Genomic DNA, 54,401 nt, shown 5'->3' with positions numbered 1-54,401 from the left:
GAGCACATGCCTCGGGATAAAAGGCGCTCTGTGTGAATGGCTGAGATGCTCCGCAACTCCTCTCTCCGAGGCTGGAGACGTCATCTTATTATGATGACCTTTGGTGCTAGTGGACCCTAAGAAGCGAGCCAGCTCTGTGATCTGCACATGCGCAAAGCTAACTGCACTAGGTAACCTAGGCCACTCAACATGACCCTGGGATAGATAATAAACTGGACTGGCTTTCCCAAGGGAGCCACTTCTTGCCCTCTGCCATCCTGTGTGCTTGCCTCCTTATTAGCTTTCCCCTTAACCCTTATAGCTGGACCCCAATTACCCTTTACATACACAGAAACCCCCAAAGACGCCAGGGGAAAAGTTTCAGGACTAATAAACTTACCAGAATTCAAAACCAACACAACTCTGTAGCCGTGTCACACGCCATGCGTCAGTCGCCTTTCGTAGCAGCGAATCTGAGGCAGCAGGTTAGGAGGAGGCGGGGTTCACCTTGGCTCCGGCTCTTGGAGGTGTCCGCCTGGCCGGTGGGCACTGCTGCCCTTGGCCCTGTGTCGGGAGCCTGCAGTGGAAGCTGTTCCCCGTCAGGCGGCTGGAAGGAGCGAGGGGCCAGGGCTCCAGCACCCTGAGTCCGCCCCGCAGCAGCCGGTCCTCCCTCTGGGTGCCGCCTCCCAGTGTTTACCCGGCTCCCTGTTGCTCCACGGTGGGGACCAATCCCTCCACACGCGGCAGTGGGGACATTCAGGATCCAAACAACTGCATGCCTGTAGCCAGTTTCTGAAGTGGAAATCAAGAACTTACAGTGCCTACGATCAAATGCCAGGACTAAATTTCACCAATGAGACAAAATATCCCTACAATGAGATGTGTGACCTGGAGACAAAAAAAAAATCTGTGTTTATGAATCGGAAGACTCAGTATGAATAAAATATCCAAACAATCAGAAGGGATCCACAGGATCAGTAAATTTTTCTTGAAACACCAATGACATTCTAAATTCCGCACAGAACATAGAATAAATAATTAGAAAAATAATACTATAATTTGTGTGGAACCACCATCGACTCTGAATGACCAAAGAAATCTTGTGCAAGAAGAACAAAGCAAGAGGCTTCACACTACCTGGCTTAAATAGATATTACAACCCTCCAGTGTTCAAAAAATAGCATGGCATTATCCAGGCACAATGACTCAAACCCATAATTCCAGCTACTAGGGAGGCCAAGGCAGAAGGAGCACAAATTCGAGGCCAGCCTCAGCAACTTAGCGAGACCCCGTCTCAAAATTAAAAAAAAAGTGGGGGGACTGGGGATATAGCTTAGTGATACAGTGCCCCAGGGGACACCCCAGTACCAAGGCCCCTCCGCACCAGAAAATAGAAAATAAAAATCCACATGAACCAGTGGAACAGAACTGAGGAGTTATGAATAAACTTACATTTCTACAACCAGGTGATTTTCAATGAAGTGGCTAAGAACCCACAGTGGAGAAAGGACGCCTATTTATTTATTTGCGGTAGTAGAGATTGAAGCCAGAGGCACTTTGCCACTTAGCTGTCTCTCTAATCCTTTTTACTTTTTATTTTGAGACAGGGTCTTACTAAGTTTCAGGGTGGTCTTGAACTTATGATCCTCCTGCCTCAACCTCCCCGATCACCAGGGTTACAGGTGTGTAATCCCAGTGATTCAGGTGACTGAGGCAGGAGGATTGCAAGTTTGAGGCCAGCCTCAGCAATTTAGCAAAACCTTATCTAAAAAAAAAAAAAAAAAAAAAGGACTGGGGATGTAGCTCAGTGGTAAAGGACCCCTCGTCCAGAAGGGGGAAAAAAAGAAATAAATAAGATATCCTTGAGCTAGGGTTGTGGCTCGGTGGTAGAGCGCTTGCCTAGCACATGAGGCACCACATAAAAATAAATAAAATAAAGGTATTGTGTCCATCTACAACTAAAAAAATATGTTAAAAAGTGAAGACACCCAGAAAACCAATCTGGACACGGGAACTCACACAAGAGATTTTAATAAGCAGACAAACAGAGTGTCTGTCCTCAAGGGTGAAAGAGAGGGAGAGGGGGCTAATAGCAGGGGAGCCACCCTTAAGTAGTGGGAGCCCATGGGCTCATTGGACCAATGACTAATTTTCAATCTAGATTGAAAAACAGCATGTGGGGAGGGGGCAGAATCAGGGGAGAAATGGCTACAGCCTTGTTCCCTTCATTCCCCCATTTTTGTTTTCATAAGAAGATCCCTTTTGGGCGTAAGGGCGAAGGTCCATCTTCAATGACTGCTTCCTGCTGGACATGGGCGTAGAACTGGTTCAGGGGAGGGCGATGTCATCGCAGTAGGTGGGGCTGGGGACTGGACAGTTCCCGTAGGGAGAGCACTTGTAGCCAGACTCTGAGTCATCCTTTTTTTTTTTTTTTTTTGGCAGTGCCGGGGATTGAACCCACGGCCCTGGGCTTGCGAGGCAAGCACTCTACCAACTGAGCTATATCCCAGCCCCGATTCATCCTTTATAAGGTCCTGATAGTCCTGTAATACAAGCTGGACAGATCTGTTGGGGGAAAATTTCAGTGGCAGACAGGGAGAATGGCAGGGGAGGCAAGAATGTAGCTGGCAGTCCAGTCCTCATGGCTGGGTGCGGTTGTCTGGTACCTTGGTGTTCTGGTCCTCCGTCTCCAGAAAGGGAGGGTGGAGGGCTCGATGGCTTCAGTCTGAGGCAGAGGTCCCACTGGGGGCCGAGTATTGCTTGGAAGAAGCCTGAGGGTTAGAAGCTGGAGAGGGTTTGTGGCTTGAGAGTAGATTAACCGAGAAACGTGTAGCCATCCTGGTAAACCTCGCACCTTGACAGCCCCAGGACTGTGTGGGTCTCTGCCATTTGGAGACAGAGGGGCTGTGGCCTCCCGAGGAGACAAGAACCTGCTCTCCTATTTGAGGAGGTTGCGCCAGGGATCCAGATGAGGGAGGAGTTGGCGTAACCCCATAGGAATGCCCGAATGTGGGATGAACGTTTGAGAAGGAAGAGGGGAAGGAAGGGCACTATTCCAGGGGGAAGGATGGGACGACCATACGTCACTCAAAGGGAGATATTGGCAGGTTTCTTTGGGAGCGAATGAAGATGCAGAAGAACAAGAGGCAGGAGTCTAACCCAGTCAAGGTGAAGTTCTAAAGAAAGTTTGGTTAAGACATTTTTAAGCGTTCAGTTTGTTCGTTCTACTTTACCCAATGAGTTTGGGAGAAAGGGAATGTGGAAGTGCCAAGGGACCCCAAGGGCCTTGGCGAGTTGTTGGGAAACTAGGGAGATGAATTCAGACCCATTATCTGACTGGAAGGAGGGAGGCCTCCAAAGCCAGGAATGACCTCATGCAGGATGAAGGGGGAGACGGGTGGTGCCCTTTTGTCGGAGGTGGGACGGCTTCAGCCCATCCCGAGAAGGTGCCTACCGTGACCAAAAGGCATTTAGACTGTGGCCTGTGAGCAAAGTCACGTGGCCAGTCCACCCCTGGAAAGGCGCCACGGGCCTGGTGAGTCGGAAAAGTGGGGTCCGACGGCTGTGGGGTTGGTTCGTGGGCAAACTCCCCCTGTGGAGGGGAGACCCTCAGAAGTGGGACGTCAGAGGAGGAGAGCTGCAGATGGGTCTCGGCGAATCGTGAGAGCGAGGAAAGGTCGGGCGGAATAGATGGAGGAGGCGGGAAAGCCTCTCCCTGCTGGGGGCGGTGAGGTGCGGGATCGCGGAGAGCCATGATGGGGGCTGGCGTGGACGGCAGGCTGCCCTTCTAGCCTCCTCATCTGCGCTGCTGCCTGAAGGGATGACCCATCGGTCTGTCTGAGGGCTCGGCAGTTACGCGGCCTACGGCTGCTGGGAGGCAAAGAGCCTCAAGGAGGGTCAGGGTGCAGCTGGGGTTGGAGATGGAGGCCCTTTCGTGGCCCTGAACAGCGGCCTGGGCGAGGATGTGGAGAGCGGGTTTGGAGTCGGCATAGATGGCGAGGGGCTCCCCCTTTGCGAGCGTGAACGCGGGGGAGGGCGGTTCGTTCAGCCTGTTGGTTGGCGGTGTTGTTAGCAGTGGCCCCAACTCTACAGCCTGTTCCAGGGAGACAGTGGCATGTCCAGCCCGGATCCCTTCATGGAGAAGAGCTGCCATCAGTGAACCACACGGAAGCAGGGTTGTGAGGGCCCCTCCTGGACCTTGGAGGGCAGGGAGCCACTCCTCCAGGTCTCCCGGCTGAAGCCTGCATGTGGGCAGGCGGGGCCAGAGGGTGGCTGGATTGAAAGGAGGACTGTCTTAAGGGAAGAGTCCTCAGTAAGGGCAGTCTGCAAGGCTAACCGACAGGCGGTAGAGTGTGCAGAGCCTCGTGAGGAAGGAGCTCGGGCAGATGAGGGAGAGCACTTCTGTGGGAGCCCACAGGAAAGGTTTTTTGGTTCCTGGGTTAAGACAAATGCTGCGGCCAATGCCCTAAGACAGGGTGCCCGGCCTCTTACGGTGGGGTCCAGCCTTTTTGATAGGTAGGCCACTGGTCCAAGGGGGGACCAAACATGTGCCCGAAGACATGTCCTAAGACCCCCAAAGCAAACCCAGAGACAAACAGGTAGAAGGGCTGGAGATGTCAGGGAGGTGGAGGGCGGGGCTTGAAGAAGGGCTTTCCTAGGGTCTGGAAAGGGGCTTCCACCGGGTGGAGAGTGCAGTGGGTGCCCTTTGAAGCCTCATACAAGGGGCCGCCAGGATGGAAAAATCTGGGATCCGGGATCGTGGCTATCCTGCTGGCCCTAGACAGGAAAGGACTGCTTCCTTGGTGGATGGAGTGGGCGTGTCCTGCAGCAATGCGTTTCTCTTACAGTGATGGCCTTAGATCCAGGTGGGAGGCTGGCTCCTAAGTAAATAACCCGAGGCTGCGAAAGCTGCGCCTTTGCTGAGAGACCCTATGACCTCCGTCAGCCAGAAAATTTAGAAGCTTAACAGTGTCCTCTTGGGAGTCCTGGAGAGAGGGACTACGTAGAAGAAGATCATCAACACACAGTAGGAGAGAGGAGGAGACGAAAGTAAGAGAGGTGAGATCATGAGACGGTGTTTGGCCAAACAGGTGAGGGGTCCCGAAATCCCTGTGGGAGGACTGTCCAGGTCAGCTGAGAAGAAACTCGAGGGAGAGGGTCCATCCAGGTGAAGGCAAAGAGACCCTGTGAGTCAGGATGAAGAGGGACAGTGAAAAAGGCGTCCTTCAAGTCCAACACAGAGCAGCAGGTGGAGGAGGGGCTGGAGGAAAGCAAGGCGCAGGGACTGGGCGCCATGGGGAAGGTGGGGACACTGCCCAGCTGATGACGCGGAGGTCTCGCACCAAGCGGTAGGATCCATCGGGCTTCTAACAGCCGGGACGGGAGTGTCGGGGGGAGTTGGGGGCGCAGGAAGCCTTTCTGCCTTGAATCCTGGATGACTGGTCGAAGCCCTAAGAGGCTCCTTTGGGAAGGGGATGTTGGGCCCTTCTGGCCAATGAGTTCAGGTGACCTGCGGCTACAGAGGGCGTGTGGTTGTCCCAGACCTCGGGGTCCACAAGGGAGGGAGGAAGGGGACATGAAGACTCAGGCTGGGTGGTATGTGCCTGCAAGGTCGGGAGGAGAGGAACAGCAGCCGAGTCTCGGTGGAGGCATATGGTATATGAGAAGGAAATAGAGGCCCCAATTCACTTAGGATGTCCCTTCCCAGGAGGGAAATGGGACACACAGGAATTATCAAAAAGGAGTGAGTGAAGCAGATTTGTCGATATGGCAACTTACTGGAGGGGTTTGTAGGGGGTGTTATGGTTTCCCTGTACCCCGACTATAGAGGCTTTGGCAGGGGAAGTGGGTCCCCAAAACTCCCACAGCCCTGAGAAGGTGGCTCCAGTATCTACAAGGAAGGGGAGCTGCCTGCCTGCCACCGTAGGGGTCACCTGGGGCTCCTGAGTGGTGACGGTCATCGGGTGTAGAGGTCCCGGGCCCCTCAGTCGTCCGTTGCCAATCCCAGTAAGTCAGTGGGGAGAGGGGGCGAGGGTGACCTGGCTCGTCTCTGAGCACCAGGGCAATCCACTGCCCAATGTTCCGGTTGGTGGCATTTTAGACAAGGACCTGGGGGCTGCCAGGAGTTGAGACAGGCTTGTGCCCAATGGCCCTCTTTTCTGCACTTGAGGCAGGGGCCTGGGGTCTTCTGGGAGCTAGGGTGTCCCTAGTGGTGGTCGGCTGGCAGGTCTAGCTGGCTGAAAGACTTTTAGTTGTGTGTGTGTGTTTTCCTTCCCTTCTGTTACACACCCTGAATGCCACCACTAGAACCTCTGGCTGTGGGGTAAGGGGCCCCCTGTCCAACCACCTCAATTTAGTGTATTTCAGCATGGCCTCTGGGAGGCGACTCAGAAAGGCGGATGGGTTTTCAGTCTTTTCCTGCGTTACTTCCTGAAGTTCATCATACTTATTGGGTTTAATGGCGGCCTTTCAGAGACCTGCAAGGACACAGGTTTGGAACTCGTCCTGCTGCAGAGGCCTGATCTCCGTGTTATTGCCCACTGGGGCTCCCTATCTACTGGTTCAGCCCCAATGGGGTGGGTCGGGGTTGATTGGTGAACCTCATCTACATAATTGCGAGCCTCTTCCCAGACTCTCTTGCACTCCCCAGGGGTCAAGGTGCTGGACGTGATCATATAAATGTCATGCCAGGTAAGGTCATAAGACTGACTTGTTGGGAGTGGTGATGGAGGATGGGAGAGCAGTTACTGAGATCAGGGTCTCTGATGCTCTCAGGACTGTGGCATGCCTGGTGCCTGGGAATGTTTCTGTGCAAGGACTCAGGATGCCTAGCTGCTGTGGCAATGCCCTGTTTGAGGAGGCTCTGTGCAAGAGCCAGGTCAGTTCTAACCTTGATCTCAGGCACACACTCCCGGGAAGGAAGGATCTTAAGCTAGACAACCACAGTGTTTCACCAGCTCCCCTTCTCTGGTTCCTGCCTGCCTTATAGCAACTTTTTTTTTTTTTTTGCTGTACTGGGGATTGAACTCAGGGCCTTATGCTTGTGAGGCAAGCACTCTACCAGCTGAAAAGTTGCTATAACTTTTAACAAAGGACTTCCTTGAGAGCTACACAAAGCTCCTAACATCGCACTTTGCAACCATGGATTGCTACTGTGGAAAAGCTACATAGATGTCCTAGTTTCTGTAATGTTCCTGAATACAAAAATAATGCTTGCATGATCTTTAACCTGATAAGGAGACATATATAAATAAAGATTACTGGCATAATTCTTCAGAACTGCATCTCCATCAGAGGGCAGGCTCCACCTGATCCCAGCCTAGTCTTCAAGATCTGTGCTTGTCAATCTTTATTTTCCAATCCCCCTTTGCCCCTTGCGGGACCCCAGAGTTTGCCTGCTGATAGCTACACCGAGTAAGATACTGAAATTCCTTAATGAAGTTTGCGGAGTTGGAGATGAAGGAGCCCAGCTGTTTCTCTATCTGGGAAAGATCAGAGAGCAAGAAAGGAATGTGGACTGTGACCACCGCCTCCACACTGGCCACCTCCCGTAGCGGAGCTAGAACATGTGCACAGGATCTAGTGACTGGGTGGGCTGGGTGGGCTGGGTGGAGTGAGGGGTAGAAGAAACGGGGGTGGGGCAAAGGAGATGGAGGAGCAGGGGACCAGGTATGGGGGTGGTTCAAAGTCAGAGGAGGAGGAGGGATTAGGAGGGGGAGAAGAAATGGGGGAAGTGAAGGTTTCATTGCCAAAAGGAGGTGTTCAGGTTTGCAGGAAAAGCAAAGATCAGGTTTAGTGCGCAAGAGAGAAAGTGTGAAGGTTGGGAATCTCTTTCCATTTCCCCGAGCGCTCTCAGAAGTTAAAAAGATCCCAAGAATGTTGGGATCTAGACTGCCATTTGGTTTGAGGTCTGGGATGAGGTAGAGGGACCCTAAATGAGCTAAGAGGCAACCCAGGGGGGTCTGGGTGGGGATTGAGCGTGAGCTGCCCATTGCAAGAGAGGATCTGATGACTATAGAAGCGAGGCGTCCCTTGGTCCCCAGGAATCACCTGAATGCAGGACGAGTTATCCAGGGAGTCGTCACTACTGCTAGGTCAGCGTGCAGGCGAAGCCTGTAGAGGTACCTGGGTGCTTGGCGCCGGGGCTTCTGTGGAGACAAAAATGTCCTAGAGAGAACCAGAACCCGAGTAGGTCTCGCAAGAGGCCGTCCTCTCGGAAAGAGTCCCCTGCAGCCCGGAGCTCTCGGCAGCAGTCAGCGCAGGGATCCAGCTGTAGTTGCAAGAACCGTGGTTGGGGGTTCCACCGACCCGTGGAGAGCCTTGCGGGTGCCAGACGCTCAATGGTCACTTCCCAGGTCTTACGGGTCATTTAACCAAAAGCCGGTGGAGGAGCCACTTACCAAATGAGGCCGGTGTCTGGTTGTGGAGGACAACGTCAGGCAAATGGAAGGTGAGCCAGCGTCCGGGGGTCTGGAGTCTAAGCGGCAGTAGAAGAGCCCATCCGAGTCCGGCAGGCATGAAAGCACCCAGCGAACCGCTCCAGACCGGAACTGGCGCAGAGTTTAACAGGCGGAGTGTCTGCCCTTGAGGGCGAGAGAAAGAAAGAGGCCGACAGCGGGGAGCGGCCTTGGGCTCGTGGGACCAAAGACTAAGAGGAAGTGAACAACCCAGAGTGAAAGGCAGTGTCTGGGGAGGGGCAGAATCGGGAGAGACGGCCACAGCCTTGCTCCTTTCAAAAAGAAAACAGGATATCCACTTCGGAAAGAACTGGACCCCTTATCTCTTTTTAATTACAAAAATCAACATTACATCAATTAGTGACCTAAACATAAGATCTGAAACTAAAACTACCAGGAAAAAAAAAAAAAAAAAAAAAAAAGAGGAAAGGCTTCGAGAGGTTGGAGGGGGCAAGGGTTTTTTAGACAAGCCCTCTCTCCCCCAAATCACAGGACTCATACAGACAGGTGGGATTATATCAAACCAAAACCCTCCATAGATGTATGAAGCAATCGCTTGATTGAGAAAACAGCTTCGGTTCGGTAGAACACATCACAAACTGTATAGATGACAAGGAGCCGATATCCAGAATATCCAAGAAATCACAGCAGAAAGCCGAATAGTCTGATTTAAAAATGGGTAATAGGAATGCAAGCTGGAAATCATTTTTCATGGTGCCCGGGGGCTGAACCCAGGGCCTCCAGCATGCCAGGCAAGCGCTGAAACCCCACAAACTGAACATCGTGAAGAGCACCCCTGCCTTCCTGTGCAGAATCCCAGCTGGCTGCGCGGCGCAGGTGCATTCAACCAGACTCGATTTGCGATTTTTGAGTCTGTTTGCATCTCTATTCAGAAGATATATGCATGTATCCTATTATAATATACCATATAACATGAACCAGTATACTATGTGCTGTGTAGGTAAGCGTATTAATATATGTACATGTACATACATTATGTAGTGTACGTTTTTACTGTGTGTAGCTCAGGATGCATTGTTTAGTACAGTATCATCTATGATAGCATTACTGTGCCTCATTGTCCTGGGATCATACTAGTGTAGTCGTGTGCTTCGTCAGTCAATAGTACACTCGCAATCCCTGCTGGCCTTTAAAGTTGTTCAGGCAGGTCAGTCACATTCTGCTCCTCTAGTGATGGACACCCCTTCATCTGAACCACAGAGCTTCCCTCTCACACCCCATTTTCTATTTCCAAGTGCCATCCGTGTGCAGGCGTGATGGCTCGTGGCCACACAGTGTGCCGTAACAGGCATGTGACTGTAATTTAAAAAGAAATTTTTTTAGTTGTAGATGGACACGACACCTTTCTTTTTAAGATTTATTTAATGTGGTGCTGAGGATGGAGCCCAGTGCCTCACATGTGCTAGGCAAGCGCCCACCACTGCGTCACCACCCAGCCCCATGTGGCTGTGATTTTAACACTAGCTACAAGGCCACTCAGGCAGCTTGCAGGGCCAACTGCACTGTCACTTGGCAGTGTGGTGCAACCTGGCCCAGGGAGACCAACCTCGAGCAGTCCTTGTCACCTGTCCAGCAGTGCTTACCCCTGAAGAGCTGCCACCCCTTTATGAACGAAGCGCCTTGTATCTGACCCAGACCAAACGCCTGTAAGAAAGAAGGAAGGATCCCGACTTGAAGATGGTCACTGGTGGAGATGCTCCCAGTCAGATGGTCATTGCACCCCTAAACACATCGGGTCCAGGCCACAGGCCTGCTCCCATATCTGTCTTCTAAAAGCATTGTCAGAATAGGCTGCGTGAACATCGCATTGTATCTAAGTCACTCATTTTTTTGTGAATTGGACTCAACAGGAGAAGTCTCTCAGTTTTCTCAAGTTCTGGGTGTGAGAAGCGGGCAGGGCGAGCCCTGTGAGGAGTTTCCTGAGGACGGGGTTGCCTGCAAGTCCCCCTGGGCCTGAGAACTCTTTGATCCCATGTGGTAGAGAGAAGCGATATAGAAGTAAAAATGGAAGGTTGTGGAGAGTTAAACATAGTTTGAATGTGTGAAATGAATGTTTTGCAATGATTATTTATTCACTTTTATACCAGGGATTGAATCCATGGGCACTTAATCACTGAGCCACATCCCCAGCATTTTTAAATATTTTATTTGGAGACAGGGTCTTGTTGAATTATTTAGGGTCTCGCTAAATTGCTAAGGCTGGCTTTGAACTCGCAACCCTCCTGCCTCAGCCTCCTGAGCTGCTGGGATTACAGGCATGTGCCTGGCTAATAATTTCTAAAAACAAATTTTTAGTTGTAGGTGGACACAATACCTTTCATTTATTTAGTTTTATGTGGTGCTGAGAATCAAACCCAGTGCCTCACACCTGCTAGGCAAGTGCTCTGCCACCAGCCACAACCCCAGCCCTGGCTAACAATTACTTTTAAGATACATAATATCACTTAAAGTGTTCTTATAAGTTTTCATATCTATAGTCATACCAGCACCATCAAGATGGAAACAGGACATAACTCCAAAAGATGGCCCTTCCAGTGCCCAGTGCTGCTCAGAAACCCACCCTTTACTTCTGAACTTTAAGGTCTTACCTTCGCTTTACTAGAAAGTTATGTGACCTTATGTTGTGTTTTGAATTGTGAGCTGGAGGCTGCCCTGGGCAGCAGAGCAAGGTCCTACCTACAAAATAGGAGTAGAAAAACCCCCTGTTTTTATGAGCTGAGGTTGGTAATATACTACTGGGTCGGCTGCCCGGTGGGCAGTAGCAGCAGCACTGTCTCAGGAACCCGCAGGCAGCAGGTGGGCGCTGGGTTTGTCCTGCAGTCCAGCTCTCGCCTCCCGCCTTCAGCTGCCTAAGACCAGCGCACGGGACGACCTCATGGGCTCCTTCCTGGGCAGTTGGGTGCAGGACATGCCTGCAGGGGAAGGCAAGGGGAGGATAGCACCCAGCTGTCACTTTTCAGTTTAACTGTGGACTCCCTGCTTTTTATACTTGTGAGATGTGAGGATCGATTGGTATGGTGAATCATATGAGACCCTAATAAATATGAAATCACATGATATCCACATTAAGAAAATATGTTAGCAGTGAAAAATGGACAAACATTGGATTCATTTGCCATTTAAAAAATTTTAGATGTTCATAAACCTTTATTTTATTCATTTATATGCGGTGCTGAGACTCGAACCCAGTGCCTCACACGTGCTAGGCAAGCTCTCTACCACTGAGCCACAACTGCCCCAACCAGTGTGGCCAAACTCTCGGTTCCCACGAGGGTTAAAGGGGGATTGGAAAATAAAGATTCACAAACACAGATTTTGAAGATTAAGCTGGGATCAGATGGAGCTCTGCCTTCTTATGGAGATGCAGGTCTAAAGAGTTATGCCAGCAATCTTTACATATGTCTCATTATCAGGTTAAGACTGCACAAGCATTATTCTTTGTATTCAGGAAAGTTACAGAAACTAGGACATCTATGTAACTTTTCTGCAGTTGCAAAGTGCAATGTTAGTAGGGGCTTTGTGTAGCTGTTTAAGTTTCTGTGAAGCAGGCAGGCTCAGGAGTAGCTGAGCTGGTGAAACACTGTGGTTGTCCAGTGTAAGAATTCTATTCCCAGAAACTGTGCCTGAGATCAAGGTCAGAGCTGACGGGGCTCCTGCACAGAGCCTCCTCATGCAGGGCATTGCCACAGCAGCGGAGGCATCCTGAACCCTTGCACAGAAACATTCCCAGGCACCAGGCATGCCAGTCATGAGGGCATCAGAGATGCCCAATCTTTGTCCCTGCTCTCCCATCCTCTGTCACCACTCTCCACATACAACTCTCGCCCCTAACTTGCCATTTAATGCAACATAAAGTTGTTCTTCCCATCTTAATGTGTGTGTGAACAGGGTAGCAGTATCCGCAGGCTGTCCCACATTCCTTACATTTGCTGGGTTTCTCTCCAGTGTGAGTATTTTTATGTCTCTGAGCAGCATTGAGATCTCTGAATGCTTCCCCACATTCCTTACACTCATGGGCTTTCTTTCCCAGGTGACTTGGTTCATGTTTTCAGAAGCCTGAAGCCGACATGCAGATTTTCCCACATTGCTTACATTCAGAACATTCCCTGCACTAAGTCCTGTCAAGCATCTGTCCAGCTTGGCGGTATCTGAAGCCTTTCCCACAAGCTTTACATTCACAGGATTTCTCTTCTGTATGATTGTTTTCATATTTTTGAACAGAATTATCTGAATGCTTTTCCAAATTTCTTACATTCAGTGTTTCTCTCCACTGTGACTTAATTCATGCCTTTAAAAACCTAGAGCAGACATGGGTTTTCCCACATTATTTACATTCATAGTATTTCTGTGCAGAGGTTTTTTTTTTTTTTTTTTTTTTTTTTTTTTGTGGTGCTGGGGATTGAACCCAGGGCCCTATGCTTGCAAGGCAAGCACTTTACCATCTGAGCTATCTCCCCAACCCTTGTGCAGAATATTCTTTTTCATGCATTTTAGCAGACTGGTGGTATCTGAAGGCTTTTCCGCATTTCCTACATTTATAAGAAATGAGTCACTTCACGTAATTCAGTGGGGTGCTGATATCTGAACGCTTTCCCGCATATCATGTCATAGTGCTTTTCCCAGCATGCGTTATCTCAGTGCTCAGAAGCTTTGAAGGAATGTATCGGTTTTCCTAATTGTTTACATCCATAGCATTTCTATGAAGTGTGGTTCTTCTTTTTCTGTGGTGGCAGATTGACAATACCTGAAGGCTTTCCCACATTCCTTACATTTATATGACTGCTCTCCATATTCTTGACACTCTTGGTTTGTGTCTAGCATGAGAGCTGATGTGTGTACTACGATATGAATGGCAAATGAATTTTCCACCCAGGCAATATTCACATGATTTTAGTCCAGTACTTTTCTTATTCCAATTGGTTTGGAATCTGACTGGAGTATTCTCCACGTTGATGAATTCATTTTCCGTCTGTCTACCATGTGACTTCTGTAAAAAGTATGAAGCACAATATTAATGGTTATTTTGTTGGAGATTTTGCATATGCCATTTGGCGTTAGAATTCTAATTTTCCCACTTTCAGTGAAAGTGTAGGTTTTCTTTCCTACCTAAATTGCCTGAAGGAGAATATGTGTGTGTCACCTTTCTACTGCTGTAACAAAATACCTGAAATAATCAATTTATGAGAAGAGAAGTTTTTTGTTTATTTCTTGCTGTACTGGGGATGGAGTCCAGGGATGCTCTACCATTGAGTTATATTCCCAACCCTTTTATTTTTTAATTTTGAGACAGAGTCTTGCTAAGCTGTAGAGACTGGTTTAAAATTTGTGGTCCTCCTGCCTCTCAGCCACCTGGGTTCAAGGGTGGCCTTAGCTTTCAGTCACAGTGCTTTGGATCACCAATGGCACTTAAAATGAGACTAACATTGTGAAATATCCAGCAAGACCACTCAAAGCCCTTATTGACATGAAAAATACAGAACCCTAAATAACTATTCTTCTCAGAAAATGAAGGCATCGATTTATTATTTCCAGGGCAAGAAATGGGTTCCCAAACAATGAATCACATTTTAACACACCTAGGATTTGCATGTTTATACCCCAGAATTCCTGTTGAAATCATCCAAGAGGGAAAAAAACCACAACTCCTGAACTTACTGCACATTCTTCAGGAGTTAAAAAAAGTAAAAAGAATACAAAACAAATGAAATATAAATACTGCAAATTTTATATTTTTTAGGATTCACATTTTTTATTGTTTTGGAAACATTTCATATTGTTTTTCAGGTTCTATTAATTAAATACATTCTCCCATTATTGAAATACTACCAAATGAGTGAGTAAATCTATCTAAGGTGACAAGTTCAGAGAGGGGCTGTCCTGTCCTGGGACTGGGTCAGAAGGCCAGATCACCCAGGAAACTTTCCAAAGAGGAACCTCAATCCAGAGGAGTTCCCCCAGGAAAAAAAGAGAGGAAAGGATATGGATTCTTTTCTATTTTTCTTTTTTTACCATAGAGCTTTGTGTGCTGATTCTCTGCTTTCCTGTCACATAAAATATTCATTTAAAAAATCTTATTTGGTGCTCAGATTGAACACAGAGATCCACCCCAGCCACCCAAATAAATATTTTAAAGAATTATCCTTCTCTCTGTAAGAAAATGATTAAGAATTAAGCTGGAGAAGCAGGGGTTGTGGCTCAGTGGTGGAGCGCTTGCCTAGCACATGTGAGGCACTGGGTTTGATCCTCAGCAACACATAACAATAAGCAAAAGAGAGTTATAAACAAATTTTTTTTTTTTTTTTAAATTAAGCAGGGCGCGGTTGTGCACATCTGTAATTCCCAGCGGCTCAGGAGGCTGAGATAAAAGGATTGGGAGTTCAAAGCCAGCCTCAGCAAAAGTGAGGCACTAAGCAAGTCAGTGAGACTGTGTCTCTGTCTCTATAAATAAAATACAAAATAGGGCTGGGATGTGGCTCAGCGGTTGAGTGCCCCTGAGTAAAATCCCCGGTACCAAAAAAAAAAAAAAAAAAAAAGCAAAAGAAAACACTTCGTCTGTCTGAAATGTACAATAAAGGACAAATAGTTACACATAATGATATAAATTGGAGAGGGGAAGTTGGCATTTGGGAGTGCCAGGAGGAATCTGCAGATTTAGGAATTTCCTGCAGTTCTAGGAAAAGCTAAGCTGGGAGAACAGGCCTGTGGATTTGAGACCCAGTTTCCAATCAACTTGGAAATCCCGGGGGAGACATCCTCCCTGCGGGGAAGAGAGGAGCTGGGGTCCCCTCGCGCTGCAACTCCTCTGTGCAGGAATGGCCCTCCAGAGAATCAGAGAATCAGCACACAAAGCTCTATGGTAAAAAAAGAAAAATAGAAAAGAATCCATATCCTTTCCTCTCTTTTTTTCCTGGGGGAACTCCTCTGAATGGCCCTCAGTCGGGGGTCAACACCTTTTTCACCAGCAGGAAGCTCTCGCCTGGAGTCAGTTTAGGATTCTCACCGGCCCCTTCTCGACCAACTGCTCCCAGGGACAGCAGCCTGAACGACACCCCGCTCACACTGGGGGAGGCGGAGCCCCCTCCAAGCCAGGTGCTCCTGCCCGCTTTCATCTGGTTCCTACCCTGGTCGTCTGCGCTGACGTAACTCAGCCACTCGGGTCCCCGGACCCCTAAGTAGACCCAGCCGGCCCTGGTCGCTTCCCACTGCTGTCCCTGCCCTGACACCCCTCCTGGCCCTTGCCAACCAGGTGCACGCAAGTTGTCGCGCCTTGGACCAGCCCCTGCAAGCGGACACTCTTACCCAGGAGGGTGCTGTCTCAGATCACTACCTATTTTCTTGCTCGGCGTCTGCCCAGGACAGTGCCCAGTCCAAGCTTTACGGTTGGGCCCAGGTCCCTGCCGGTCCTTGTCCTTCTCTTCATCTGTCTCCTATTCCTTCCTGGTTCCCCTGCCAGGCCTTTGCCCTCAGGCCCCTGAGGACTGAAGCTGCGCCTACTCTCCCCCAGCTCCTCTTCAGTCCCCCACCCATCTCCATCCACCAGACCCTCTTGGGCCACCACACTCTCGGGCTCTCGTCCTTCATTCGGTATCTTCCTCCAGGTGCGTCCGTCCGAGAGCAGCGCCACTGGATAGCTAGATAAATTTCACACTCTGGAGGTCCGGCGGTGCTGGGGCGGCGGGCGCGAGGGACGCCCGCCCTGTCCCGCCCCCTCCATCAGGGCCCATTCCTCCTGGGTTAGCACTGCCTTGGGCCCCTCATTCCCTCCTCGCCAAAGCCCCCCCACAGCCTATCCAACAGCTGAACACTCCTCCCGGGGTTCCACTGCACCCGTCTCCCTTTACAGCCCAGGCTCTGCCGGCCGGTCCCTGCTCAGCGGGTCCCTTGACTTCCAAGCCCCATGGGCTCAGCCCCGCCCCACTAAGCCCCACCCCTGGCCTCGGCCCCACCCACCATTGTCAGCCCCGCCCAGCATTCTGATCCCAGCCCCGCCCTCTCGGCTGGTCGCCTCGGGACGCAGGCTGTCCGCAGTTGTCTCAGTTGTCCCAGGAGCAGTTGTCCCAGACACTGCTGCTGGGCTTGCGGCCCTAGTTTGTTGTGGGGAGAACGCGGCCGCAGGACAGCGCCCAGGACATTGACCTGGAGTGAGCGCAGACGTGAACGGGAAACTGGGGACGCGAGTGGGGGCATAACCGGTCTGCGCGGCCCAGCGGCGCCCACCGACTGCCCGCGAGACCTGGTTGTCTTCCCCACTGGCGGCCTCAGGCCACACCTCCAAACTGCTCTGGCTGAACAGCAGCACCGGGGTCAGCCGTGGCAGGTGGAAAGGGCTCCGTACAGTGTGGATGGTTCCACCGTGGGGTTGGAGTGGCCGGAGATGGAGTTTGAGAATGCAGGGAAGACTCCAAGTTCCATGGCGGGGCCCTACAGCACGACGCGGAGAAGGGGCTCCAAGGTGCCGCCAGGGGGGCACTACAGGGCGTATGGGTGGCATCCAAGGGCCGGGGAACTGTCTGTGCATTTGGGGACGGCGTCCAAATACCACAGGTTGGGTTTGAGGGACTAAGGGGCCTGGCCCGGAAAGAATTTGAGATACTTAGTGCCATCTAAGGAGCCAGGGAGGATTTGGAGGTCAAGGCCTCTGTCCAGGCCTGAAAGAGACACTATAATCGGGTCAGACATAGAAAGTGATAGAAGCCAAATTAAAAAGGCTGCATGTTGTCTGGGGCTATAGCTCAGTTGGTAGAGTGCCTGCCTTGCATGCACAACGCCCTGGGTTCAATCCCCAGCACCGCCAAAAAAAAAAAAAAAAAAAAAGCTGTATGTTATATGATTGTTTATATGAATTCTGAAAACCACTAAGCTATAGGAAAGCAGCTGGTGAATATTCTTGGGTATGTTCCCTATGTGGATTGTGGTGATCAATGGAGGGGCTTGTATGTCGGAACACTTCAGTTTAAATGAGCAGTGACATACCAACAGAGCTGGGAAGTAGTAAGCAAATGAAGAACATTAACCTGGCACTTAGGAGCAAAATGACACAAAAAAAAAAAAAAAAAAAAAACTACATCCCCGGCCAGCGCAGCGTTGTTGGCTTATCACTGCTCTCAGATTGGCACGCGGAGTGCTCGCGGGTGTCAGTGAGCCTTCCCTCACTCACAAATTACCCGAGATAAATGAGAAGAGGTTTGTGGCTCACAGTTTAAGAACTTTCAGTCCGAAGTCTTGGCTTCGTCGCCTTGGGGCTGTGGTGAGGCAGCACATCCTGGTGGCAGTGTGTGGAAGATGACGTCACATGTGGCCAGGATGCAAAGAGAAGAGAAGCCAGGGTCCCATATCCTTCAAGAGCATCCAATGACCTGCCTCCACCAGGCCCTACTTCCCTAAGGTTCCACCACTTCCCAGTTGTGCCCCAGGCTGGCAGCCAACCTTCAGCACATGAGCCTTTGGGGACATTTAAGATCCAGACCATAACTCAAAGGAAATCATGTCATGGGCTACAGGATGTAGCTCAGTGGTAGAGCTTGCTCTTGTCCAGCAGGTGTGAGACCCTGGGCTTGACGCCCAGAACTACAAGAAACAAAAACCCAACCACCAAAAAATGAATTACCAAGGACAAAATTTGGATGTTTTCTCAAAACATCCAAAGGAAATGTCTTACTTCCATACCAACCAGTCCACATAAAATTATTTTAAGCACCCTCTTTAAAAAAAAAAAAAAAAATCACACGGTCCTCTATGGCTACCGATCACGTTTACTACCATAATTTACTACACTCCTCTTTGACAACGGGTATATTTGTGGTTGTCAGTTAAGAAAGCATCTACATACAAAATCATGCTTTAATTTTAAAAAAACTCCAATATATGCAATAAAAGTAAAATTTATGAGGAAAAAAATTCTTGAAGCTGTATATACATGGTAACACATGCATGTCTAATGAATAACTTGGCAAAATTATAGAGTCAGTCTCATCCACAATGGCAATGGGATATTTTAATATATTTTGGTAAATAAAAAAGACATTTGTCAGCATACAAGTTGCTTGAACATATTCAATAAAATTTCACTAAGAAACACACAGAAATTCTAAAAGACTTTAATATTTTTAATCACAGAGAATAAAACATAACTAAAAATGAACAGAATGATGATACTCTGCTGTGAGGACAGGAAAACACCCAGCACCTTCCATCCAGTCTCTTCAGACAGGAGCAGTCGTGATCACCTTACCACGCAATGGAGAAAACTTTTTGGTGTGTTGTGGGCTGGGGATTTGAACCAGGGCCTCGGCAGTGCTCTACCACTGAGCTTCTGCCCATGCCCCTGGTCTGGTTCTTTTCGTTGGCATCACTGAGGCTGCGACGCACGCAGGAGCAGAGTAACTATCACTGAAAACATATTTACATGCAAATCAGACCTTGTATCAATGCAACCTATAGAGGAGGGAGAGTACTTCCAAGAACGAGTGTCTAATTGGCTGCCTGATACACACATTAGGGTTTGTGGGAGAATTCCAACTGAGGGTATTTCATGTAGAACTGCTACAGAAATTTATAGGAAAATTCACCTCTGAGAACAGGGAAACCAAAAAAAAAAAAATTTTTTTTTTAAGTTGTAGGTGAACACAATATTTTCATGTGGTGCTGAGGATTGAACCCTGTGCCTCACATGTGCAAGTCAAGTGCTCTACCACTGAGCCACAGCCCCAGCCCCCAACCAACTGGTTTTGAAGATGGTTTTGATTGACAAGATTACCAAGCAGGACAATGGGCTGGTAGTAGGTGTCTGCATGGCTCATATGCTTCTGTCTCCAAACGGGGTGACTTCAAAACCTGATAAATGTCTCTTCATTTCTTCCTTTCAGTTCTCATCCAAGTTTAGACTACTGGCAACTTCTAACATGGCACCATAAGGGGAATACATTCTGCAAAAATCTTCCCACCATTAACAATAAAGTCATCACAATCTAACACCAACTCTAAATTTATTGTTTAATCACAGGTATCTATCACTCAAAGTGAACTATCCAAATAATAGCCAGAGATAGCAACAAACAGTAAAAGGCAAAAGACAAAAATAAGAATCCACATGAGACTATGATAAATTTTACATACTTAGTAAATGAAATAAATGTCTATGTACTTTTTTCACTTTTTTTTTTTTAACAAAGCAGTTTTCCCCATAAGAAATGGTGGAATACATAGGTGGAGGGGGGATATCTGAACCCACCACACAACCAGTAAAAAATTCCAACAAAATTTTTTTTTAGTGACCTACTAAACACACAATAAAAAACTACATAAAAATCAAACTTCCCTGTATATCAGAAACAGTTCAATTTACCCATAGGTCCCACACAATTCAAAATAGATAAAATTTTATTAAGTAACTTAAAAACACTACCTATAAAACTCTTGTACTATTCCTTTGAAAGTACTCATAAAATTATCAAACCTCAATGATTCTTTGTGGAAATTAGTAGTAAAAATTCCAAGTATAGAGATCTACATTAAGAATGAGTTACTAATAAAGAAAATCAATGTGAGCTAGGTGCAGTGGCCCATGCCTATTTTTTTTTTTTTTTTTGGCCGTGCTGGGGATTGAACCCAGGGCCTTGTGCTTGCGAGGCAAGTACTCTAACAACTGAGCTATATCCCCAGCCCGCCCCATGCCTATTAATCTCAGCAATTCAGTAGGCTGAGGCAGGACCACAAGTTCAAGAACAGCCTTGGTAACTCAGCAAGACCCTGTCTTAGAATCTTAAAATAAAAAGGGCCAGGAATGTAGCCCAGTGGTAGAACACTCCTGGGTTCAGCCCCCACTTCTGTATTAAACAAAAAAAAAAAAAAAAAAAAAAAAAAAAAAAAAAAGAAAAAAAAGAAAAAGAAAAAAAAGGGAAAAGAATGAAAGAGGAAGGTAGATAAGCATATCAGTTTACACCTTTAATAATATTTTCTTTAGGATGTAAATTTTCTGGAGTATTATATAGGTATAATAAAGGCTTTGCACATTATCTTAATATGCATGATTTCTCTAATACAGGAGTTTTTATAAGACTTTCAAAGTAATGTTAAAATTGAAAACATTCTTCTGTTTCTCACACTTCCAGGTCTTTAATGCAGGGTGCATTCCTTCTCCTCTCCTTTGCCACAGTGAGTACTGAGCCAGGGGCCCTGGGCTTGGTAAGCGAGCACTCCAACAAGCTGAGCTACACTCAGCCCCTAGTGCGCACATTGCATGTTCCCATGAGGAGATGAGCTCTGCACACTGCTTATATTCTCCACGTCTTCTTTCATGGCTTTGACCTGAAGTGGGACAACAAAAGGCACTATAACCCTTGGCACTTACAGGGTCTCTGACCAGCGTGCATTCTCAATGTGCTAGAGCGGCACTCAACAAAGCTTTCCCACATTCCTCACACAGGGCCTCACCCAGTAAGTGTCCCTCTATGTTTTGAAAGGGACTGTAACGAATAAAGGCTTTCCCACACTCACGGTGTTTGTGCAGGTCTTCTTTCAGCAGGAGTTCTTTCATGAGTTCTTTCATGTATCTGAAGGGTACTAGAGCGGCTGAAGGCTTTCCCACACTTTTTACACTCATAGGGTTTTTCTCCAGTGTGAGTCCTTTTGTGTTTTTGAAAAGTACTAGAACAACTGAATGCCTTCCCACATTCTTGACATACGTAGGGTTTCTCTCCAGTATGAGTTCTTCTGTGTATCTGAAAGGAACTGGAACAACCAAAGACTTTCCCACATTCCTGACATTCGTAGGGCTTCTCTTTGGTGTGAGTTCTCGCATGTATTTGAAAAACACTGGAGCGGCTGAAGGCTTTACCACACTTTGTACATTCATAGGGTTTTTCTCCAGTGTGAATTCTTTGGTGTCTTTGAAAAGAACTATGGCAGCTGAAGGCTTTCCCACACTCCTTACATTCATAGGGTTTCTCTCCGGTGTGAGTTCTTTTATGTATGCCAAAGGAACTGGAACTACTGAATGCTTTGCCACATTGTTTACATTCATAGGGCTTCTCTCCTGTGTGAATGCGTTCATGCATTTGCAGGTAACAGGAACGACTGAAGGCTTTCCCACACTTTTTACACTCAAAGGGTTTCTCTCCTGTATGAGTTTTTTCATGTCTTTGAAAAGAACTTGGACAATTGAAGGCTTTCCCACACTCCTTACATTCATAGGGTCTCTCTCCAGTGTGAGTTCTTTCATGGATTCTAAAGGAACTGGGATTACTTAAGGTTTTCCCACATTGTTTACACTCATAGAGTTTCTCTCCAGTGTGTAGTTTTTCATGTATTTGAAATGAAATAAGACTAATGAATGCCTTTCCACAGTCCTTACATTTATAAGGCCCATCTCCAGTGTGCCTTATCATATGCCTCTGAAAGGTTGAGAGAGAAACAAAGGTTTTCCCACATTCCTTACACTCACAGTATGTGTTCTTTCTAGTATGAGTTCTTTCATGTACTCGAAGAGAACTGGAACGAGCAAAGGCTTTACCACACTGTTTACACTCAAACGGTTTTTCTCCAGTGTGAGTTCTTTTATGTCTTCGAAAATCACTGGGACATCTGAAGGCTTTTCCACATTCCTTACATTCATAGGGTTTCTCTCCAGTATGAATCCTTTTATGTATTTGGAAGGACTTGGCAGTACTCAGACCTTTACCACATTGCTTACATTGATAAGGTTTCTTTTCAGGGTGAGTTTTTTCATGTATTTGACATAAATTGGTAGAATAAAAGGCTTTCCCACATATTTTACATTTACATTTATGAGCTTCATCTTCAGTGTGTGTTATCCTGTGTCTTTGAAAGCTTGCAAGGGAAATAAAGAATTTTCCACATTCTTTACATTCATATGGTTTCTCTCCAGTGTGATGATATCTGTAGGCCTTTACGCGCTGTTTACCCTGACGTGACTTCTTTCCATCCTGAGAATCATGTGTTTTTTGCCCAATGTGAGCTCTCAGGTGCTTATTAGGAGATGAATGACTTGTGACCCCCTCTTCACATGTGGTGCTGTCATGGGGTTCAACTCCACTTGTTTCCGTAGGGGGATTAAGATTTGGAATCTGGCTGTAGGTTTCTTCATACTGACTACCTTCTTCACTTTCACAGACTCTCTCTGCCAGATGACTTCTGAAAAAAAGGAAAAGCAGTATTAACCATTTGTTTCTTACTAATTTTATATTTATTAATAGGAATTATACTTACATATTATTATAAGGGAAATGAGGGCTTTATTCACTCTCAAAATTGCGTGAGCATGAATTGATCAAATGCTCTGCAAGGGGGCTTGATCATAGCTATTATCAAAACAGTAATATTCACAGATGGAATTTTTAAATATGGTGATACCCAGTGAACTATGAACTATGTAACATGTAAGTATGTGGATTCTGGATAAAATTTTTGAAGGATAAAGAAACTTAAAGCTGGGCTTATTTGTTCTGTTTCTTTGTTTTTATATTTCCATGAGTTAGGCATGGTGATTTATGCCTGTAGTCCCAGCTATTCTGGAGGTTGAGGCAGGAGGGTTGCTTGAACCCACAAGTTTTTTAAACAGCCTGGGCAACATAACAACAACAAAGTTTTAATTAAAAATAAAATAAAATTTTAAAACATGCTATATTTCTCCCCAGGAACACTGCCTTCCTTTGTGAATACAAAGTACCTTAGGTTTCTCTCATTTGTAGGGTTGTTCTCCAGTATGAATTCTTTTAAGTATTTAGAATAACTTGAATTTTTGCATTGATCTTCAATATGCTGGTCTTTCCATTTTATTCCTAAAATGTAGAACCAGAAAATTATGAGTAAAATATTTAGAAATTTTATAGCACACTAAGACCCTGCTGATTTATTTTATTTACCAAAGCATTCCCTTTCCATATTCTAAACCACTGAACACCACTGATGATAAAGAAACACTCATTCTTTAAATGACTAAGGGAAGGAATGTTGTTATCCTTACCAACGAAGGTCAGGTTCCTGAAGGTTTCCCACATCACATCTCTGTATAGATTCTTCTGGGAAAGATCCAACAAAGCCCACTCCTCCTGCGTGAAGTTCACAGCCACATTCTCAAAGGTCACTGGGTCCTGAAACATCCCACATGTATGTAAAGGAGGAAGGGTGAGATAGACAGCACTGGGATTCATAAGTTCACAATTCTGGTCTCCAAACATGTATTTTTATGACTTGGTCATCAGACCCTTCCACATAGCAATTGAGATGACAAATGAATTACCCATAGGGCAAAGCAAAACAGGAACACTACCCCGTGGACGGTGGGTTCCAGAGTAGGATGTGCTGCTCAGCCACCTCTAATTTCTCTTTGTAGAGTTGTCTAGTACTGTTATAACAAAAACTACTACCTGGCCTACAGAAGGATTTAGTGCTATAGTACTGAGACCGTGTTTCCTTTGAAATCCCTGCTCATGACCTTCAATCTTTGCTGATATCAGCCTAAATGATAAAGAGTAGCTCACTCTGCCTAAAAGGTTTATGAAAACAACATAGAATTTGCTGTACTCTCATTTTCCTTCAGATTTTGGAATTTTGTTATGTGCTGGTGCATACACAACAAGTTGCCTAAAATCACTCTGGTAAGTGCATGAAGCACTTCCCTGGGTGAAATACGTTATGCATATTCAGTGTGTTACATGGAAAGTTGGCCCCAACCTAAGTGATTACAGTGAGAGGACAATGGAAATTGGTACCTGGTATCCCCTAGCCCAAATTAATAAGCACTAAATAACACTAATGAAAAATATTTCGCCAAGCTAACAGAAATTTTGATAAATTTTAATTGGGCAATGTCAAATGAGAATGAAAAATGGTGTAGGATAGTACATGTTGTTAGAATTCAATGTCATCAAGATGTCACCTTTTAGAAGGGCCTATAAATTTTATAAATCCCAAAACAGACAGCATAGGAGTCAAAAAAACTACTTTTCAAAATTTAATATAAGTAATGAATGTTACAGTTCAGTGGTACAGTGCTTACCTAGCACGCATGGAGGCCCTAACAATTCCCCCACCCCCCAATAAAGGAATGTCTGAAAATGGCCAAAATTATCATCAAGAACGTGATAGGGCTGGGGTTGTGGCTCAGTGGTAGAGCGCTTGCCTAGTATACATGAAGCACTGGGCTTGATTTCTCAGCACTACATATAAATAAATGAATAAAATAAAGGCCTATCAACATCTAAAAAAATTTTTTGTGGGGTGGTGCTGGGGATTGAACCCTAAAAAAATTTTTTTTAAAAATAAGAAACCCACTTAAAAAAAAAAAAAGAAAGTGATAGGAGAAGAGTAGTGGCACATGCCTTTGGTTTCGGCATGTTGGGAGGACTGCTTTCGTCTCAGGATTGGAGGCCAGCCTGGACAACTGAGAAAGACCTTGTCTCAAAAATAAATAAATAAAACAAACCAAAGGAACTGGGGTACATTCAGTGATAGAGCATGTATTTAGTATGCGTGAGGCCATGGGGTTCATCTTCAGCACAGACAAAAAATTAAGTAATGAATTAAGTTTGGAAAAGAACATAATTTGTGTATTTTACTTTCTTTGTGGCAATCTGAGTTTTAACCTACTTGACAACAAATACAGAACAACACCAGTCACAGCACGAGCTCCCCAGCAAGTGCAGATCAAAGTGCATGCCAGCCACCAGGCAGAGCAGGGCAGCAGGGCTCAAGCAGGCATGAAAGACCTTGAGAGCGAGGAAGGAAGTCTGACCGGAATTTTCCTTGAGGTTAAGGGGTGAGCTAGTGTGAGGTCAAGCTTACAAGGACTAACTATCCTGTCCCTGAGAAAAGAGGAGCAAACTAGCTTTCCTATCACCATATCCAGATGTGGGGCACAAGGGGATGAAGGAGGTTTTAGGTCTACAAGTTGTCGGCAGGTCTGGCGGCATGGCTGGGTGGTAGAATGCTTGCTTAGCAAGCCCAAGGTCCTGGGCTCCATCCCCAGGCCCCACAAAAAAAGAAAAAGAAAAAAAAAGTTATCAGTTAATATCAAAAAGTGAAGTCAGATAGTTCTCAGTTCCACTATGGCCTATAATGACACAGACAGTAACACTCACATCCAGAGAACAAGACAACAAACAAGTTGTAAATCAGCAACTCTTCTTATATCCATCAGAGAAATGTATTTACAGGAAAACTGCTGTCTCCAAATGAAGAGACAGAGACAAAGACCCATAAAATACAACTTGCTAGAGCAGAAACCTCTGCAAAGATACAACTTGCTAGAGCAGAAACCTCTGCAAAGAACAGTTACCAGGGTAGGAAAAACTAAACTGTTACTGGTGAACTGCTAGAAGCTAAGTAGGATAAGCTTCAGAAGTTAAAAAAAAAAAAAAAAAAAAAATCATGGGGACCAATCGTGGGGTGGACAGCCCCTTTATTTTACCTCCAGAAATCCTACCAGGTGTCCCCAGTGAAGATCAGAGAAAAATCACTGCCTGCTTCAGCAGGAGTGGGAAATGTAGCCATTCTGAAAGACGTCCAAGGAACTGGGTTTGTTTTAATAAACCCTTCCTCTGAGAGAAACTATAGGGCTGGAAATACAGCTCAATAGTAGAGCACACTGCAGAAACAAACAAAAACTATAGCCACCCCTCAGTATCCACTGGGGGTCACTTCTAGGACCCCCACCATCCCCTGCTCAATTCTAAAATATCTTTTATATGAAATGGCATAGTGTTTGCACAGCCTCCAGTAGACTTTAAATCATCTTCAGTAGACTTTAAATTGTCTCTGGATGACTTACAACAGCTACTACGATGTACATGTTATATATAAATAGTTGTTCTACTGTAGTATACCTCCATAAACCCTACCAGAATGTTTAGAAGACAATTACAACCAACCAACCATTATCAGTACAATGTTATGGTTTGGATGTGAGGTGTCCCCCAAAAGCTTATATGTGAGAGAATGCAAGAAGGTTCAAAGAAGAAATGATGGGGTTGTGAGAGTCTTAACCCAATCAGTGATATAATCTCTTCATCGGGATTAACTGAGTGGTAACTGAAGTGATAGGATGTGGCTGGAGAAGGTGGGAATTGGGGTGTGGCTTTGGGTATATATTTGTATCTGGAGAATGCACATTCTCTGCTTTCTGATCACCATGTGAGCTGCTTCCTCTGCCTCACCTTGAGCCCTAAGGAATGGATCCAGCCTTCTATGGACTAAGAGCTCTGTAACTGAGAATTCTCAAATAAACATTTCCTTCTCTACAATTGTGCTGGTCGGGTCCTTTGGTCACAGCAGCAAAAAAGCTGGCTAAAACAAACAGAAAGGATTTTCCCCCCAAATATTTTCTACCCCGTTGTTTGAATTTGCAGGCACAAAACTTACAGATACTGAGGGTTGACTATATGTCCCAAAACCTAACAGAGATGTGACAGGACCAAACCTTCTAATTTGCTCTAACTTTCCTGTAGCAACTAAGGAGGGTGGAAGACTAAGAAAGTCACAACCCAGGAACACAGGTTTCCTAAAAATGAGGCCAAATCATAGGTCAATGGAATGCTTTGCCACCCTCCACATCATACTACCACAGCAACAAGGCTCCTGTACAGAGCAAAACACAAATGAAAGAAATGCACAGCTCACAGCTTATGTGCAAAGTCTCTTGGGGTACAGAAACAAATTGGATTATACTGATGAAGTAGACTAATTTCTAGAAACAAAAGAATCTGAGCCTACCTACATTTAATAAGAACTGTGCAGCAATAATCAAAACCCTGTGATATGATTCAAATGTGTGTCCCCTTCCATAATTTATGATGAAACTTAACCCCCCAAACAACAGTATGAAGAGGTGGCACCTTTAGGAAGTAACTGGACCACAAGGACTGTGACTTTCTGAAGGGATTAGTCCCTTATGAGATGACTGGAGAGAGTCAAGTAGGTCCTTTGTCCTTCTGCCTTTCACTGCATAAGGACACAGCAACAAGGTGGCCACCTTGGGAGCAGAGACAAGGCTTTCAATAAACACCTAACCCCCAGTTCCTGATCTTAGGCTTCCCTACCTCCAAAACTGTCATAAATACATTTCTGTTATTTATAAATCACCAAATCTCCAGTAGAGCAGAGGAAGGGGAACAGGGGGAGGGAGGAGGGAAGAGAAAGAGGTGGTACTGGGGACTGAAATGGAGCAAATTAAATTCTATGCATGTATGTCAAAAATGAACCCCACTATTGTGCATAAGTACAATGCACTAATAAAAACATTTAGAAAATAAATCTGCCCTGATAGCAAAGACAAAGACTTTCCAAGAAAGAAAAGTGCAGAGAAGTGTGCCTTATGAATACTGGTGGAAATAAACTCAAATACTCAAAGATGTGATAATCAAACAGTGCAGCTGGGGCTGCGGTTGTAGCTCAGTGGTAGAGTGATAGTCTAGCATGTGTGAAGCCCTGGGTTCGATCCTCAGCACCATGTAAAGATAGATAAAGGTATTATGTCCCTCTACAACTAAAAAAATGCACACACACACAAAACAACAACATAAAACAAACAAACAGTGTAATGGCATAAAAACAGAATGGACCAAAGGAAAAGAAAGCCCAGAAGTTACCCTTACACATTTGGTAAAATGAGTTTTGACACAGGAACTAAGATCATACAATAGGAAAAGGGCAGTCTTGTAAAAAATGAGGTGCTGAGAAAACTAGACATCCACATGTAAAAGAATGAAACCTTACAACACGCACAAATGTGAAATCAAAATGGATCAAAGACCCATTACCCGCCCCCGCTCCCACACAAACATCAAAACTGATGAACCCACAGTCAGGCTAACAAAGAAAAAAGAAGGGTCATTGCCACCAATCCTACAGACGTTAAAAAGACCATAAAAGGAATACGATGGCTGGGCAGAGTATTCCATACCTGTAATCCTAGCACCTTGGAAGGCTGAGGCAAGAGAATTTCAAGTTCAAAGCCAGCCTCAGCAACAGCAAGACCCTGTCTCAAAATAAAAAAAAATAAAAAACTAAAAAAAGGGCTGGGAATGTGGCTCAGCAGTAAAGTGTCCCCGAGTTCAGATCCCAGTACCAAAAAGGAAAAAGAAAAAGAAAAGGTGGGGGAATACTATGAATAACTCCATGTCTAAAAATTTGAAAACTTGGATTTAATGGACCAACTTCTTGAAGGAAACAATCTTCAGGCACACAGAGATATATAAACAACATGAACCAATCTATATGAATTTGAGAAACTGAATCAACACCTTATAACTTCAAAAAGTGAAGGCAGGACTCAGATGGTCTCACTGGTGAATTTTGCTAAAACCAAACACTGAAGAAAGAAATGACATCAATTCACTTACAATCTCTTCCAGAGACATTAACATTACCCTAATGGCAATATTAGATAAGAGACTTGACAAAAAGACAAAAAACAAAAAACCTCACAGCAAGAACTCTCATAAATATGGACATAAAAATCTTCAACAAATATCAGCAAACCTGAATCCAACAACGTACAAAAAGAATTATATACCACAAAAGCCCCAAATCCAAAGAACAAATATAAAACTTCTAGAACTAATAACAGATCATAGCAAGGTTGTACAACATCAGATTAACATACAAAAGTCAACAGTTGGGCTGGGGAGATAGCTCAGTCGGTAGAGTGCTTGCCTTGCAAGCACAGGGACCTGGGTTCAAACCCCAGCACCACAAAAACAAAACAAAAAAAGTCAACAGTTTTCCTCTCCCTCTCCCTCCCTCTTCCCTGGTGCTAGGGATGGAATCCAGGCCATCATGCATGTTGGGCAAACCCTCTCTGCCACCAAGCTATTTCCCCAACCCAAAAGTTCTCTCAATACTACTGCACAGGGGTCTAAACCTTGACACGTGTTCTGGAAGGACATTAACATTCACACCACAGCATCAATCTGGTGACATCTACATGATGAACACTATGAAATTCTAAATACGTCCTAAATAAACAAGATCAAAATAAATGGAGACGTATTCCAAGTTCACTGACAGGAAGTCACAACACTGTCAGGATCTCAGTTCTCCCCATTCTGAACTACATTCAACACCATCTCAATTAGGATTATTCTAGCAAGTTATGTTATGAAAAAAACAAAACAAAACTAGAGTCAGTTTTTAGAAAACTAGAATCAAGGGTTAAGGCTGTAGCTCAGCGGGAGAACATGTGCCAAGTACGTGTGAGGCCTAGGTTTGGTCCCCAACAAAGAAGGGTTAAAGGGTTGGAGGGAACAACAGAAAACTAGAACCACTTTTAAACTTTAGTGTTGAGGGCTGTCTTGGACAAGATGGCGCCTGGCAGTGAGCCAAAGGGCACTGGCTACCAAACTAAGGAAGTACCCAAAAAGGCTGCTTGCTTACTAGTTCCTTGGAGACTTATGACGTGTTAACGCCAGGCTCAAGGATTGGTTATCTAGTATCATGCCGCGCATGGACAGCTTGTGATCCATACAGTGTTATGCTGGCATTCCTCTGCATACTCTCCTGTGTGAGAAAGCTTTGCTATAATTGGCTGATAAGCTGCAAGGAGAGGGGGAGGAGAGAGGGAGAGAGAGGGAGAAGGGAGATAGTGGTAGAACAGAGGACAGAGAAACAGGGAGGACACAATAAATCTCGTCAACTAAAGATTGGTGGTGTCTCCTTTCTCTGTGCTGGTTCTGCTGGACGGAATACTTTAGAATCAAAGTTTATAAAGATTCCAAATTACCAACACAATATACTTGAGAATAAAGTTGTATTGACAACCTGATGTCAAAAATTACCATCGAAGAGTCCCAGAATAACCAATGCAATCCTTAGCAAGAAGAGTGAAGCAGGAGGCATCACAATACCAGATCTTAAACTGTACTACAGAGCAAGAGTAACAAAAATGACATACTGGCACCAAAATAGTAGACCAATAGTACAAAATAGAAGACACAGAGACAAACCCACATAAATATGATTAGCTCATACTAGACAAAGGTGCCAAAAACATACATTGGAGAAAAGATAGCCTATTCAATAAATGGTTCTGGGAAAACTGGAAATCCATATGTAACAAAATGAAATGAAACCTCTATCTCTCACCCTGCACAAAAATCAACTCAAAGTGGATCAAAGAGTCAGGCACTAGAACAGAGACCCTGTACCTAATAGAAGGAAAAGTAGACCATGTCAGATTAGGACCTGACTTCTTTAATAAGACTCTTAAAGTGCAAGAAGTAAAATTAATAATCAATAAATGGGATGGATTCAAATTAAAAAGCTTCTTCTCATCAAAGGAAACAATAACATGAAGAGAGAGTCTACAGAATGGGAGAAAATCTTTACCACACGCACCTCAGATAGAACTCTACTCTTCAGAATACATAAAGAACTTAAAAAAAATGTAACACCAAAAAACCAAATAACCCAATCAATAAATGGGTTAAGGAACTGAATACCACTTCACAGAAGAAATATAATCAATCAACAAACATATGAAAAAATGTGCATCATCTCCAGCAATTAAACAAATGCAAATCAAAACTAAGATTTCATCTCACTCCCGTCAGAATGGCAATTATCAAGAATACAAGCAATAATAAGTGTTGGTGAGGATGTGTACACTCATACATTGCTGGTGGAACTGAGATTGGTGCAACCACTCTGGAAAGCAGTATGGAGATTTCTCAGAAAACCTGGAATGGAACCACCATTTGACCCAGCTATCCCACTCCTTGGCCTATACCCAAAGGACTTAAAAGCAGCATACTACAGAGATACAGCCACATCAATGTTCATAGCTGCTCAGTTCACAATAGCCAGATTGTGGAACCAACCTAGATGTCTTTCAATTGATGAATGGATAAAGAAACTGTGGTGTGTATATATATATATATATACAGTGGAATATTACTCAACCATAAAGAATGATAAAATTATGGCATTTGCAGGAAATGGATGAAACTGGAGAATATCATGCTAAGTGAGATAAGCCAATCTCAAAAAACCAAAGGACGAATGATATCGCTAAGTGGACGATGACACATAATGGGGGGTGGGAGGGGTTAGTGTTAGGGTTAGAGTTAGGGTTAGGGAGGGGGGCAAGAATGGAGGAAGGAAGGACTGTATAGAGGGAAAAGAGGGGTGGGAGGGGTGGGGAGAAGGGAAAAAATAACAGAATGAATCAAACAACTTTACCCTATGTAAATTTATCATTACACAAATGGTATGCCTTTACTCCATGTACAAACAGAAACAACATATATCCCATTTGTTTACAATAAAAAAAAAAGAAAAAAGAATACAAGCAATAATAAGTGTTGTTGAGGATGTGTACACTCATACATTGCTGGTGGAACTGAGATTGGTGCAACCACTCTGGAAAGCAGTATGGAGATTTCTCAGAAAACTTAGAATGGAACCACCATTTGACCCAGCTATCCCACTCCTTGGTTTATACCCAAAGGACCTAAAATCTGCATACTACAGTGACATGGTACATATACACAATGATACATGTTACTCAGCCTTAAAGAAGAATGAAATTATGGCATCTGCAGGTAAACAGAACTAGAGAATATCAGGCTAAGTGAAATAAACCAATTTCAAAAAACAAAGGCCAAACATTTTCTCTGATAACCGGATGCTGACCCACAGTGTGGGGTGGGTAGGGAAAAATGAAGGAACTTTGGATTATGCAGAGGGAATGAGGGGAGGGGTAGGGTGGTGGGATGGGAAAGACAGTAGAATGAGGCAGACATTATTACCCTATATACATGTATGATTACACCACTTGTGTAACTCAGCACCTTGTACAGCCAGAGGAATGAGAAGTTGAGCTCCATTTGTGTACAATATGTCAAAATAAATGCTACTGTCATGTATAACCAATTAGAACAAATAAAAAAATTTTTAAATATTATTTGGTCATTAAAAAGATATGAGTATCAAGTCACAAAGTCAGAGGGACCTTAAATGCTTATTACTAACTGAAAGAAGACAATGCAAAACGCCTGCCTTACAGCATGATTCCAAGTAGAGCACCATAGAGACATTTAAAAAAAAAATTCAGTGGTTGCCAGGGTACTTATTGGGGGAGGGGGAGTGGTAATGGAGGAAGGGAAGGGTGATAGAGCACAGGGAATTCATTTTTAGTAAAGTTATGATACTGATGGTACACGACACATATATTTGTCAAAACTTACAGAACTAAACGAAGCAAGGAGTCAATCCTAAAGTAAAGTATGGATTTGCATGAATGATGATGTATTTGTTAATTCTCACCATCATCAAACATAATATATTAATTCATAACTAACAAATACACTACACATATACAAGATGTTAAAAATGGGAAACTATGAGCCATGAAGAAAGGATTATCTGCTCAACTTTTCTGTAAAATTAAAAAAGCTCTGAAAAAATAGTTCAACTGTGCAAAAGAGAAACCTGACATATACTATTATACAGAGGATGTTATAATTTGCATAAAACATGCAAAAATAAGATATTGAAAAAGAAATGCATACACAGGTTATAAAACCAGCAAGATAAACATGGAGATTATCTAAGAATTTATAAGACTGGCTCCATCTGGAGAGAGGAGATGCAGCCTTCAGGCATCATTTCAACAGGGTGTGTGGTGGGAAGGTGTTTTCTAAGTCTCAGTCTGGCTAAAATTACACAGATGTTCCCTTTTGGGGGCACAGGGGATAACTGGAGATTGAACCCAAGGACACTCTACCACTGAGATACATCCCTTGCCCTTTTTATTTTTTAAATTTTGAGACGGGGTCTTGCTAGGTTGCTGAGGCTGACCTTGAACTTGCAATCCTCCTGCCTCAAACTCCTGAATCACTGGAATTACAGGCATGTACCACAGTGCCCCACTGCTGTTCCCTTTTTGATGTTTCTATGGACTATGTAATTGTTTTATATATATTCATATTTAATATTTTTAGTAAGCTTCCAGAATACAAACTCAATACAAATAAATCCCAGTGGTGGCTACAGGCAGTCTGAAACACCTGCAGAGGAGACTCCCCAGCAAGAACCAACGACTTGGCTGGGGTTGTGGCTCAGTGGTAGAGCATTTGCCTGGCATGTGTGAGGCCCTGGGTTTGATCCTCTGTACTACATATAAATAAATGTCCATCAGCAACTAAAAAACAAACAAACAAACAAACAAACCAATGACTTCACATTTGTAAGTTCAAGATTGGCCTTGGGTTGGCCCCAGACCTCTTGATTCCCAGCCAAGGCCACTCACTCTAAAAAGAGAAGGAAAACAAAAAACAAAAAACAAAAAAACATGGTTTGAAGAATTTAGCAAAATCATCCACCTAACTCAGCATTTTTATATACTGGAGAGATGGATGCACATAAATAATTTCTATCTTATGGTACACAATAAAAGCACAGTATGTCTTTCAGGGAAAAAAAGGTAATTTCACTATTATTTCCATGATCAATAATTTAGTAAATAGTTAATCACCCTTGAACATGTCTAGGTGTTGCCACGCCCTGTTCCATATGATTCACTACATCTCTCAGTCCAGATAACAGGAAACAGAACAGTTATTCACTGCCACAAATTCTTCAACCTGCAGAGGAACTAACGTTTTGGTGATTCTTTGCAATAAACAAATTCATCTACCATGGTGTGTGTGTGTGTGTGTGTGTGTGTGTGTGTGTGTAAATGCATTCATTATCTGCAAACATCATGAAAGAGGGTATGTTCCTAGTTCTTTTCCCTGTGGCATTTTCAAGGTCAAGTCCAGGAATTCCATTTGAAATCCCCCAAAGAACCTGAGAGAGTGAATACACATACACTGGGGAAGAAAAGAGATAAATGTGAATTTTTAACAAATGGAGTATGAGTAGATATCTAACTTTTTTCTGAAACTGGATCTTTATTTTTGTCTTTATGGAAATATCTTTCAATCACTACTGATAAAACAATGTTTCACAATTAATGAAAGTGACAAAGTTAGTGGTGGTGGTGGGAAATTCTTTCCAGGTGACAAACCTGGGGAGGAGCTATGCTGACCTGGAACACACCTGTATCTGAAACTAGTGTCAGGACAGACTACCCAGCAGGGGACTACCCACTTCCATCCTGTCCAATGAAATGCTGTGTCCACCCTCCCAAGAGATCTGCCCCAGGTGTGCCCAAAGTGCATTTTTTTAAAAGGAATATCATGCTCCAAACAGTCTTTTTTTTTTTTTTTAATTATTTTACTATTAGTTGAAGATGGACACAATACATTATTTTATTTCTTTATTTTTATGTGGTGCTGAGGATCGAACCCAGTGCCTCACACATGCTAGGCAAGCGCTCTACCACTGAGCCACCACCTCAGCCCAAACAGTCTGTCTTTATTTAATTTTATGTGGTGCTGAGGACAGAACCCAGTGGCCTCACACATCCTATAGAAGCGCTCTATCACTGGGCCACCAACCCTGCCCCCAAAGTGCATTCTTTTCAAGTTCCTGCACCACCTCCCTGGGTGAGCTTTCCTTGTCCTCTTGGGGAAGTTTTCCTCCCTTCACCATCTTAAGGAATCACAAAAGGCAGTAATAATATTTGTCCTGTCACCTGGATACCAGCAATTGGCTGGCTGATCACGACTGGTTCTCTGAGGAATGGAACCTGGGACTGGGAAAAAAAAAAAAAAAAAAAAAAGTTGACTGTCCCAAGCAGTTAAATAGGTAGATAAGAAAGACTACTGCCAGTCCCAGGACCTCCAGCTGCTCCTCCGAGAGGCCCCACACCCCGCACCTCACACTGTCCTGTAGGAGTGACTACGGGGGTAGCATTCACTAGACATCCCATCCTGGGTCAATCTGAGACCGTTCAAAAACTCAGGACCAGGAAGACAGGAAGGTGAGCTGAGAACACATCACCTGTTTCCAAAGGGGACCCTCAACTCAAAGACAGCCTGCTTCAAATTATATTGTGTGCAGTGTAATAGGTAACAAATCCCATCATTATGAACAACCACAACGCACGAATTAAAAATACGGAAAAGGAAAAAAATGACATTCTGCTTAGAGGGAAAAAAGGAGAGGCACAGGACCTTTCGCCCCTCCAGCAGAGGTAGGGGTAGTTATTCTCTGCTTAACTTTCAAGTGAAAAGTCCACAAACAAGGCTGGGGTTACAGCTCAGTGGTGGAGCGCTTGCCTGGCATGCGCGAGGCCCTGGGCTGCATCCGCCACACTGCAGAAAACAAAAAGCAAACAGAAAACTGCGCGCACGTGCATACGGAAAGATCATTTTAGAGTTAATAACGGTGTGAGCCGGAGAGCGGGTTGGGTTTGGCAACATCCGAAGGATCGTGAAATCGAGGGATTCTCAGCCTCGAAGCCTCAGCGGCGGGCAGGCCCGGACGTCTGCTTCCACTGAGAAGGGAGGGCCTCAGGGGCCTCGGGCCCAGCGCTCCTCCCGAGCGCTCCCCACGCGCACTCGGGGTCCCCGCGGCCCTCCCGCCGCACCGCACAGGCTGGGAGCCGCGGAGCTGCCCAGAGAGGGCTCCGCGCAGGGTTGCGACCGGGCTCCGGGGTCGCGGCTGCCCGTCCAGCCCCGCCCGGCCCGGCCCCACCCCGCGGGCCCGAGGGGACGGAGAAAGGGAGCGGCCAGCGGTGGCCGCGGTCTCGGCCTCAGAGTGCGGAGCTGAGGCAGAAGGCCGGGCCGCCCGGTCGGGTTCCGCAGGGTCACAGCCGCCCCTCCGCAGCGGCTCAGGACTCCCGGTCCCGTACTCACCATTTTCCGGCCTCTAGGGTGTCCCAACGTCTCCTCACAGCTCCAGCGCAGGCCACAGGCCAACTGCCGACGCAGCACGGCTACACGGGTCCCCAAGGGCAACCGGAAAGTGTAGAGACGTCCACGTACGTTCCGCGGCGTCCTTCTGCGGCGCTTTCCTGCGACGTGCCTGATTGGACAGTCCATACGGCCCGCCCCCTTCTGAATGAATGACAGCGAGGAAGGAGGTCACGCATGTTGGCAGATTAGGCTTCCCCAGTGGGCCCGAGCATGACTCTGCCAGCAGCGTTCGGCTCCGTTAGAACTTGTTCCCCACCCTAGAACCCACCCTGGCTTCTCGGCACAGCTCCTGCGGACTGGTCACAAGTGTGCGCAGAGAATCCGACTCTTTTTTCACATGGAATGAAGCCCTGTCCAGTTTAAGAGGGGCGCCCAGATCAGGTCAAACTGGAATAGCAGGTTTCAGTGTCCTCGGAGGGTCAGAGGCTTGGCATAAGTCCCCCAGGCCTTTTAGAACTCTTCTGTTTACAACGAACACAAACATTTAAAAGTAACCTTTTCAAACCAGATAGGCGCGATAGCACACACCTGTACTCCCAGCTACTCCGGATGTGGACGCAGGAGGATGGCAATTTTGAAGCCAGCCTGGGCAAATTAGGAAAACCTGTCTTAAAAGAAAATAGAAGGGCTGGGGACATAGAACATCACAGCCCTAGACTGGGCACAGTGACTCTTATTCGACCAACAAGAAGCTATGTGCTCTTGTTATAAAGTCTGAGGCATGCAATTTACATTAGAAACTGGGTGGTTGTTGTTTTTTAAACCCACGGTCTCACGCATGTTAGCAAGTACTCTACCATTAGCTATAGTCCCAAACTTGCAAGGCAATTTCTTATTGATAATTTTTGAAGGTGTTCCTAGTGAACTTTGAAATGTAAGTGGCTATGCTAGCCCTAAGGCAAATTGAATTCCTATTTTGCTGATGTAAGAAAAAAATAAAAGGTTGTGTAAACTTTAGATGTACATTGAAACTCAATGTGCTTTAAAATGGAATCAAAACTCCTGATGTATCTTTTATGGGAAACTGTTTGCTGAGATATTATAAATACACTCCTTTAATGAGTACAATTAATTTTTTTCAGTATATTCACTTATACTTGCTATATCACAAATTTAGAACATTTCCATCACCAGTAACAAAAAAAGAAAACCCTGTATTCATTAACAATCCCTTCACTTTCCTTCAAACCCTACACAACCAGAATAGGATAGAGTTCCTATTCTGGGCTTTAATATGAAAGGAATTAGATAATCTGGGATCTTTATGACCTACTTTTTTCACCTAACACAGTTTGGTAGAGGAACAATATACTGTGGCAGGTGTCAGTACTTCATTTGTTTCTATGATGAATACTGTTCCACTGTATAGATGTAGCACATTGTGTTTACTCATTCATCCAGTAAAGGACATGTGCTTTGTTTCTACCTTTTGGATATTATGAATAATGTTGCCAACGCCATTCATGTACATGGTTTTCTGTGGACACATGTTTACATTTCTCCGGAATCAAGGAGTTTAAGATCAACGTAGTGGGCAACATGGTGAGAATCTCTTTTAAAATGGAGGGGGGGAAGGTTAGGGCAGGGATGTAGCTCTGTGGCAGATCACTTGCCTAGCAAGTACCAGGCCCTGGGTTTGTTCCCCAGACTGAAAAAAAATTTTAACTCTTTATAAAGGGGTGAAGGGGACAGGGGCACCAAAACCACAAAACTGACCAAAATAGTCCTCTACTGACCAACAGAACTGGAGTTTCTTGCAAACAGGGTTAGCTCAACTTCATTCTTCCTTCTTTCTAGATAAGAATTATTATAACCAGTGATATTAGGTTCAATGTACAGCATCCAATATAGAGAAAATCTCCCTTCACTGACTAACAAAAACCCAAGTCTAAAAAGAATCCTTTTCAATGTTTTCTTACCAATTCTCCCTAGCCACTATGGTTTGTGGTCATTCTTATTACAACTCGTAACACTCTCCGACTACAATATTAATACTATTTAGTAAACAAGGGTTTTACTACTTACTAGACCCTAGATGAATTTGATGTACATCTAATCTAGGGGAGTCAGAACATCAGGGAATACTCCTAACCTTGAGGGTTCAACATATAGACACATAATTTATACTCTCACACTGCCACGCACCACTCCATGGAGTTTTCTTTTCAGCAGCTCTGGGATTGATCCCAGGGGCACTCTAAACACTGAGCACCAGAGATCCTGGAGGTCTCTGGCAAGAGGGCTTTGACAAAATTATTGAGTTTTAGCTTTTCTGAATGAATGGAGAAATTTGTCACCATCTTTAGTAATAAGAGAAATGCAAATCAAAACTACACTAAGATTCCATCTCACCCCAATTAGAGTGGCAATTATCAAGAATACAAGCAACAATAGGTGTTGACGAGGATGTGGGGAAAAAGGTACACTCACACATTGCTGGTGGGGCTGCAAATTAGTGCAGCCACTCTGGAAAGCAGTGTGGAGATTCCTTAGAAAACTTGGAATGGACCCACCATTTGACCCAGCTATCCCACGCCTCGGCCTATACCCAAAGGACTTAAAATCAGCATACTACAGAGATACAGCCACATCAATGTTCATAGCTGCTCAATTCACAATAGCCATACTGTGGGACCAACCTAGATGTCTTTCAATTGATGAATGGATAAAGAAACTGTGGTATATATATACAATGGAATATTACTCAGCTATAAAGAATAATAAAATTATGGCATTTGCAGGCAAATGGATGAAATTGGAGAATATCATGCTAAGTGAGATAAGCCAATCTCAAAAATCCAAAAGAAAATGATCTCACTGATAAGCGGATGATGACACATAATGGACGGTGGGAGGGGGGCAAGAATGGAGGAAGGAGAGACTGTATAGAGGGAAAAGAGGGGTGGGAGGGGTGGGGGGAAGGAAAAAATAACAGAATGAATCAAATATCATTAACCTATGTAAATATATGATTACGCAAATGGTATGCTGTTACTCCATGTACAAACAGAAACATGTATCCCATTTGTTTACAATAAAAATAAATTTAAAAAAAGAACTATCAAGAATAAAAAATAATTCCCTAACAATACTCAATCTTGTATGTACATGATAATATTAACTTTGAATAGTCAATGGTTAACTTGACAAAATTACAAATAATCTGAAAGCCCATAACTGCAATGGAGTATTTTAATATATCCTTATGAAATGAAAAAGACAATTGATGGTATACAAATTATTTGAAAACAGTTAATAAAATATTCTAGAAAACATGTACAGAAGAGTCTGACAAAAACAGGCACACTATCACATACAATGAAATGTAACTGAAAACATAGAGATTATGTTCAACAGTGACAGGAAATAGACAAACCACTTGCTATGAGGAAGATGCTCATTTTTAAAACTAAGGACTGATCAATGCATTCACTGCACAATGCAATAAAGGAAAAAACTTCCATGTAGTTCTTTTGTTGCTGTTGCAATGCTGGGGATTGACCCGAGGGATGCTTTACCAGTGAACTACCTCCGCAGCCCTTTTTTTATTTTTTGAGACAGGATCTTGCTAAGTTGCTGAAACTAACCTTAAACTTGGGATTCTCCTGCCTCAGCCTCCCCAGTCTCTGGGACTACAGGTGTATACCACCATGCTTGGCCCATGTTCTTCTTTCTGAATGCACTACTATAGCTATCACGGTGATTCAGAAGCATGCAGTCACTGGCAGCATTAATACAAGGTGTTAACTACATAAATGTAAGACCCTTGATGAATTCAATCTATAGATGAGGAAAAGTCAAAACATCAGGGAATATTTCCAACCCTGAGAATCCAAATTATGTACATATTTAAGTTTGCAGGAAAATCTATACTGTAATGAATGTTGCGTGGAACCTGGTAGGTGTCTGTATACTACATCTCTGTAAAGATGACAAGCAATTAGTGGTAACTTTGAGAATATAGGCATCTACTGCTTAAGGGGAGATGTTCTAGAAATGCATTATCAGGTAGTTTCATTTTTTTGAGGATAAAATATACTTACTATACCAACCTAGATGGTACAGTCTACATCTAGACTATAATACAGCTTATTGCTCCTAAGTTATAACCTACACAGCATGTAACTGTACTCAGTATTATAGGCAATTATAACACATAGTATTTGTGTATCTAAACGTGGAAAAGATACGATAAAAATACAGTATAAAAGATAAAAAGTGGTACACCTATACAGGGCACTTACCATAAATGGAGGCTGCATGACTGGAAGTTGCTGTGGGTGAGTCAGTGAGTGGGAAGTGAATGTGAAGGCCTAGGATGTTTCTGTATACTACTGTAGATTTTGTAAATACTGTGTGCACACTTAGGCCACACTAATTTTTCTAAAAATTTTTTTCTTCAATAATAAATTAACCTTAGTTTACTGTACCATTTTTACTTTATGAACTTAAAAATAACTTTTTTCAGCTGTGGATCAAACCCAGGGCCACATGCTTGCTAGGAAAGTGTTCTAACATTGAGCTACACACACAGCCCACTAAAATATTTTTTGCACTTTTTGACTCTTTTGTAATAACACTTAAGTTAAAACATAAGATCCTTTTTATAGTTTACAAGCACCATGCTTGGGTTTTCACACAGATGTGTGAGAGGTGCCTCCCTCAAACCTTGTTACAACATCAGCATATTACCCATCTGAAAATGGAAAAAAGCAAAAAAAAGGAAAACACACATTGCACAGCTGTACAAAAATATTTTCTTTATGTTCTAACCCCATGAGGTTTTATTTTTAGTTTATTTCAAAATTTTCTGATTTTTAAATTTTTTTAACCTTTTTGTTAAAAACTAGGACACACACACACACATTAGCCTAGGCCTCCACAGTCCAGGACCATCAATGATCCTGGGAAGACTTCTGAAGTCTTCCACTTCCACAGCTGTCTGCCTGGAAGGTCTGCAGGGCAACACCACACGTGGAGCCGCCCAGTCTTCCACTTCCACAGCTGTCTGCCTGGAAGGTCTGCAGGGCAACACCACACGTGGAGCCGCCCAGGGATGATGACAAGGCCTTCTTCTGGAATGCTTCCTGACAGACCTGCCCGAGGCTGTCTTACAGTACACTTAAAAAAAAAATAAGAATGCAATCTAAAATGCTAAAAACTATAGTATAGAGAATACATAAACCAGTAACACAGTTGTCTATTATTACTATAAGTATTATATCTAAATCTAATTGCATGTGCAATATTTTTACACTACTGGTAAAGCAGGTTTGTTTATGCCAGCATTACCACAAACACACAGTACTTTGCACTATGACATCACAATGGATATAATGTCACTAAGCAATAGAAAATTTTAAGGTCCCTTATAATCTTAAAAGACCACTACATATGCATCCTGTTGTTGACTGAAACACTGTTAAACAGCACATGACTGTACTGATGATGGGCAGGGCAAAGCATCAGGAAAATGAGGTAGAAGCAGGTATCCCTGAAGCCCCTATCCACCGTCCAGTTCCATATATGATAGCTACAAAACCCACACCCTCATCATTTCTGCTCTCTGTATCTCAAACAAATATACTACTGATGAATTCTAGCATGGAACTGGATGGGATGGATTGTAGAAAACAGGCCACACTGTTATCCATGTTAATGCAATTCAGGAAAGTCATTTCCAACTAAGATTATATTGTGCTACCACAAGTCTCCTCTTAATGCAAAGTCTATCATCTAAATCACAGCCAGAAGGAATGACTAACAGAGCAAAAGATGAAAATAATTTAAATGAGATTATACTGTAAGGTAAACTTTGCATATTCATAAATTTATGGCAACTATTAGCAGAGAAAAAAGTCTGCTCCTCCTCCAAAGAGTATTTAAATCAGAAGGAATGATTAAAATCATATAATGGGTAAGAGACATCTAATACCTGCCACACATGGCCAGTAGGAAAATCCCAATGATTTCCAAATTGTCATTTTTCAATGGCCCATTATTTGCAGAACAAAAAAAATATTAAAAACTTTCATATTGGAAATACGCTTTGGTTCACCCATGAACTCAGCACACTTCAAAAAGGAAAGAAAATTATAACAACTGATTCAATGAAAAAACATTATTAAACTTGTGTACTATTGCTTACAGAATTATCTCACCTTATGTTCATCTGTGAAAGTAATAAATAGAAATCCATAGTCCAGGGATACTTTAATAAGTAACTAAAAAATATGCTTGCAAGTTTTAAAACATCTTTCATGTTGTGGGTGTTCTAAAATGATATATGTGAATTAATTTGTATTATGTACATTTGTAGGACCTCTCTCTAGTGGGAGTCTTTACATGAGTTTGAAGATTCACATGACAGGGAATATCACATGAATATTGAAAACTTTCCGTTGTTTTTCACTTTTACAGTTACTCTCCAGTGTGCCTTCTCACATATGTCAGTGCATGAGCCAACTGTCTTTCTCATGTTGTTTACATTCAATAAACTGCTCTCCAGTGTGTTTGTGTATGGTTTCCAAATAAACTGGGACAACTGTAGGGTTTTACATATTCTTTCCATTTGTATGGTATTCCTCCAGAATGCATTCTTGCATGTCCTCAAAAAGTTGTGTGATGACTGAAGGCTTTCCCATATTGTTTATGGTCTTAGGGTTTCTCTCTAATAAGAGCTCCTTCTGATAGTCATACCCAGAGAACTGAAAGTTTTCTGCATTTTATATTCATAGGGTTTCTCTATAGCAAGAGTCCTTTCATATCTTCAAAGACAAATGGGACAAGTGAAAACTTTACAATTAGTTACTGTCCACTGTGAGTTCTTCCATGTATTCGAAAGGAACGGGAACACTTAAAAGCTTTACCACACTGTTGACATTCATAGGGTTTCTCTCCAGTGTGAGTTCTTTCATGGATCCGAAAGGAACGGGAACAACTGAAGGCCTTATGACACTGTTGACATTCATAGGGTTTCTTTCCAGTGTGAGTTCTTTCATGCATTCGAACAGAACTGGAACAACTGAAGGCTTTGCCACACTGTTTACATTCATAGGGTTTTTCCCCAGTGTGAGTTCTTTCATGTATTCGAATGGAACTTGAACAGCTGAAGGCCTTCCCACAATGTTTACATTCATAGGGCTTCTCTCCAGTGTGAGTCCTTTCATGCATTCGAAAGGAACTGGAACAACTGAAGGCCTTCCCACATTGCTTACACTCATAAGGCTTCTCTCCAGTGTGTGTCCTTTCATGCATTCGAAAGGAACTAGAAAAACTGAAGGCCTTCCCACACTGTTTACACTCATAGGGCTTCTCTCCAGTGTGAATTCTTTCATGCATTCGAAATGAACTGGAACAACTAAAGGCCTTCCCACACTGTTTACACTCATAGGGTTTTTCTCCGGTGTGAGTCCTTTCATGTATTCGCACAGAACTGGAACAACTGAAAGCCTTCCCACATTGCTTACACTCATGGGGTTTTTCCCCAGTGTGAGTCCTTTCATGCATTCGAAAGGAACTGGAACAACTGAAGGCCTTCCCACACTGTTTACATTCATAGGGTTTCTCTCCAGTGTGAGTTCTCTCATGAATTTGAAATGAACTGGGACAATCAAAGGCTTTCCCACATTCCTTACATTTATAAGGCCCATTCCCAGTGTGCATTATCATGTGTCTTCGAAAGCTTGGAAGAGAAATGAACGCTTTCCCACACTGCTTACAATCATAAGGTTTCTCTCCAGTATGAATTCTTTCATGTTTTCGAAAGGAGCTAGGGAAACTGAAGGCTTTGCCACATTTTCTACATTTGTAGGGTTTTTCTCCAGTGTGAATCCTTTCATGACTTCGAAAGGATGTGGGACAACTGAGAGCTTTCCCACATTGCTTACATTGATAGGGCTTTTCCCCAGTGTGAGTCCTTTCATGTATTTGAAAAGTTTGGTAGTATCTGAAGGCTTTTCCACATTGTTCACATACATACGGTTTCTCTCCAGAGTGAGTTCTTTCATGGTTTCGAAATGAACTCGGATGACTGAAGGTTTTCCCACATTCTTTACACTGATAAGGTTTCTCTCCTGTGTGCATTCTCATGTGTCCTCGATAAGTTGTGTGATAAATGAAGGCTTTGCCGCACTCCTTACATTCGTAGGGCTTCTCTCCAGTGTGAGTTCTTTCATGTATCTGAAAGGAACTAGGCCAACAGAAAGCTTTCCCACATTGCTTACACTTATAGGGCTTCTCTCCAGTGTGAGTCCTTTCATGTATTCGAAATGAACTTCGAAAGTTGAATGTTTTCCCACATTCCTTACATTCATAGGACTTTTCTCCATATTTGTGGCTCTCATATGGTTTGCGTTCAGTGTGACATTTCATGTGCCTGTTAAGAGATGAATGACACATGTAGACTTTCCCACACACACTGCACTCATGTGGTTTTACTCCAGGAAGAGTTTTCTTGTTCCGTTTAAGATTTGGAATCTGACTGAAGGTTTCCCCAAACTGACCTTCTTTTCTTTCACAGAGTCTCTCTATAGTGCGACCTCTGTAAAAAAACAAGACGTGCGTGATCAGTGCCTTTTGTATTAATGATTGTTAAAGATTTCACAATTAATAGGTAGCAGAATTACACTTTTAGTATTTTCAGGGTACACAACAAATGCTCTGGAAGAGTGTTTGACTACAACTATTACCAAAACAGTGACAGTGACACACACTTGTAATCCCAGTATTTGGGAGGCTGAGGCAGGGGGATCACAAGTTCAAGACCAATTTGAGCAACTTAGCAAGACACTGTCTTGAAATAAAATTAAATTAAGGGCTACTCAAAGGTAGAGTGCTTGCCTAGTGTGTGCAAGGACATGAATTTAATCAACAATACCCTCCCCCCAAAAAATCCCAGTGATATTCATAATATTAAATTTCTTAACATTGTTTTTGGGTAAACAAATACTGAATATTTATGTCATTTAAAAAAATCTCAGTGAAATTTTTCTAGGGGTCAATAATTTAAAAAATTGAGGTTTTCTTTGGGTGTGTGTGTGCAGTTCGTTTGTTTACTTGTTTCTTAACATTTCATGACATAGTAAGATTCTCTCATGGGACACTACTTTTTTTCTATGTACAACTTACCTAAGATTTTGTCCCTGGTTTTTGTATTGATCTTCTGTGTTCTGGTCTTCCCAATTTTCCCCTATAATGCAAACGCAGAAAAATCACTGTAAATTATTTGGAATTACACAAAAAGTATTAGATTCTAGGTCCACAATTAGCTCCTACCTTGCCAGATTTACTCACCAAACTATTCCCTTTCAAAACTCAAATTTTAGAACCTGGTTGATGAACAAGAAATATTTGTTCTTTAATTGACTAAGTGTGGGAATAATTTTGTTCTTACCTATAGAAGCCAAGTTGATGAAGGTTTCCTGCATAACATCTCTGTAGAGTTTTCTCTGAGAAGGATCCAGCAAAGCCCACTCCTCCTGGGTGAAGTTCACAGCCACATCCTCAAAGGCCACCGAGTCCTAAAACATTCCACATATGTATGTGTAAAGGAGGACAGATGAGACTCACAGCACAGGGGACCTACACTTGATTCACTAGCAGGTTCACATATGAGTCTGTGGTCTCCAAACATTCATTCTATAACTTGGTTATCAGGACTCCAAAGCTCTGTCAACAATCACTTGCTTGTAAATTTAACAGTGCCACAGATGCAAGAAAATTGTTTCTACATTTTACTTTGGTCACTTTAAGTCTTATTGCTCTCCAATGACAGAATACACACCTTCGATAAGTTCTAAACAAATTAAACAAATATTTCCATTATAAGACTAGAAATTCCTCGCTTTGTAGGTGCTAGGAAGTGCCCTACCACTGAGCTATACCCCCAGTCCTTCTGATTTTATTTTGAGACAGGGTCTCACTAAGTTGCCAAGACTGACCTTCTTGACCTTGAGATCCTCCTGCCTCAGTCTCCTGAGTAGCTGGGATTACAGGCATGTGCCACCACACTCAACTATATGAGGTTTTAATACACAAAGACATACTTAAGTACTGTATACTTTTTCTTCTACTCCCATAATTGTATATATGATAACAAGAGGCTGTGGTAGTTTAATTTGTAACACCCAGCTGGACATGTTGTCCTGAAGTTCTACAGCTCCTTAGCAGAAGTCAAATCTAATTGCTGAATGAAAATATTCTTCCAGAGCTCACTGTGTGATACATATCACAGACTGAGTAGTTCTTTTTTTTTTTTTTTTTCTTTTTCCCAAGACACATTTGATGCAGGGAAGGAAGACCACAGGCACAAGGAAGAAGGCATGACAACTTAGACTTCCACAGAATCCCTGTGCTCACGAGGTTCAGGTCTGCTTCTCATCAATTTCTAGCACACACAAGACAGAGATGATAAGGTACCAGAGCAATTCTTCCTCGAAGACCCTTAACAGTATAGCTGAGCAATGCTGACCTTCAGGATCACAGTTGGGTTAAGAGTTGCAATTTGTAGGAAGATCACTGAAGTCCACAATGGCTTGATAGTGAATGACAGTTTGGTTCTTAAATGTCTTCCAAAGGCCCCTGTGTTGAAGGTTTGGTCCCCAGCCTGTGGTACTATTGGGAGGTAGTAGAACCTTTAGGAAATGGGGCCTAGTGGAAGGAAGTTAGATCACTGGGGGCATGTCCTTAATATGGATATTGGGACTGTGGTCCCTCCTGTTTCATTTTTACTTCCCAGGTGAACAGGCCACTCTGCCACACACTCCTGCCACTATGTGCTCTGACACCACAGGCCCAAGGTAACAGGACCAAGCAAACATGGACTGAAACTGAACCAAAATAAACCTTTATTATGTCTCAGATATTTTTTTCCTAGAGACAGAAAGATGACTAACATTAAATCTCCCCATGATTACAAAATATATAAAAGATTCAGCAGTGTTATCCTCCAGAAGAAATGAATTCCCCTTTCTCCAACCTCAAGAGGAAATGATTCCCTACCAGTTACTCGAGACGCTGGTCTACCATGTCACTCATTTTGAGTTCCCATGAGGTACACCTCAGAACCAAGCAGCATAGGAATCTCTCAGCCAGATAATTCCCCCAAATGCTGACCTCTACAACAGAGCCTTAATCTATTGCTATCCATGTGCAGGGGCAGAGGAAAAAGCTCTGAAACAGAAACTCTCGTGTGGGAGTTGACAGCAAAAAATCAACATCCCTCTTGTTGACTGGTCTAGGGGAAATGAGCTGCTTGGATCTGCCCTAATTACTCCTCGTAGAAAGAATCTATATGACTTGCTTAAAGAAATGAATGAGCAGAAGGGTTTTAACACTAGTAGGCCTGAGATGCTTATCGTTAGCAATGCCTGCTTAGAAAGTTTGTTCTTCACTCTTATCTGCATAGTGATCATTTCAGACAGACCCAATTTTAGTTATAATAGTGATGAGGGGGAAAAAAAAAAAAAAAAGGAACCTCAAAGCAAAACCTACAGCCAGTTGTGATGGCAAATGCCTATAATTCCAGCAACTCAGCAGGCTGAGTCAGAAGGCTGGAAAGTTCAAAGTCAGTCTCAGCAACTTTGCAAGGTCTCAAAATAAAAAATAAAAAATAAAAAGGACAGGGGATGAATTCCCAGTTAACAAAAAGAAGAATAAAGAAAAACAAACAAACAAAAAAACCAGAGTACATGAGATCTGGGGATAGTTCAGTGATAGGGTGCTAATCTATCATGTGCAAAGGCCCTGAGCTCAATTCCCAGCACCATAAATAAAAAGTTGAAAGAGTGGCTCGGTATATTTAAACTGTTCACATAATATAAGATATACAGAAATGTCTGTTTTCCTTCTGAGAATCTGGACCCTTTTACATGCTAGGTAGAGAGCTACTTGATGAGCCCCCAGAAAGCACTCTGAGCACTAAGGCTCTAATGAGCTTCCCTCGTAGATAATATTTCATATATTGTCACAAGTTACTGCTTGGGGAACTGAGCCCATCTATGTTATTACATTAGGAGGAAACATTTGGAAGCCTGCAGCTGCTTTCCTCCAAAACACATACAACTACTAGATAAGACTAAAGAAAGCCGTTTAACAATTCTAATGGAGAAAATTTTTATTGGAGCTAAGGATATAGCTCAATGCCAGAGTGCTTGCCTATTATCCCTGAGAGCCTGGGTTCAATCTCCAGCATCATAACACCAAAAAAATTATTGGTTAATATCTATGCAGAATGAAATTAGTATAAAGCTGGCACCATTAATACAATACACCAGATGTCACTTCTCACTGGACACAGTGGTGCACACCTATAATCCCGGATACTTAATAGGCTGAGGTAAGAGGATCACAGGTTTGAAGCCTGCCTGGGCAACTCAGCAAGCCTCGGTCTCAAAATAAAATTTTTAAAAAAGGGCCTGGGGAGCATCAGTGGTGGAACACTTGCCTAGCATGCACACAATCCTGGGTTCAGATCCCAGTGCAACCAAAAGGGAAAAAAAGGTGTCAATTCTCCCACACAGTGTCTCAGAAAATTCCATAGATCTCCCAGACTTATTAGGAGTACAGAACCACTACTGTGAACCTCTTCGGAACAAGTGTCAAACAGTGGGTAGAATCATCTGCAGAACAAAGTGAGGCTCTTCTAACTTATGTCAATTATTTTTTGAGTTACAATATTCTGAACAGGACAATAGCAGAGAGATAAACAAATAGATCAAGGGAATGGAAAAAAAGTTTTCAAAGGGCTGGCATTTACATGTAAAGTTGAAACACTGTAGAGAAAGTAAAGAGATCACTAATGCATGGGGAATGAACAAACTGTTACCTAACTTACATAATGGAAAAATGTATTGTATCACCATCTCTGCCATAGACATAATCAATTTAATGTATATTTAAATGTGAAAGACATAAAAACACTTTCAGAAGTCACAGGCAAATTTTTTGTGTTTAGTGCTAGAGACGAGACCCAGGACCTCCTGAATGCTAAGTACATGCTCTACCACTGAGCTACAACTCCAGTCCTCTAATTTCTTTTGATGCAAGAACAGGGAGAATTTTTCTCATGCAACAGAAAGCTATGAAGGAAGACACAAAGGCATTCAAATATATTAAAATGAAGAAAGTTAAAAGAAACCACAAAGTAGGATACAGTTATCTCTAATGTGTACAGTATAATATTAGTGTGCAGAATAAAAATGAACACATGAAGCCAGGTGTGGTAGCACACACCTGTAGTCCCAACGCACCCCCTTCCCCCACCGCTCTCTCATCAGTTCTTGAAATTGAACCAGGGGCTGGAGCATGCTAGGCAAGTAATCTACCAAGAAGTGCATGCCCAGTCCTTTTAAAATTTTGAGATAGTGTCTCACTAAATTTCCCAGGCTTGTCTCAAATTTGTAATCCTCCAGCCTCAGCCTCCCAAATAGCCAGGATTACAGGTGTGTGCCCCATCTCCCCCGATCTCACACACATCACATAAGGTTTTGATGATGAGAAAACAGCCAAATGAAATTGCAGGCAGATCCCACTTCTTATAAATTAGATTATAAAAGAATAGAAGAGTCAAGTGATACACTCCATTGCTATTTCCTATACATTTATACATGAGCATGACCTATAGACCAATGGTTTTTTCTCCAACTTGCAAGGGATTCATTGTGTATTTGTATTTAGTGATGGATAGCAAAATGACAGGATCAGTATTTTTTAATTGTTTTTAGATATTGATAGGACTTTATTTTTATTCATTTTATTTATATGTGGTGCTGAGAATCGAATTCAGCATCTCACATATGCTAGGCAAGTGCTCTACCACCGAGCCACAACCCTAGCACCCCAAGGGTCAGTATTTTTTATAAGAGCAAAAAATCAACCTGAGAGAGCCCAAACATCATAATCACTGGACTACTACTCCCAGCCTCAGATTCTATCATGTGAGGCAAAGAAACCACTCAAAAACCTGTTCACTGTAACTCCATTAATGCTCATTTGCAGAAAGTTCAGATGAGGCTAAAGTAAAAGAACACTGCATAACAAATAAGAAGAGATGATAAAGGTATAAAAACTAATCAAAGAATCAGGATGAGCCAGTGAATATCAAGAGATTAATCCTGCCCAGGATCCACTTATGAACACATATTTTAAAAAAACACTTTATGGAGGTTTGGTCAATATGTATAAGCCATATATATTTAATATATACATTAAATACATACACCAATGGGGATAAATGCAACCACCACTCCTGTAAGGCCACAGGCAAATCCATCAACAACCTCATTACTACTCCCACTCTCATTACTCTGTTTGTGTATATATTCCTGTTTGTGTTAAGAACACAATACAAAAAAATAAATAAGAAAAAAAGAACAGAATGCAATATCTACCTGAAAATTTTTAACTATAAAATACAGTGTTGCTAGTAATAGGCACCTTGTTGTACAGATCTCCACAATTTATCTGCGTAACAGAAATGTTGTTCCCTTGAACATCACCTGCTCATTTCCCCACTCCCCTGCAAATGATCATTCTACTCTCTGCTTCCAAGAATTTAAATATTTTAGATTATTACATATACATGAGATCTCATAGTATTTGTTTTTCTGAGTGTAACATCCCCCAGGTCCATTCTTAGTGTGGAAAATGGTAGGACTGCTTTATTTTTAATATTCCACTGCATGTAAATACCGCACTTACTTTACCCATTTACTCGCTGATGGATATTTAGATTGTTTACATATCTTGGCTATGACGAATAAAGCTGCAATACCTATGTTGTTGCATATGACTGATTGCCTAAGTAGTACAGAAAATCTCAGAAAATATACAGTAAGTTCCTGGAACTACAGAAGGTAAAAGTCCAGCAAGGTTGAAGGATACAATGTTAATATACTCAAGGTTAATATACTCTCAATTGCTTCTTTTACAGATTCACACTCATATAGTAAACTGATTTTTGAAAAAGGACCAAAGTCACCAGGCACAGTGGCTTATACCTATTTGGGAGGCTGAGGCAGAAGGATGGCAAGGTTGAGATAAGCCTGTGCAACTTAGTGAAACCCTGTCTCAAAATAAATAAAAAGGAGGGCTGTTGTAGCTCAGTGACAGAGCACTTGTCTAGTATGCGTGAGGCATTGGGTTCAATCCTCAGCACGACATAAAAATAAATAAAATAAAGGGGGGTTGGGAATTTAGCTCAGTGGCAGAGTGCTTGCTTAGCACATGCACGACCCTGAGTTCTATCCTCAACCCTGAAAAAGTAAATAAATAAATAAATAAATAAATAAAGGTATAAAAATACAATAACATTAAAATAAATAAATAGGGCAGAGCATGGTGGCACATGTCTGCAATCCCTAAGATGTGGGAGGCTGAGGTAAGAAGATTGAAAGTTCAAAGCAAGCCTCGGCAATTTAGCAAGGTCCTAGCAACTTAGTGAGACCCTGTCTGAAAATAAAAAATAAAAAGAGCTGGGGATGTGTCTCAGTGGTTAAGCGCCTCTGGGTTCAATTCTGGGTACCAGATAGATGATATCTAGATAGATAGATAGATGGAAAGATAGGGCTGGGGTTCATTCCCCAGTACTAAAGCAAAAGTGGGCAGTGGGAGTGTAGCTCAGTGGTAGAATGCTTGCCAAGCACGTGCAAGGTTCTGCATTCCATCCCCAATACCATAAAAGAACTAGAATGACAAAATAAAAGATAGTCATTTCAACAAAGAGAGTTAGAAAAACTGAACATCAAAACAAAACAAGAACACACAATCCTAGAAAGACTTTACATCTTCCACAAAAGTTAAAAAGGATCATACACATAAATGTAAAATGCAAAACTATAAAACATCTAGAAGATAACATAGGAAAACAAATCTGTGTGACCCTGGATTGGTGACGAATTTTTAGATACACATAATAGACTTGAAAGAAGTTTGACTTAAAAAGAAAAAAAAAAAAAACCTGCTCTATGAAAGTTCTGTGTTAAGAGAATAAAAACTCTAGAGTCTTTTGTGGTTGGGCTGGATATCCAAAGAGGGCCAATGTGCAAGCAGCAGCATAAATGGGGGTAAGTAAAATTTGTAAACAAAAAAATATGTTGCCTGCAGAATATCAAAAGATCATGTGGGTACTGACAGGGATAGTAGCTAGGGTGTCAGAGATAGAACAAAAATGAGGGTCTCTCACCCATTTGCTTCTGTAAGTTTTTTTTTTTTTTTTTTTCAGTATCTGTTTGTCCAGAATGAATACCATCAGAGGAAGAAGTCACTAATGAAGGGGAAGGGAAACGTGGATGCAGTCCAGGATTTGCCTGCAAGGGTTGTGCAATGGCAAAGTTGTTAAGGTTCCTCAAGGGTAACCGGATAAAGGTGAATCATCAACTGTTGGAAATATTTCACATCTTCCCCCAAGGTCTCTTGATGACACACATTTTATATTACTGAAAAAATAAGAATCAAATAAGCACTTAAATCTTTCCAAGGTGACAAACTGAGGGAGGGACGGCGCTGACCTGGAGCTGTGCTAAAAGGTCAGAGTTTCCAGGAAAGTTCGCAAAGTGGCACCTCAATCCAATGGAGTTCCCTAGAATGTATATGCCTGGGAAAGTGATGAGAGGAAAGGCACAAGGATATCATACACCGTAGCTCCAGGTGACTATTCTGTGTTTCCCTTTCATAAAAATATCCACGAACAATTAAAAAAAAAAAAAAGAACTATTAATTCGTGTGTGGAAAAACGGTAAATAAAATACTGCGTTTGATTGAAATGCACCACCGAGGATGCATTTAATAAACGATGCTGTCAACTGGAGAAGGGTAGGTGGCATTTGGGAATGTGAAAATATATCTAGAAATTAGGAATTTATTGCCAGCCCTAGGGAGGGCTAGACCGGAGGGCACAGGGTCTCGGGATTTGAGACCCTGTTTCCCATTTATTTAGAAAGCTCAGGGGGAAACGGGGCCCCTTGGGGAGAAAGGAGAAACCCAAGCCCGGGTAGACCACAGCTCCTCCCGCGCACCGATCCAACGCGCAAGTGAGGGTCTCCCGGTGACCCTCCCGCCGTCGCCGCACAGTCTGAGGAGACGTGCGGCGGACCTGCCCAGACAGGCTCTAAGCCAGGCCCAAGTCGCCGCGCAGGTACGGGACGGGAGGCCGGGGTCCCAGTTGCCTGTCAGAGCTCCCGCGGGCGGGAAGGGACCCAGGGCCGAGCGGCGCCGGCGGACCTGACCGCAGACTCCAGAGCCAGGCGGGGAGGCCTGGGTCCCGCCCCGGCCGCTTCCGGCCGGCTCCAACGGCCCTTCCCCCGCCCCGGGATGCCTGGTCCCACGCTCACCATTTCCCGGCTTCCGGGGTGTCCCGACGTCCACCCTCTGGCTCCGGCGGCCGGTGCAGGTGCCAGCGCTACCTGAGGCCCTCCAGCGGCGGCGAGACCCAAGGAGCAGAGCGGCCCGAGCGCGCAGCGTCCTCCCGCCGTGCGCGCCGCGGCTCCCGCCCACACCTTTCCGACGGCGGCCCTGATTGGACGGTGCGCACGGACACGCCCCCTTTGTGACAGCCGAGCGGAAAGGCGCTCCCTGAGCCGCCCCGGTGTTACCGGGCCGGGAACCTGTCCCTGCCGGGGGTTTTTGCGTTTAAGCACAACTTGTACTGGACCTTGGGTTTGGTGTTGGTGTCTGCCTGCAGCGCCTTCGGAACGCGGAGACAGAAGCGTGTGCAGAGAATCACAGATTTCGTGTCTAGAGGAAGCGAGGTCTTTGTCCCGGTTATGCCAGAAAGAAACTGAAGGGTCAAATGTCCTCCCCGGCTTGACCTAAGGCTTTGAGGACTCTTGTGGACCTATAACGCTTGCTTATAAATGCAAACACTTAAAAAAAAAAAAAAAAAGAAAAGGAAAAAAAAAAAGAAATGCAAACACTTAAAAGTAACCTCACCACATCTAACAAAGAATCTGGCCCCATTTGATCTTTGACAATTGACAGGGTTGAGCCTGCCACCCATGCCTTCTTCACTCCCAAGCACTTGGCACTGGAGCTAAGTGGTAAAATCCCAAACCCTAGCCTAGGAGGAGAAACTTTTCTCAGATAAGTCACAAGCTCTGAAATATGTTCATTAAAACTATGAGCTGTACAT

At 43.7% G+C, this 54,401-nt stretch overlaps 2 protein-coding genes and 1 non-coding gene across 3 annotated transcripts; 1 reads left to right on the top strand and 2 right to left on the bottom strand.

Annotated features, from left to right (window-relative positions):
• Positions 1–20,337: 20,337 nt before the first annotated feature.
• On the bottom strand, positions 20,338–36,382 carry LOC124969355 (zinc finger protein 709-like). The gene is made up of 5 exons (XM_047532270.1): positions 36,215–36,382; positions 23,440–23,566; positions 23,143–23,254; positions 20,952–22,607; positions 20,338–20,762 (listed from the first exon to the last, which is right to left on the bottom strand). Exons 1-5 carry the CDS (start codon positions 36,215–36,217, stop codon positions 20,750–20,752), a joined length of 1,911 nt encoding a protein of 636 aa, XP_047388226.1. The 5' UTR covers positions 36,218–36,382; the 3' UTR covers positions 20,338–20,749.
• Positions 36,383–40,871: 4,489 nt separating this feature from the next.
• On the top strand, positions 40,872–40,976 carry LOC124969614 (small nucleolar RNA U13). The gene has a single exon (XR_007105992.1). It is a non-coding gene; the product is annotated as a small nucleolar RNA U13 (small nucleolar RNA).
• Positions 40,977–41,292: 316 nt separating this feature from the next.
• Positions 41,293–53,730, bottom strand: LOC124969354 (zinc finger protein 709-like). Its single transcript, XM_047532269.1, is given in 5 exon segments — positions 41,293–43,212; positions 43,214–44,816; positions 45,404–45,464; positions 45,669–45,795; positions 53,605–53,730. Coding segments are annotated over 5 exon segments (1,929 nt in total). The 5' UTR covers positions 53,608–53,730; the 3' UTR covers positions 41,293–43,077.
• Between the last annotated feature and the right edge of the window lie 671 nt (positions 53,731–54,401).

The sequence above is a fragment of the Sciurus carolinensis genome, chromosome 17 (genome assembly GCF_902686445.1).
Source record: "Sciurus carolinensis chromosome 17, mSciCar1.2, whole genome shotgun sequence".
Classification (NCBI taxonomy): Eukaryota; Metazoa; Chordata; class Mammalia; order Rodentia; family Sciuridae; genus Sciurus; species Sciurus carolinensis.
This window is presented reverse-complemented; position numbering and strand designations above follow the sequence as displayed.

Coding starts and splice junctions, on each gene's coding strand:
- LOC124969355 (XM_047532270.1), bottom strand. Junction 23,255..23,439: donor CAGGAACCTGACCTTCGTTG/GTAAGGATAACA, acceptor TCTACATTTTAG/GAATAAAATGGAAAGACCAG. Junction 22,608..23,142: donor ACAAATGAGAGAAACCTAAG/GTACTTTGTATT, acceptor CCTTTTTTTCAG/AAGTCATCTGGCAGAGAGAG.